The 72,089-nt window shown below is 35.8% G+C and overlaps 2 protein-coding genes across 3 annotated transcripts; one reads left to right on the forward strand and one right to left on the reverse strand.

Moving 5' to 3' along the window:
- The first annotated feature begins 11,076 nt into the window (after positions 1–11,076).
- LOC131146609 (protein IQ-DOMAIN 31-like) lies at positions 11,077–47,096 on the forward strand. 2 transcript variants are annotated; one of them, XM_058096299.1, is made up of 8 exons: positions 11,077–11,284; positions 11,457–11,496; positions 12,460–12,591; positions 13,050–13,346; positions 20,568–20,768; positions 21,601–21,669; positions 22,940–23,966; positions 46,871–47,096. In XM_058096299.1, the coding sequence occupies exons 3-8, from the start codon at positions 12,508–12,510 to the stop codon at positions 46,900–46,902; spliced, it is 1,710 nt and encodes a 569-aa protein (XP_057952282.1). In that variant the 5' UTR covers positions 11,077–11,284; positions 11,457–11,496; positions 12,460–12,507; the 3' UTR covers positions 46,903–47,096. The 2 variants fall into 2 exon arrangements, with proteins under 2 accessions (XP_057952282.1, XP_057952283.1); XM_058096300.1 differs by lacking the exon at positions 13,050–13,346.
- A 12,654-nt stretch (positions 47,097–59,750) lies between these two features.
- On the reverse strand, positions 59,751–61,940 carry LOC131145828 (zinc finger BED domain-containing protein RICESLEEPER 2-like). The gene is made up of 4 exons (XM_058095013.1): positions 61,779–61,940; positions 60,324–61,643; positions 59,924–59,991; positions 59,751–59,763 (listed from the first exon to the last, which is right to left on the reverse strand). The coding sequence occupies exons 1-4, from the start codon at positions 61,938–61,940 to the stop codon at positions 59,751–59,753; spliced, it is 1,563 nt and encodes a 520-aa protein (XP_057950996.1).
- Positions 61,941–72,089: the final 10,149 nt, after the last annotated feature.

The raw sequence follows: 72,089 nt of genomic DNA on the forward strand, positions 1-72,089 counted from the left end.
ATTTCTTGGCTCAGTAAGCTTCAGTATCTCGACCTAGTCGCCCCAGAGGGTCACTTGGTCGATCACTTGCTTGAACCTTGCAACATTTTTTCTTCAGTCTGAACCTTGGAGTCTACAGCTTGTGACCTGGTTGCTCCTATGGTAGCTAGTCGCATCACATAGTCGAACAGGGTCTTCTTTCCTTTAATGTGTGTTGAGGCTCTAGGGGCTTGGATGAGCAGCTGATTTCTACTTTGTCACTCCAATTACTCCCTTGGCTTCTTGTAATACTTAACTCCCCGATTTTAACCTATTTTTCTTGAAACACAAATAAACCTTGCATAACTTCGAACTATGATAACAAAGGGCATTTACAACATAAAGGAAGACAAAATAAAGGTAAATGAGGGCTTGAAATAATGCATTTTAGGGACTCATCACGTGCAAACTACCCAATTTCTCAAAGAATCAAAGCCCCAAAGACACAAGGTATGCCCACCATCTTTGATCTCTATTAAAATCTAGATTAATGGCCTAATTTGATGTCCTAATACATGCAAAAAGGTAAGAGTGCTTCAAGACTAGTGTTTTATTCTTTTTATTTGAGAAAAAAAGATGGTTTTACGACATAAACTCATCGTTTCTATGTTATAAGGCCACGGTTAGATAGAAAATGAGAGATTTAGATGATTTAGAGAGAGAAAGAGGAAGAAGAGAGTGAAGGCCATGGTCTGCTAAAGAGAGAGATGAGAAGGGAGGGCTTTCAAAAATCAAGTTTTTACGTCCATGAACAACTAAAAAGTAGGAAATGGGAAAAATGAGGTCCAAAGGTTCAAAACTAACAAAAAAATAGGTTGGAGGGGTATTAGAAGGCCTAAAATCATGTTGTCACGACTATTATCACTAGAGACAGCCGACCATGTTAATGATAGTAGACTTTTTGCAAGTTTAAGGTCATATTTTTGGTTGAAAATTTATCATTGAAGTGAGAGCGGTCGAATGGTGGTGATGACGTTAAATTTTGCTGTTAGAGGAGGCCAAAACAAAGAAAAATGTGATTTAGGTTTCTGGGAGTCGCTGTAGAAGACCATAATAGCAGTAACTCTGACTTCCCCCTTATGTAAGGCACGCACGTGCAATTAGTAAAATTGGTTTGTTGGACCAATTGGCTTGGGTCGATTGGTCAACCGGTCAACCCCCTATCTTATTTTATTTATTATTTATTTAATTTAATAAATTTATTTTAAGTTTAAAAAATAAATAAATAATGTTTTTAAATTACAAAAAAAATTAAAAAAAAATGAGAGGTAGCTAGAAAAAATTCTTTTTACTTTAAAGCCACATTTTAATTTTATTTATTTATTTATTATTTTTTCTTTAACTTGGTTATCTTTAATTCAAAAAAAAAAAAATAATAGTTCTCTTTATGTTTCTACTAAGTTTGTTGCATTAAAATTTTATGACCCATATCTATGATTTAGGAATTTTTTAAAGGTTTTTTGTCCCTTTTTAGATAATTTTAATGAATTTTCTTGTGTTTCCTTTCCTTTAAAAAAAAAATAAAAAATTGGTAGAAAATAACAAAATTTCAAGAATGTTTTCTAATATGGTTCTCGATAGTCATTTTTTTACCTTCCAAAATAAAGGTCCATTTGAATATATGAAAAGTTGAAGCAAATAAAAAAGGAGAAAATTTACTTGTGGTCGATTGGTCCCTATGGGCGATTGACTGGTCTTCCCTCCAAAATTAACTGTTGGTACCACTCGTCGGCGGACAATTGATCTTACCAATTTTTAAATTTTTGAGTTGTCTAACTCTAGTTGGCTAAGGATTTTGGGCTTGCCACATGTCCCTTTGATGCCATTTGACAATTGTCGACAATGACAGTTGGTAGTTAATAGTTTTTGGTAGTTAGTTTTTGAATTTTATTTTTAAGTCAAATTCAAAGAGCTTCCCTTCAATCCATGAGAGGTCTATAAAAGGACCCTTTGTGGAAGACTTTAAGGCATGTCCAAATGAGGGTCATGTCCAAATGAGGGTGAGGTGAAGAATGCTAAGGAAAGAGGTTCTAAAATAGAATTTTCATTTGAAAAGATATAGAAGGAATTCTCATTCCTTCAACGTTTAAGAGATGTTTTCGATAGTATTCTAAAAAGATAGAGGTCCTTACTTGATCTACAAATTGTTATACGTCACAAGGTCAATGTATAACCCTTCCCTTTGTCAAATTTCATTCATTGATGTGAATTTAGTATGCATGCTCCTTAGAAGCATGTACTTACGTTTTGATGCGATCTACATAATTTCTTATGTGTTTTCATGGTGTAGGTTATGTCATTATATTGCTTGAATGTTTATCTTTATGATATATGAAAATAAGCAAGCAAAAAGTGTCAAAAATGACACAAATAAAAGAAAATTCAGTGCATGTAGTCAACCAACCCTTGTAGGCAGTTGATCGGCCCAGACATTTTTGAAAAGGTAGTTGTTGGCTACTAGATGGTTGATCGGCCCTCTGAATTCTTAGAAGATGGTCAATTGCCAAATCCCAATATGTGCTTTTTTGCACCTTTTCTACACTTTTCTCCAAGGTTTGACATCGTTCTACACTCATCTGAGTGTATTTGGTTGAATAGTACTTTACTGATTCAATGAGGGTTTCATGGGTTTTTTCCATAAAAATCGAAAAAAACCAAGTTTTCATGTGATTAAAGCATGTTCATCCAGGGTTTTTCAAAGATGTTCAAGTTTTTTTCAAAATTTTGGAGTCATACACCCATGATATGGCTATTGGGTGTTCTCTAAGTTTTTAATTAAGTTTTTCAGGGTGGGTTTGTGGTTCTCCCACTAAAAAATCCACCACATATTTCAAGTTTTTACGAGTTAAAATCATTTTTCAAAGTAATCACTGATAAAGTAGCTTGAGGGCAGAAAAATGATTTTCAAAATGTAAAAACTTGTTTTCAATCTCTGTTTAATAGAAAATCCATTGGAAAGTCTGTTTCTATTCAAAGAAATTTTTGATTTCTCAATGAAGGTTTCAAGTAATCTCAAGAGTTTTCAAGCATTTTCAAGGATGTTTTCGCAAAAGATCCATAAAAAATGTTTTTAAGAACTACCAATGGCTGGATTTCTCTTTTGAAGATATGTAGGCAATCTACTTAGTAGAATCACCCACAACAAACAAAAAACATGAATCTCTTCTTCATTTCTTCTACATTGTTTAATATTTATATGTGTTTGTATGTTTGATTTGATTTAGACACTCAATTAGTAGGATTCTCATGAGGTTCAAACCTCTGCATGAGTCTTATGAAAGTCTTTTCAAAGGGGCTAAGGGTTAAACAATTTTCTAGAATGACAAATCAAAGAAAATGGAAAATTAATAGGGTAGTCAGCCAACCTCTGCAAGCGACCAACTGCCTAGTTTTAAAAAAAATTTCCATATTTTCCAAAAATTCGAATGTTTATTTTAAAAAAATGAGAGATACACACATACACACACAAGATAAACACAATAACCATTCAAAGGAATGAGTGCTTTAGGGTGCTAATGTTTTGAATTCCAATTAAAGGAACTTTAAGTATTACCTTTTGTATTCACAAATGTACTCCCGAACCTAACCTATTTACAATAGGTTTTCCTTTATTTTGTCGTTTCAAAAATTAAAATAAAGTAGCAAATCATTTTTCTAAAAAAAAAAAAAAAAATACAAGTTAGAAAACCAATGGTTTAGTAATTTATAATTCTTGATTTTTTTTCAAATGGTCACCAATATTGGTAACCCAAATGAGTCCTCAAAAATAGATGTTGGCGATGATTTTTAGGTTTTCAAAGTGTTTATACTTGTTTGTGTCTTAATCTGAGTATGAGGATCAAAAAACGCGAGAAACACGAACCTTACGGGCACTTGATGTTAAAATGGGATTTAACTAAAGTTTAATCACATGGAAAAATACCCTTATTTGATTTTTTTTTTAAAGATATTCATACAAATTGTGCACATTGGCTTAATGATATATGATGTTGTTTTGCCTATGATGTGATTGAAATTTGTGCTTAAATAATGTTTGGACTCATATCTAAATTTTGAATGGTTTGGATGAATGGAATTTGAAAATCATAAACCTTAATTAATGAATCCAATAATGGATCCTTAAAGTAGCATGTTTTTGTCATTTATGTGATTCTTAAGGTGAAGGAAGCCTTACAACTCTAATGAGACCCCATATAGTTGTAAGTTGGAACAATAATTAAAGACATTAAGTCCACAAAAATAATCTCTTTAACCATGAGGTCATGTTCTTCTACATAATGCATGAATGTATATGTATGTATGTTCAAGAGAAGATGTAATTGTACACAAGTATACTTTAAAATCAACCAAAGTAGAACATGTTTCATGATTCATTTAGGGACTAGGAATGGAATCATCTTGATTAAAACGGTAAACATTAATGAATAAATTCGACGATGGATCCCCGAAGTAATATGTTATTATTCTTCGCGTGGTTCTTGAGGTGAGGGAAGTCTTACAACTTTGATGGGGTACCCAATGGTTGTAAGGTGGAACAATACTTAAAGAAAGGCAACCTAATTCACTCAAGATTCGAAGGCAATTCTTCATTAATATTTGATCATCCCAAATTTATCATGGTACATTCAAAAGTGTGTAAGGGGTACTAGTACCTTCCTCTCACATAACTAAACTCCCAAACATGGCTCTGGAATGTAAATCATTTTATATTGGTTCCTTAGACCCTAAGATTAGCTAGAGACCAATTAATTAATAGTAATTAGGTGAACTTAACCACATCTAGGAAAAAAAAAAAAGGTTAGTGGTGATTTCATGAACCTATAAAGTATAAGATGAAAGATATAAGAACATTTTTGGACAATCATCCTTGTGGAGGCGTATCATCCCAATTCGCATGTGTTGATAGTTCTAGACTACATTGTATACAAATCTTAAAAGTAAAAACTATTACGCTCACCCTTGTTTAAGGAATGTACAACCCCTCCTTTGCCGGAGGATTGTTATTGTAATTGAACACATAAAGAGTTGTGTCTTTATGGCTCATATACTTGATGGATTGCATAAACGTGGAAGAAGACATAGTGGAAAATCACATATGCTGAGGAGCAGTAGGAAAAAAGTCGATTATTTGGCTAAAACAGTCGATGGGTTGGCTCCAGAATTTAGAAAATTTACATTCTATCTGAAACAGTCAACTATTTGGCCCAATCAGTCGACAATTTGGCTTGAAAAAGCCTGCTCAAATTTTGAATTTTGAATAATTGGACATTAATACGATTGGGTCTCAAGGGGAAACTTCCGAAGAGGCTTATATATACATAGAATATGTTGTATATAGTGTGAAAATAGTTCCAAGGGGTGCCAAGAGTGCCAAGAGAGTCAAGTGATGGTTGATAGAGAGAGAATTGAGAGACTTCATGTATTGTTCATGTAATTTGGACAAGGAGATAGTGAATTTTTATCGTTTGCTCCCGTGGGTGTAGACATTGTCGAACCACGTAATTCTTGGTGTCCTTGTTCTTGTTATTGCTTTATTGACTTGCTGCGGTTGTGGATTATTTCTATATTCACCATTTAAAGTGTTGCATTGTGAGTTGATTCTTTACACAACTATATATATATTCCGCTGTGCATGTTTTGGGATTTTTACACAAAAATTGGTATCAAAGCTTTGTTGTAATGGCCTCTGCATCTTCGTTTGTGAAATTTGACGTTGTCAAGTTTGATGGAATTGAGAATTTCGATTTATGGCAGAGAAGGGTGAAAGATATTTTGGTGCAGTAAGGCATGGTGAAGGTCTTATACAAAATTCAACAGGATAGCATGGATGATGTGTCTTAGAATGAATTGGGGGCAACAACAGTATCAACCATCTGACTTTGTCTGGCTGATGACGGGTTGTATCATGTCATGGATGAGGATTCTTCGGCATCACTTTTGCAAAAAAATTGGAAAGCTCATATATGTTTAAGGGTTTGTCAAAATTTGAAAATATAGTGGAGGAAGATACATGATGCAGTGATGGGGATATACTATTTGTTTCATCGGGTTCGAAATGCCTCACTGATGATTCTTGGATCCTAGATACCAGATGCTCTTATCACATGACAGCAAATAGAAAATGGTTCGACACCTATAAGTCAGTTAATACTGGTTGTGTTTTGATAGGAAATAAATTTCATGGAAAATACTTGGTATTAGAAATGTCAAAATCAAAATGTATGATGGTGTTGTGAGAACCAAATGTGATGTAAGGCATGTACTGAGTCTAAGGAAGAATGTTATTTCATTAGGCACTTTAGACTATAACGGATATTGTTACAAGTCTAAAGGTGGGGAAATAAAAGTGTGTGAAGGTGACTCGATAGTGATGAAAGAAGAAAAGGTAGCAGGACATATCTATGCACTGTAGGGTGTTACGACTACATGTATTCAAATGTTTGGGGACTGGTGAGGATAACATCACTGGGCAGACATATATTTTTCGTGGGTGTATCATGAAAGGTCTTGGTTTATCTCATGTGGCACAAGCCTGATGTTGATGTGTTTACCAGGTTAAGCTTGTGGTTAAGGTAAAGTACCTGACTAAGAGAGAGATCCTCAAGTCAGACATTGAGACTGAGTATGCTGGTTTTGTTCAAGAAGTTTTGTGAGTAGGACAAGTTATATGTTGGGCTTGAAGGGTACTTCTTGGTGAAGTCAGTGAATATGACGCATTTTTTGTGTGATCAATTGCTAAAGGTATCACTAGATGGGAGAGTTGCAGGTGAATTGTGGATAGGTTTTGTGGTAGACTACTCGGTTGTGAGTGGATGTCCACTAGTGCACTATTCTAGTGATGGAGGATTTAGGCTTGGTGTTATTTCTGGACATTACATCTTTCTGGGGTATAAGAAAGGTGGGTACAAGTTGGGTGATCCTGTGGCAAACAAAAGGGTAATTGAGGATATGACTTTTAGTGATGAAGTTATAAGATAGTGTACTCAGGTAAAGGAAGAGAAATAAATACCAAAAAACTACGGTAGCAGCAAACATGTAATTTAGGTGGAGTAAGATGCTCATGGTAGAAATACAGAGAGTTCTATCTCGCGTCAGCAATATCATAGTATGAATGGGCATGTGATGCAAGTGGAGCTACAAACTCAGGGCAGAGATGACGTTGTTCATATTGTAGGGAGTTTGAGATCGGGAGACCAACAAGATCACTGTGAGCCCATGTGCACTATACTTGCCACCACTCCGGTATAAATTTAGCATTCTGGAGTTCTACGCATTCATTACTACCAGCAGAAATGTTCCTACTATTTTTCAAGTTACTGTGCACAACAAAGGGAAAAATCAAAGGATAAGTGTTATGGTGGAGGAAATGGAGGTATAGCATATGTACCAGGTGTGTGAGTTAGTGAGGCTTCTAGTGTGGAAGAGGGTGATAGGATGCAATAGAGTGATATATCTATTTTGTGTGAATGACATGTTATCAGATGGGAGCTTTATTGAAATTTTTTGACATGAATGTATTGGGTACGAACCAAGAAGGGTCTTGGTTTGATGATTCGCATGGATAAGGCTATAGGGAGATTGATGTTATCTTAGGGTGGCTTTATGGATGGAACCATAGGGAGACTTCATTTTCCGTCTTAAGGGGGTTTTATGGAGAATCAATATGGAATGTCTACCACTTGGTACCCAAGGACGGGTTTTAAGGATATATCAAAGGTCCCTTATGATGATGTAATGAGGTGTTTCGGCAGGCAACAAAGTGGTCCGTCAGTTTTGATATTTGTTGAAGACTATGCAGGAAGCTTTAGTGATAGAAGGCTTACAACAGCTTTTGTGTTTACTATTGTGGGAAGGTCTTGTTAGAAGCCTAGGGTGAAGTTTTCGGGTGTTGCATCTACAATTGTTTTAGGATTGATGGTCGAAGCTGAAGCTGCCATCGACAATTTCGAGCGGTGTTGCTTGGACTTGGGGTTTGTCTCCAGTTGCTAAATGGTAGACGGTCCCAACCTAACGTCCCAAGTTCAAGATGGAGCAACAGGTTCATGATTTCGGTTTCTCCTAAAGGGCGTATACTCATCAAGGTGGAGATTGTTGTGTTTTTGTGGCTCATATACTTGATAGATTCCATAAACAAGGAAGAAGACATAGTGGAAAATCACTTGTGCTGAGGAGTAGCAGAGAAACAATTGACTATTTGGCTGATACAGTCAACGGTTTGGCTCCAGAATTCAGATAATTTACATTCTATCTGAAACAGTCGACTATTTGGCCCAATCAGTCAACGGTTTGACTTGGAACAACTTGTGCAGATTTCGAATTTTGAATAATTGGACGTTAATACGGTTAAGTATCAGGGGGAAACTTCTGAGGAGACTTATATATACATAGAATACGTTGTATATAGTGTGCAAATAGGTACAAGGGGTGCCAAGGGTGCCAAGAGAGTTAAGTGATGGTTGATAGAGAGAGAATTAAGAGAATTCATGTATTGTTTATATAATTTGGATAAGAAGATAATGAATTCTTGTCGTTTGCTCTAATGGATGTAGGGATTGCTGAACCACGTAATTCGTGGTGTCATTGTTCTTGTTATTGCTTTATTTATTTGCATGGTAGTTGATTATTTTTGTATTCGCCATTTAGATTGTTGCATTGTGAGTTTGATCCTTTACACAAATATATATGTTCCGCTGTGCATGTTTGGGGGATTTTACACAACATATAGTGTGGAACACGAAGATTGGCCTTCTTAAAGGATCATAATATCCAACTCTATGATAGTTGTTTTCTTTCTTTACCCCTTATTTACAGCTGCAATATATCTAATAATAACACGTCCATTTAGTAAAGTTGTGTAACTAATTAAAGAATGAAAAAGAATGTGGAATAACAAATCTTTCGTACTTGTTGGCTCAATGCAGTCCATGTAAATGACCTTTGAGATTTTAAAAACAAAAAAAGGTCAAGTCTATTGACAGTTCATAACCCAATCGACTAGCACCTACCACCAACACTTATACATTTTTTCCAAAGTTGTCCCTCAATTGCAACACAAAGGAGAAACACCAATATTTTTATCAAAAGGAATAAAAGAAGAATCGGTAGAGGTGTAAAAGATGGCTAACAAAAAGTATAATCCCTTTCTTTTGCCAAAAACATGCCTAAGAACTTGAAAAATGATCATGATCAGGGCTATTTTTGGTTTGGGCACTTGCGATATATCCATTTTTTATCTATCTAAATGACAAGAATCTTGCACCCATGAAGCACAAGGTCACCGGAGCATGGTTCTAGGAAAACCCTCTAGTGCTTATTTGTATGATAATCAATGTGAGTGGACAAAGAGTTCATAATTAGTGTAGAATAACGTATTGCCTCTCCTCTTGTCCTTCTCCACTATTTTTAAGGAGGAACCAATGATCCCTTCAATGACAATTAGGGATTCTCTCAAAAAGTTAAGTAGTGTAAGGACATTTTGAGATAGTTGTAAATAGTTATAAAAATATTTTGATATAATTATGAGTAGTTATTGGAAAAAAAATTGACATAATTACTAGGACATTTTGGAATATTTATGGGTAGTTAAAAGAGTGTTTTGAAATAATTATCAGTAGTTATTGTGATAAATTTGACATTTTTGAAAGATGACATCAAAGAAAGAATCTCCTTTATAGTATCTATACTACTATAAATGGGATTCCCTCTTGGTGCCATCTTTCTAAATCCTCATATTAACCTCTTATAAATATTTATTTCATTTACTAAATAAATTACCTACTTACATAAAAGTCAAAAATCAAATAACTGACCTCCAATTAATCCCACTAAAAGTGAAGTTAGTTTATTTTTTCAGTTTACGTTCTTCTTTTTGTCCTCCAAATCCTCTTTTCCCCTTATCTGTTTTTTGTATTATATCACTCTAATATCTGAAAAAATAAATTAGTGCTTTGAAAATTTTTCAAATTGTATGCCTTTTTTTACAGTTTGTTTCATCAATCTGCGTTTTTCACCCCTATTGTTCGTGTAGATGAGATTTAAAAGGCAAAAGCATCATCACTAGGCTATGAAACTCTACGCAACATGCTTGAGTTTTCGAAAGCCCTTTAGACTTTTAATGTTTTGTATTGATGGGGAAGATACACTCAGCCACGACTCCCACATCGTCGCCGTCCTCCCTTGTCCAACCCTTTCAGTTCAATTTTAGCTTAAAATAGAAGGTAACAATTTATGTGTCATCTAACTAAATAAGTAAAATGACATATTTTTAAAAAAATTAAGTGGTAAAAAGTGATCTAAATTCAAATAAGAATAAAATTTAAATTTTAAAATGTTAATGTCAAAATTATATTATAAATAAAAAAAGAATAAAATTATCAAAATTTAAAATGATGAAAATTTGAATTTTAAGATTAAAAAGATTGGACATGTCAACATTTATTTTTTATTTTAAAATTTTTAAAAGATATAATAGCATTTTTCAACAGAGAATAAAAGTGATCCAAATTTAAATAAGAAATTTCAATTAAATCATCGCAATCTAAAAAAAAAAAATTTAAAATTTAAAAAAAAAATTTCAAAATTATATTATATTAAAGCAAAAGTAATTATAATTTAAATAAAGAAGTATTCTAAAATTATTCCATTCTAACTATTGGCATGCACTCTATGTGCGTGCTCGAAGGTTGTTTAATTTTTAAAATTTTAAAAAAAAAAAACAAAATATAAATGAAAATATTTTTTGTTGGAAAGTTAGGAAAAAGTTTGAAGTGGGATGTTTATTGTACCTAAAGATAGACGACATGGTCTACAACGAGTGTGGGCGCAGTTTTTAAAACGCGCACCACCGCGCGTCGGCCTACAGTTTCACGTGTCAGGTCACGGAAGTAATTTCATGATGCCGCAGAGCCGGACACTTGTCCCCGAAGTAACTGCGCTGGTGGTCCCCGCATCCTTTGTAAAGAAGCAGTCGCCAGTTGGCGTCGCCATAACCGTAAGCACATTCTCCAAACCCTACGATCATATCATCTGTTAAATTCCCCGAAAACGTTTTAATCCAACGGTAGAGATGAGGACCTCACGCCATCTATTGTGAGACGGCCAGCAGTATATTTGTTTCTCTGTTTTTTCCAATTTCAGCCATTTTTGTTCCCCGCTTACCAGCAGACTGTAGCAGAGTAGAGCATAGAGAAAAGAGAGGGTGAGGAGAGCGCAAGCGAAGTTGATGGAAAAGCACAGCGCAATTTCTTAATTTGCAAGCGCAGTCATGGTAGCGTTCTCTCTCTCTCTCTCTCTCTCTCTCTCTCTCTCTCTCTCTCTCTCTCTCTCTCTCTTCACATATATATAAATTTGCATTTTCATGTCTGACCTTGCGGCATTTTGATATTTGTTGTTTCTTATTTTTATTGTTTCTTGATATGATTGTGGTTTATTGAGTCCAGGAATGGTAGATTTGATGTTTGGAAGGAGCACATTTTCTAGGTAAGTTGCAGATCTGATGTCTACTGTAGCTTGTTTGATATAATTACCATAGCTTTTCACGTTTTTCGATTTTGTTTAGTAGGCGTATTTTTTGTTTTTTGTTTTATTTTGGCAGCTGATCTCAGCGAGTTCTGAGGTTTCTTGGATTTTCTACTGCTAATTGTTTGTGGTGTTGTACTGTTCGATTCGCCCTTTGGGTTTTTTTTGGGGTTGTATTTGGTTTGATTATGTGTCCTCTCAACTAAACCTTCTGACAATGTGAAGTGTGACTTCTTCTTTGTCGGACAGGCATCCGTCATATTAGTAATTTTTCGAGTGTTACTGTTTTTGTGCTCTGGTGTAATCATAGCGCGTCGCGATGCTGTTCATGGAGTTTTATATTTGGTTAATCTTTTACCAGGTTACCGCTTTGAGGATTTTATACTACCCACTTATAAGTGGATGCATTTTTGACCCCAAAATCTGTTGTCAAAAGTAATTGAATTGGTTTTGCCATGTCTGTGATTTATTACCAAAAACTTTAAAATGGAGACTCTGTCCGCTCAATGCCTTGAACTTTTACGACTGTTGTTTATAGGAAAAGGTGCTGACTTTTGCTTCTACTGTTTAAATGTGAGGTTGTCGGTTTACATCTGCAAAAAGCTGGCAAAAGTTAGGACAGATGATTTGTTTGAATTTGATGCCTATTTTCTGAGATAGGATTTTATATTTCCAGAAAATTAGAGAACGTGAAAATCTTAAATCTTTAAAAAATAATAGGAACAGCTAACAAGGCAATTGCAAGTAGTTGGTTCAAAGGTTTTATTGTTTTTATACATTGTTGATAATTGAATCCATTTGCTGAATGCTTGTTTATGTATACTATCTATGACAATTTTCTTGATTGAACAATATTGTATAGGTTTTGTGTATTTTACCTGTTGGGATTTACGTAATTTGGGCCTAACCTGTTGAGCAATGCAGGGGAGTGCAGTTCAAATATTTGTGGTTTCAAGTCCTGGCCTTCTCACCATGGGCAAATCACCAGGAAAATGGATTAAGACTGTCCTTTTTGGAAAGAAAGCATCCAAGTCTACTTTCTCAAAAGGAAGAGAGGTATTAATAAGCTGACTATTGCATTGGCTGTGTAAGATATCCTCTAATTCATTTGAAAACATTATCTTCATGTCTTGCAACTTGATGTCATGTAGATTATGCAACCTGTGAGGCGTCTTTATAGTTCAGCCTTTATTTAAAATCTTTTAACCTGGCTAGGAGCAGTATCTTCGGAGACCCAGCCAATCATTTTATGCTAGTGGAGTTTGGGTGTTTATTATTTTGTATTCTGATAATTTAATGTTGGCTTTTGAATCCACAATATTAGGCTTTGATGTGTGGATGCTGATAATTCGGTATGTGTTTAAAAATGAATTTGGAATTAAAATTATTCCCTTAGCATCATTGCTTGGTGCGGTTTGATCAATGAAAAAGTTAATTCAGTTTGTGCCATCTTATTTGCACTAAAATGATTGAAATAGGTAAGTTCTAATGGCTGGTTTTATACATATGTGAAGAGATCTGCAAATAAAGAAGAGGCATGGGTGTCTGCAAAAGCACCCGAAACGGATGCATCTTTGGATCCTCTTGTTACTGCATGCCCAGTACCTGATGCCATCAGTGGGAATGAAGGGAAGTTAAAATTAGAGAACGGGGTTGCTGCAAATTTATCACATGATGGGGGAATAGTATTACCTGGAAATCAAGATGTAGATATGCAACAAATCTTACAGCTAGATGAACCAATTGACCCTGAGAAAATTAGGCAAGAGCAAGCTGCTACAAAGGCTCAAGCTGCCTTTAGGGGTTATCTGGTAAATATCTTTTGTAATCTTTCTGTTTTGAAAATATGTCTATAATTCTTTGGGCATTAATATTGCTACAATCCACATCATTGATAACTATTTGAAATTAATTTTTTTTCTTTTTATATGAAAAGAAAAAAATTAATATCAATTTATTATATTTATTTGATTCATTCATTCTACAGATCTACTGGCTGCATGGATGTGCTTTCTTCGGTTCCAAGTGTGATAACGATACTTATTTTGACCTTTGGTTATAGTTGCTTGCTTTGTCTTCTATTATTATTCTATTACTAATGAAAGGGGAGTCCACATTCTGTAGTTACTTTTGGCCCCTTTTTTTTTGAATTCCTAAAATTCCCCTATTGCTGCTCATCTTTCTCTCATTTCTACTTACAAAAGATATGAACAAGGTACAAAATTAGAAATAAGAAAAAGTAAGAAAATATGTGCTTTTTTAAAAATATATAAAAAAAATTTAGATTTGTGGAGTGTGTGCCGACGGCTAGTTAGTTTTTAGATAATTAGTCACTTGGCTAGATCCAGTCAGTCATGAAACTTAGGGTTTTCTTGAGGCAGCGTTAACTTGGTCAACACATGGTGATGATGACTTAGCTCGAGGAAGCAGGCTGGCCAATGTGCAGGGGTGTATCTTATTCTCCTTGTTTTCTTTTTCTTCCTTTCTTTTGCACTGTTCTTCTTTTCTAATAAATTTCTTTGCTTATAAAAAATATTGCTGCAAGATTTTGAAGAATAGTGAAAGAAAAGTTGAAACTGGGTGAGAAATTGATATTTGCCATCATATTTTCAACATGCAACAAGGAAAATGATTCAGCTTGACATAATTCAAGAGGATCTGCTACAACCACAATTGTCCGCATAAGGATATCTCGTAACACTACATGGACCATAGTTATTAAATGCTGAAGGTGCACCAAGGTGCAATGGTCCCTTGAGATGCATTTGTTTTGGTGGCTTGGCTAGAGGCTAAGCATCCTAGCCTATGTTTGGTGCAAGTGCAACACAGATGTGGTGTAGGACTGGCCAAGAGGGAGGATCTTTGCCCATTCACATGGTACAAGACTCCCCCCGCCCCCCGCCCCCCGCCCCCCCCCGGGGGCGGGCGACCTAGATGTGGAATGGGACTGGCCAAGAGGGAGGATCTTTGCCCATTCACATGGTATAAGGCTCCCTCACCCCCACACCACCGCGGACCTAGATGTGGAATAGGACTGGCCAAGAGTGAGGGCCTTAGCCTTTAGTCCATTACACATGATATAAGGCTGCCAAGTGCCAACCCAAGGTGCAAGGCAAGGTGTGGTGTCATGAGCCAAACTTCTTTAGGGCTTATGCTTGCCTACGACCGCTTGTCCTATGTACATGGGATGGGTAATCATCATGTAAATAGTTGTGCAGGTTTTATTTTTTGAGTAGGATAATGCCCTAGTGTAAAATGAGTGTATAATTTCTTAGTTAGTTTGATGTGTCCTAGTGTCAGAGCTAGAATAGCGTAGAAAGCTCTTGAGGAGAGGGTGAATGTTCATCATTCATTGTAAAACTCACTAGTTTTTGTAAGTGTGTTTAGCATACTTGCCTCCCTCACTAAATACATGTTGCCTACAGAGGCGTTAATGAATTGTGTTGTTTTATTGTTTACTATGCGACTCTTGTCTACTTTTGTGCTCGTTTGCTCCTTCCGGTTAACTTTGTTTTTGATGGTTGAGAATTTGATCATGTGGTGAAACCATAGTTTACTTTCTACTCACAAGTTAAGCAAGAGTGCCATAATTGGTGTCACATGGTCCTTGATGAGGTGTTAATTGTTTGGTCGGTGACATATGGGGATGATAAAAGTATAGTGCATATTAAATGTACTTTGTGCTTTCTGTATAAGACATTCAAATAAATCAAATAGTTTTGCAAATCTGCAATATGCAAATGGTTTAACCCAAGGTCTTAAATTTTGATCTTGATTAAAATTTCAAAGCTTCAAAAGTATGGAAATTTCCATTTTTTATTTTTAAAAAATGACGAAAATTAGTAGTAAAGCATGATTATTAATCTTTAGACATGGTTAATAGACATAATAATACAAGTTTTGGAACTAACTTGTGATAAATGAAAATTTAAATTAGTTAAATATCATTTATTATATAAATAAAGATAAGTTAGACGTAAATGGTTAAATAAAATGTTGTTGCTAAATGCTAATATATAAGTTTAAAACTTTTTTTTACATAATTTCAAATGCTCTCGTAATAATACTTGGTTTTAATTAAAAAAAAGATAAATTAAGAGAAGGATTTCATTTTGCATTTAAATCTCACATTTGAATTCGAGGAGATTTCATTCTACACTTAAAAATTTTGACTAGTTTCGCTAAAATTTCAACATTTTGATAATTTTTGGATAATTTGTTGACATTTCGACTGAAATTTTGTAAGATAGAAATCGGTTGCTATTTCAATTTCGAGGGTGATAGAAGTGGAAATTTCAACTAAAGTTTCCATAATTTCATGGAAATTTAGGACCATGGTTTAACTAACATATTTCATAATATGTAACATAAACATAATTAAACTAGAATCCTACAGATTACACAACAAACTAATCACAATAAAATAAATTTATAGTCCAAATATTATAGAAATATAGGTAGTATGTAGTCAACTGCAGGAAATATATCCCAGGTTTAAATGGAAAGGAACCAAAAGCCAACTACTTACAAGCAGCCCCCCAAAATAACAAGCATTAGATAATCCAAGAATTGTAAATCGTGATTTTTGACTATTGGAACTTGGCAAATCTATATTTTGCTTTATCGTTCATTTTCTTTCCCCTTGGGGGTTTTTAACCATTGTGCTCAGCTTTACGAAAATAACAAAGGCTAAACATGCAAAGAATTAAGCCCAACAACAATAAACCATGCAATGCTCAAACAAAGCTCAAATTGATCAGCACTTGAAACTTCAAAGGTATGCCTTGTAAGGGCCTTGTATTTGGTGTGCTTTGGGCCTATGTGTGTGCTTGACTCAAGATGCCTCTCCTAATCCTAGGCGAACCTTGTGATTCCCTTGCTTTGCCTTTAAGCTTTCTTGGCGCATAGTTGCTCTTTCCAAAACTATGAAATGGGTCTTGAATGTGGATATACTATCTCAAAAATTGATTTTAAATTTTTATCTAATTATGTTGCTCTTTCCAAAACTATAAAATGGGTCTTGAATGTGGATATACCATCTCAAAAATTAATTTAATATTTTTATCTAATTACGCATATGTGAATTTGCACATACTTTTGTGTGTCCCTCATTCTTGCTCTTCAATATAAGATAAAATAAAATCGTTTTTTTTTTTTTTTGCTTCCTCCATTGAATTTTAATTTTGTTTCTTTTACTCTTATCTTTACTAACCCATCCTTTATTGTTTATTTTTCTAAGGAAAAATGAGTTATTTTGACACATTTTATTGTCATTTGGAAATTCTCAACAAGTGATTGAATGTTGGTGTCCTTTTGATTTTACTGGTTGTTGAGAATCTTGAAATCCTCACTATTTCTTAGATTGGTTACTGAGGGGCTTCAGAAAAAGGGCATTGAAATGAAATACACTTTGAAAAGGAACTGTTTTCCTCCTTATTTAGAAATTAGTAAGTTTATAACATTAAACAATTTTCTTTTAGTGTGTCAAAATATTTTGCTAATTTCAGATCTCATGTTTATGTGTGATATGGGCGAGAGTGTAAAATTGTACTGATGCTCAACTAAAGGCTTTAGATAAGAATTTAAGAGTCAAATTTCTTGGCAAAACCTAAAGACTGCTATAGTGCTATCCCTTTGTCTGAGATTTATAATGTGGCTTTGGAAGTTGAGAGATCTCTTAGTTATCTCATCATAAGAATGATACCTTAAATTCAAAGTAGTGGAATTAGATTCTGTTAAAATGTGTAGAGAGATGACTCAAATTGATAAACATTGTATTTTTAGTTGTGTTGGCATGCACTTGCCTAATTTGGTATCGTGGTTACCTTAATGATTTGCATTTTGCTAGTGTACTCTTCAATGGATGCAAGTCATGACTCTTCTAATCATGATGAGTCTCTAGACTTTTTCTTAGTAACTCTGGAGACAGTAGATGTTTCTTTTGGGCTAGAAACCTACCTTGACCTGTCACAATGCTTGTTTGTTGGTACTTGCGAGTTGCAATGAGCTTCAAAATGAGTTCCCAACCATAGGGAATGGAATGCTTGTCTATGGCTCAATTCTTAGGCCTCATTTCTTGCTCCTGACTTAAAGAATGACTTGCCAACCGTAGGGACTAAATCACTGAAATGCTTCTTAATGGCTCAATTCTTTAGCCAATGTTTCTTGCTCTTAACCTAAGGAAGCAAAAATGTTGTTAAAGATTCTTCAATTATTAAACCTGCTTCTCCTTGAGATGATTTCTCTTCCCCACCCCCACCCCCCTGCCTCACCTCTCATCTATTTTTCTTTGTTGTCTTTATTCTTTTTTCTCTCCCCAATTTTCTATTTCTATTCTTTTCTGTACTATATCTCTTCATTCTTTCTTAATTGCCAAACATAAAATTAGCTATGTGCTTCCATTACGTACCTGTTTTACCACCTCATATTCCTTGGACTTTTTAAGTGTAGAGAGGTTCTTGAAAAAGAGGGGGGGGGGGGGAGTTTGTATTATATTTAAGTAACGGATGTTTTAGAGAGGTTGCTCCTTTGTGAACACTGGTTATGGGTTTGGGTCCAAGAAAACAGCCTCTTTGCATAAAAGCAAGGGTAAGGCTGCGTACATTGTGACTTCCCTCCCCTTAGCCTCACAAAGCAGGAAGCCTTGTGGCCCAAAGAGCGGGGGGATGTTTTAGATGGGGCTTAGAGATGACAGCCAGCCCCCCAAGAAACTAAAGTCTGAATTGTATAGGTGCAGGGGTTTTGATGGATGGAGGGATTCCTTGAGCTGGTCAGAATCCAAAAGTTTAGAGTATTTTGAGCAAGTTTGATTGCTTAAGAGTCAAATGATGGATGGAGTTTTTTTTTTTGGGGGGGGGGGGGGGAAGGAGGTATTTATTAGGTGCCAAGTCACATCTCGACCAATGAGAAAGTGATATTGGCCAGTAGAATGGTGAAACATGGTTGGGGAGAGAAGAAAAGAGAACATGTGTTACAAACGACACATGATGGACTTGAGTAGCTTAGTGAAAGGCTAAGGGATTCAGACTCCCCTTAACGAGCAGTGATTCGAGCCCACCTAGCCTAGACTCTTTAGAACATCCTAAGACTGAGATTTGTAGAGACCTGCCACGTGTCATTGTAATCAAACCCATGCGCTTGCACTGCCATTTTGATCTCCTGTAAGGGTGCAGAGATAAGATAGTTAACAATTAGTTCGTAGTTGTGCACCTGCAACTTCAACATGAGTTAATTTTATAATCTAGTTCCAGACAGTAATTTCTCACGCATTTACATTACCTTATCAGAGGATATTGGAGCCTTTCTATCTTGCTTGCAGTTGTAGGATATTTATGCTACTTTCCCGCAGCGATTGGGGGAGCAATGTACTTCATGCTACCGTTTGGTTTTGTTGCATGTTTGACTTTGTTCTGTCTTAGAGAGTTGCTGTTGATGCACCATTCCATAATTTTATTTTATTATCAAAAAAATTTAAAAACGTATTTATTCTACTTTACTTAAATATTCAACATAATTGTACATAAAATATAAATATTCCATTTTAATGATAAGTTTGTGGTTGGACAAGTCAAACTGGAAGGACTACTCTTGAACTGGTGGCACTTAAGAAACATTGGTGACGAGGAATTTGTTTTAGCTGGGAAATATGGATATCTTAGAAATTTTAGTTAATTTAGGGTTGTGCATATTTCAATTATTTTTGGGTTATTCTGTAATTTTTAATTTTTCTTGTTTGGTTATTGTTAGTTTACTACAAATACTATGTGTAATGGGGTTGTCAATTATGCAGTTGAATTGAATACAGTTTCTCTCCTCTCTGGTTCTTCCTGTCTCTTTCATATGCTTTGATTTTTTTTTTTCTATTTATTCTCTCTTTTCTCCCATATTTCTCTTTTTTCATCTCTCTCTCTCTCTGCTGCCCTACACCAAGTCACTGTTTGAACCAACAGTCTCCTATCCAAGTCAAAGATTTGTCCGGATTTTAAAATGATGGGTCTTATTTTAAATAATTTCTTAAAAGCACACGGTTAGTTATTCACTAAATCCTGCACCATGTGTCCCACCTCCAACACCCTACACCCCCCCCCCCCCCCCCCCAAAAAAAAAAAATAATGGAAGGGCGGGACCTGGCTACCTCCAATTGCTAGTCCCCGCTTAATCCCCTCCTTGCACCAGGCAGTTGGGATGAGGTTCAAACTCCATATAGTTACATGTGTTGTCCATGCGCTTTCCAGCAGAGATGGCCCATGTGGGTTCATTTTATGTCCTTTTTGAAAAGGTCTTCTTCATTTTCTTTGTATAGGTTTCATCATTTGATCCAGCTGCGGAGATAATTGTGTCTATTATTAACTAACTTGGCGACAGTACTATGCATGTCTTGGAAGTCGCTTACACTGTTAGCTTCACTCGCCATTCAATAATAATGTGAATGTTTACTTGCCATTCAATAATAACTGCAGCTGTGGGCCTGCTGCAGTAAGAAAGCAACCAACAATTTTGTCACTTGGACAGCATGAGCAACTCTACAAGTGTGTATGGTTTTTAAAAAATATGTCAAAGTTTTGGGTCAGCGGGATTAATTTTATGGACCCTTGTTATAATCACATGAAGGAATTCTAAAATGGGGTGAGTGTAAATGGTTGTCATCTTCGCTTAGTGCTCCATATGTGCACCTTGCCATGCGGATGCTACATGCAGAAGCACTGCTCCTCCCAATTTTTTTTTCTTTTTGTTCCATGTGGATTCTGGATATGAGGTGGCTGCTTCCTGCAGATGTAGTTTAATTTTATCTCTGATTTCGATATTACGTAGGAGTCCTGAAATGCTAATGATACTGCCACTTGTCACTTCTTGCTAGTTTCTAGTTGTAATAATTTAATTGCATTGAATGGGAAACAACCATTACTATTGTCCTATTCTATTTTTATTAATTATATATTAAGAAACTTTTTGTTTTTCACGCCATTTTTTTGGATAATTTAGCCAAACTTACTATTGTCCTATGTGGATTGATGTAAGCATATTTTTTGAAGGCTCGCAGGGCATTTTGGGCTCTCAAAGGCATCATAAGGCTGCAGGCCCTTGTTCGTGGGCGCTTGGTGAGGAGACAAGCTGTTTCTACTTTATACTGTGTCTTTGGAATTGTCAAGTTGCAGGCAGTTGTCCGTGGGAGAAAGGTCAGGCATTCTGAGACTGGTGCTGAAGTTCGAAAATATGTTTTAATGAACACCCCGGTAAATCCTCCAAGACATCAGCAGTACTCATTTTATATTGTAGCCTCTGTATTTATGACCAGAACATTTATTTCTCGATGAAGTATGAATTTAATTGGTACCTGGGCAGTTCGTTGGTTTGCCATTTGGACTCTCAGCCTCAGGCACTCTGGATGAACATAATACACTTAATTGACAACTAAATGGATGCCTAGAATTATATGACGAGTTTAACTTTTCACATTTGGAGTTTCTTATGCTAAATCTAGCAATTTATGGATCTGAAATCCTATTGCTCCAGTACAGTGGATAGAATCATGTAGGACGATTAATGAACATACTATGCTATGCTATGGTATGTGATCTCACATTTGTATATCATTTTTCAAGTATGAAAATTGGAAGTTTGAACCAAGTTGTGCCTTTTTTAATTTTTGTTTGCCTTTCATAATAGATGACCTTTTTTTTTTTTTCCGTTTTGTTTTAACTAATGCCCTATGTTAAAGAGTGGATCAATTTTTTTACGGTAAAAAACCAAATGCCAAGGTCTTATACCCATTGGAAGTTTGAAATTGCCTCGTCCTTTCCTGGAAATATTGACTAATATTGACTGCGGTAATCTGTTGCCCGGGTGAACATATTTGATAATAGTAAAGAAAATAAAGGTGCACACCCTGGTGAATGTCTATGTACGTGCAGATGTGTATTCATCAATACGCACTCAGGAAGATGCATTTTTTTTTTTTTTAAATTTTTATGTTGCATCAAGTTTCGGAAGTTTCTGTGTGCTCTCTCTTTGCTGTATATCTTACTCTATTCCTTTTTCTATTGATAATTTGATATGTTGTATCAGGATGATGTGCTTGGGGATCACTCTGGAGTTAGTAAGTCAACCTGCACAGCAAATGCTTTCGTCAAGAAGGTATCCTCTCTTCCAAGAAATTGTTTTTCTAGCTGTGGCTTAAATAATTTCAAGAAAGTTTCTTTTTAGCAGAGATAATCTATCACAGACTATGCGATAATGCTAAACGACCTAGAATAATTGGAAATCATGCTTTTTATCACATTTATTAAAAAGAGGGGCTTGAAGCCAGGCTTGGAACAGTTCTTTCCATTTTAGTTTGAAATTGTAGCTGTGCAGTCAAGTTGTTGGTTAGTGTATAGCTGTGTTTGCAGAGATAGTATCACCATGGATGTTATCAGGTTTAGAATTTCCAGTCTTGTATGGCAGTATAAAATAGTTAGCAAATGACTAGACTTATGAAGAGATTAAACTGAACTATCTTTTTGTCATGTTTCTAACAACCAAAGAGGTGTTGGGATCTACCCAATATTGACAATTTATCTAACTTCAAGCCCTCTAGATCAATTGAGGTTATCTCTGAATGTTTTTGGTCAATTTTACTCTCTCTCTCTCTCTCTCTCTCTCTATATATATATATATAAATATATATAAAACTTGATTCAGGCTAAATGTCGGGTTCTGTGCAAATAAAACTTATTTACTGAAAGTTTAGTGAAGTACAATCAAAACATTGACTGCAGGCATATAGGGTTCCAAAATAAAACCTCATGTTGAATGTTGAATACCATGGTACATAAATTGCATCTGTGTTTGATACACCTCATATGGGATTGTTTAATGAAATAAAAATATAATGATAAATATATCCTTGAATTGTTTAGAAAAACAATTGAGGTCTAATTTAATAGGGAGTTCCTTTACTCCTGCCATGCAGAGGCAAGTTGGACTGTAGAAAAAGTCTTCTATTAATCCCATGATGATGCACTAGTGCCAAGATTTGCCACATAGTGTTGACATGACAATGTTTTAGACTACTGCATCAACTTAATACTTTAATATAAATTTATGATCAACTCATTTTTGGCACTCATAAGAGAAGCATAGTTACAAAGATTTTAGTTTTTAAAACCACATCCTGCATGGTACACAGTGTGAGGAATGCTTTTGATTATTTCTTTTGAGTTATGAGATTAGATCAATGCCTCGTTGGTATCTACTTGCGTTGCAGTGCCTTCAGATTTCGAGGTCAAGGAAATTTGAATCTGACGTGCTTTTATTATTTTTCAAATAAATTTGATCAGAGTTGTCATTTGAGCTTGTTCTCATTTCATATTTTTTTTCAATTGTTTAAAATTGGTTGTCTAACTAATTTGTTTACCACATCTAGCTTCTTTCTTCCTCCCCCATTGTGATGCCTCTGCACCTCAATTATGAATCTGGGGATCCAAATTCAGTCTTGAGCTGGATAGAGCGTTGGTCATTGTCCCACGTTTGGAAACCAATTCCACGGCCGAAGAAAACTATGAACTCAAAATCCCAGAGAAAGCAGGGTGGTTCTCAATTGGTAGATGCTGAAACAGGTAGGCCAAAGCGCAGTGTCCGGAGGATTGTTGCTATGAATGTTGACAATATATCAGAACAATCGGTTTCTGAAATTGAGAAGCCCAGACACAACCTTCAGAGAGCTTCAAGCCACCATGCCGCAGATTCAATGCAAGAAAATCCACTAAATGAACTTGAGAAGGTTAAACGCAATCTGAGAAAGGTTCATAATCCTGTAACTGAGGGTCCTGTTCATCCATATGTTGAAATTGAGAAACCTAGACTCAGTTTGGGGAAGGGATCAACCCCTTTTAGCAAGGATGCATTGGAGCATAGCATGAGTGATTCTGCTCAAAATATGAACGAGATAACTGAGACCCAGTCCATACTCCCAGATGTAGAAACAAGTCCAGGAGCATTGGTAGTGAATGTTGCAATTGATTTGTTGCATGATGATCAAGCAGTAACCCCGTTACAACCTCTAGACAGTGGTCGGAAAGATGAGAAAGATGAGAACATTTCTGTGGCAAATGGGGGGTTGGATACCAAGGAATCAACTAGCAAAGAGAACCAGAAATCCAGCAAAAAAGTATCAAGGCAGGAACTTGGAGAAAATGGGTTGCAGAGCAGTCCGACATTGCCAAGTTATATGGCAGCAACTGAATCTGCAAAAGCAAAGCTCAGGGGACAAGGGTCTCCAAGGTTGGGTGCAGATGGGACTGAGAAGAATACCACTAGGCGTCATTCTCTACCATCTACTACCAATGGCAAAGTGAGCTCACTGTCACCAAGGACACGCAAATTGGTTCAAGCAAGTGGGAAAGGAGGAAACAGAAGTGAAAGATTTCCATTGTCATCGAGAGACAGTAATGGTAAGAATTATTGGATCTTATTAGAATTTATCATTCTGTTTTATCTTCGTATAGCCTAAAAATACATTGCTTTTCTGTTTTGTTTTTTTCATTGCCTATGGGGAAATCCTTCTTGTCTCATTTAACTTAATTGTTATTGGTCGAAATTCTTGTTGGCATTAGTCCCCCCTGCTTTAGCTCGTTTGTTTCTCCACTGACACTAGGGTTGCTAGAAATGAGGAACTTGCAGATCACGCACACCCTCACACAGAAATAGGTAATATAGATAGCTCACCTTTAAAAGATAAATTTCACCACTCACAAAGGAGATACAAAACTGAATAGAAACAAGGCAAATGCCAAAGTCTCAAATTTCATTCAAAGACACTCTATGTGTTAATACATGGCTAAGAATGTCTTTTATAGACTTGGAACGGCCATTCAAGCATAGGAAAATGCTACTTCATGTTTTCCGGGCAAAAATAACCTACCTTCAACAAAAAAAGACTCAAAATATTCTCTTTAACACATTTTCTTACATAGGGAATACAAGCAGACCCATAGTGAGCTAAAATGGCAGAGAACACACTTGGATTCAAATGGCCACAACTTCTTGTAGGAAATTCCAATTAATGTGTAATATAAAAACACCTTGAAATTCATAGATGATGTGCATATTTTTTAGCTCTAGAATCTTAACAAAATTGAGCTCAGAAAAACTTGCTGGGTCCACAAGTTCAAGAACTGAATTTGTTTGCATCATTAAATCTCTTTCTAGCAACCCTAATTCACTAGAACTCTTTGAGAACACTCCGGTGTCATGTTCCCCTGGTTGAAGAAGATTCATCCTTGAGTCACATGTGCTACCATCACCATAAGGAATTTGTTCGCATTATTAAATCATATTCTAGCAACCCAAATTCACTAAAACACTTTGAGAACACCCCAGTGTCATGTTCCTTCAGTTGAAGAAAATTTGCCCTTGAGTCATATGTGCTATCATCACCACCATAATAAGGAGATAAATCAGCAACACGCAAGTGTTTGAAACATCATAATTAGGAAATTCAATTTTTCTAGTCATTCTCACCAATCTTTGAGAACTTTGAATAGACCAACTCTTGGTTTGTGCTTCTCAAACTGACCTTGAGGGAATCTCCCTTTCCCAAGATGAATCCAAACCAGATCAACTTCTCTGAATTCAGAAAACTTACTATTCTTGGTAGCTTGAGTACAATACTTATCATTTTGCTTTGCATTCTTAGGAATCTACTCATACAACTTCTGAATTTTTTTAGCTCTTTCTTCAACTTCACCGCTAAAGTTTTGAGTGGTTGGAAGGGGAACCAAATCCAATGGACCAATGATTCTGGCCATAGGCAGTTTAAAAAGGACTACAACTTGTTCTTTGGCTGTTTGGCTAGTTAAGTGATTGTATGCAAACTTAGGGTTTGCTTGGTATTGTTGCTGTTTTCTGTTTTTGTCTTTGCATGGTGAAGAAACAGATTACAAAAGCGTGTTTGTTTATGCTGTCAGTTTTCTGTTGTTGTTGCCAGTTTTTAGTTGTTTGCGAAACATAACTGAAAATCAAATTTTATGGTTTTCTATTTTGGTAACCTGTTAGATGTCTTAATATCTAGAAATAAATTTTTTTAATTAAATCATTCATTTTATACACTTTAAAATTAAAATTTAAATTAAATGATCATATGAATTTAAATATAATTAAAATAAAAATATACATAAATTTTAAAAAAGAATAATAAATCCAATTACAAAATATTTTTACTATTTTTAATTGTCATGTCCAATAAAATTTTTATTGTAAAGTAAACTTTAGAAGTATAACAATTAAGAAAAATAATTGTAATAATTTTATTTTTTTTATTATATTATTTTTTTAATGTGTATTATTTGTAATTTTATTATTTTTGTAGTATTATTTGATTTAAAGATGAAAATGGGCATATTTTAATTAAGTTTTTAATTTTAATTAGTTTTATAAATGTTAACCAAAAAGGTTGCTAGTTTCTGGTTTTTAATTATTGTTTCAAGTTTTTTGTTTTCGTTTCGACAGTTTTTGACAGTGATACCAAATGGCCCCTTAGTTTGTAGTAAAAACAAGATCCCAATCCTTGATATTCTTTTTAACAAAAGTCATATTTACAATCTTTGATATTCTTCTTAACAGAAACCTATTTACCACTTTTGTTTGAACATTATTTTGGGATGGCAAGTGGTGCTGAATTGAAGATAATAAGTTCCAAGCTTTCTCCAAATTGTGCACAAAAAATGACAACATGGAATCCTAATATGAAGTGATTGTTTTGGAATTCCATGAAGTTTGATAATCTCTCTAAAGTTGAGGTTGGCAACATTAGTAGCATCTAGAGCCTTTACAGATGGATTGAAATGCCATTTTAGAGAAATGATCCACCACCATGACTAAATCTTTTTTCCCTGAGCTTCTAGTTAATCCAAGGACAATATTCATATCGACATCTTCTCATGGAGCTTTAGCTACTTGGAGCGGAGTGTACAATCCCATGTTTTGAGTATGGGTTTTGGCTATATGGCAAGTTTTCCTATGCTAAACAAAGCTAGTGACATCTTTCTCCATATTTGACTAGTAGTTATTTTCTTGGACAAGAGCAAGCATTGTATCTCTGCCAAAATGTCCAGCCAGACCTCCACTATGAAATTAAAAAGATAATAGTGTCCCTTAAAGAACCTTGTAGAATGCACAAATGGTTCTCTTTGAAAATGAAACCATCCATTACTAGGAAATTCTTAGGAGGTCCGATTGCACATTTTTCCCATTTCTTGCTGAATTTGCCATCTGCAACTTAGAGCATCGGCAACAACATTTTGAAATCACCATTAACAACCTATAGTGCATGACACCCACAAAGTTTGAAGAAGCTACAATGTTTTTGTCAATTTTGGTCTGAATGAAACAATTGTATATTCAATTGTGTATTCTTTACATACTCGGGTCCCTATTTAACATGTACACAGAGAATAAAATATGGAAAAGCAGAAGAGGACACAACTTGCAGTTGAGATCTATCGTTTAGCTTCGGTGGGGGGTCTCAATTTATAGCTTCTGGCTTGTGGCAAGATCTCATGGTAGTTGGTGGTGACCCATCGTGGTAGGTGGCCGTCATTCATCAACCGTGGCCGTCATTCATACTGTAGGGATTTCTACAAAGCTATTTACATCCTAAATTATCTCTGTTAACATCCCCCCTCAAATGCTGGTAGATCAAGAAGCATCAATTTGTCAACCAACAACTGATGCCAGTGCCGAGATAGAGCTTTAGTGAATATGTTTGCAGTTTGATGTTCGGTGGAAATGTGAGGAAGAGTAATACTCGTTTGTCAAAGGATTCACGTATGGAGTGGCAATCGACTTCAATATGTTTCATACGCTCATGGAAAACAGGATTAGCGGCTATCTGAATAGCACTGGTAGTATTAGCATGAAGAGGAGTGGGATGAAGTTGAGAAAACCCAAGTTCACCCAATAACCCGTGAAGCCATGTGATCTTAGAGCATGTGGAAGACATAGCACGATACTCTGACTTAGTGGAGGACTTGGAAACTCTGTCCTGCTTCTTACTCTTCCAGGAAATGAGTGCACTGCCTAAGAACATGCACCAGTCAGTAACAGAGCGACGAGTATCCAACATCCAGCCCAATCAGCATCACTATACCCCACCAACTGTAAGGAAGATTCCTTAGGAAATAACAACCCGCGTGTAGAGGTGCCCTTTAGATATCGGATAATGCGGTGGACAGAGGCTAAATGAAGATGTCAGGGAACTTGCATAAATTGACTGACTTGTTGCACGACAAAAGAAATATCAGGACTAGTAATGGTTAAGTAGTTCAAACTCCCAACAAGCTGCCGATAAAGGATGGATCTGATAGAAGCTCGTCTGCCTCCTGACGAAGCTTAAGATTTACCTCCAAGGGACTAAGAACAGAGTTACCTGATTGGAGACCAGCCAATGAAATCACTTCCTGCGTGTATTTGTGCTGGTGTAACAACATACCAGTCGGAGTAAGCTGCACCTCAAGGCCAAGAAAGTATTGCAGGGGACCAAGATCTTTCATGTGAGGCCTTGAGATGCTATTGTAATTGCTGAATTAATGCAATATCAGAGTCACTAATTACAATGTCATCAACATATATCAAAAGCAATACAATTCCTCTAGAAGTCTTGCGAAGAAAAAGGGAGGAATCAAACTGACTTTGAGTAAACTGAAAATCAAGCAGAGTCGAACGAAATTTATCAAACCATGCACGCGGAGCTTGTTTCAGTCCGTACAATGATCGGCATAGCCAACAAGCCTTTGAGGAAAGTGTAGCAAACATGCCGGGAGGTGGAGGCATATAGATTTCTTCCTTCAAATCCCCATGTAGAAAAGCATTCTTCACATCCATCTGTTGGAGAGACCACCCCTGTGACACAGCAACTGCTAAGATAGTCAGCACAGTAGTCATTTTGGCAACAGGTGCAAGGGTCTCTTCATAATCAATACCATACTCCCGCCGGTTCCCAAGAGCCACGAGACGGGCCTTATATCTGTCCAGTGACCCATCATACCGAAACTTGACTAAGTACACCCATTTACAACCAATAGGTTTGACACCAAAGGGACAAGTCACAAGGTCCCAAGTGTGATTATCTTGAAGAGCTTGGATTTCTTCTTGCATGGCTTGTTGCCAACATGCTTGAGTTGCTGCCTGGGCATATAAGTGAGGGACAGAAATAGTGTCGAGAGTTGCAGTAAGCGAGGTATGAGGAAAACCATACCTATCCAATGGGCGTGTAATGCTCCGAGGAACCACAGAATCAGATGACGGAGTAGTGTCTGGAAGGGGCGTTGAAAAAGGAGGAGGACATCGATGATATACCACATCTGGTTTAAATCGCTCAATAGAAAAAGACACATCATCAAAAGCAGGAAGAAAAGTAAAAGGAGTATCAGAAATAACTTGAGACTGAGACCGAAAGAAAAATTGATTTTCGAAGAAAATCACATTTCGAAAGATTCGGAATTTATTTGCATGAGCATCATCACAAACAAATCCTTTCTGAGTAGGACTATAACCCATAAAGGCACACATGACAGACTGGGCAACAAGCTTGTGATGCTCCATAGGTGGAAGATGAACAAAACAAACACACCCAAAAGTATGAAGTGTTTGATACTCCGGAGATATGCCAAATAATCGAAAATAGGGCGAATCATAATTTAGAGTGACAGTAGGCAAACGATTGATCAAATAGAGAACAGTAGATAAAGCTTCTACCTAGAACTTGGGAGGTACAGAAGAACCAATCGACAATGTACGAACAACATCTAAAAGGTGATGATTCTTATGCTCGGCAACGCCATTTTGTTGAGGGGTGGAAGGACATGAATGCTGAGAGAGAATACCCTTCTTTTGGAGAAAAGATTGAAAAGGATGAGTCATGTATTCGCCCCTAGAATTTGAGCGTAAGATCTTAATACCGGTAGAAAATTGGGTTTCTACATAGGCAACTAAAGTTTGGAAGGTTGAGAACACATCAACTTTAGAACGAAGAAAATAGACCCATGTGAAACGACTGTAATCATCAATAAATGTCACAAAATATCTGTATTGAGCATGAGAAATAACAAGACTCATACCCCAAACATCAGAATGCACAATCTCAAAGCAATTAGAAGCACGACTACCATTTGTAAGGAAGGGTAAAGTTTTACTTTTACCAAGACGACAAGTAGCACAGTCAAAAGATACAGGAGAAGAAGAAAAGGAATCTTTGTTGTCCAAGAAACCATATTTCATAAGATGAGCCAAGACAACAGAATTAGGATGACCCAATTTCTTATGCCAAACTTCATTATTATTGGCAGTAGCTGTACAAGAAAGAGAAACAACATTAGGAATGGAAAATTGTAAAGGAAATAAACGTCCCACTTTAGGCCCCTTCGTGAGCACCGTCCCCGACACCTGAACCTGCACAAGACAACCATCATGAGAAAAATGAACATCATAGTTATTATCTACCATTTGACCAACCGAAAACAAATTGGTAAACAATCCAAGTGAGACAAAAACATCGCGAAATGAAGAGCCCAAATTACCAACAGCAATAATTGGAAGAGTACTACCATCAGCAATCTGAATATTTTGCATGCCCTAATACTTACGAACTTCATGGAGACCCGTCATATTACCAGTCATATGATTAGAAATGCCCGAATCAACAATCCAAGAAGTTGACTTAGTAGTCGTACCATGTAGGCCTAAGGCCGTAAAAGCAGACACAATCATCTGTTGGACCATTGCTGGTGTGAGAACAAACGAATTAGAGCTTATAGTGGGTGGCGCAGAAAAAGAAGAAGAGGACCGAATAGCAGCCTGAAAAGCTTGGGATTGGCGATGTTGAGGCTGCACTCGACATTCTTTGATGAAATGGCCTACTTTCTTGTAGTAGTTACTAACTTTCTTCGGACAATTACAAGCAATATGACCAAACTCCTTGCAACTGTAACACTGCAACTTGTTCCTCCCTCTCCCTTATGCTGCATATGCTACATTCAGAGCCTCATAAAATACCTTCTTAGAAGCCATACCCATCTGAGTGGATAACCGCAGTTCTTCACGCAACAAATCTCCCAAACAAATATCCAAAGAAGGAATTGGATTAAGGTTCAATAAATTGGCGTGAACGGACTCAAATTCAGGTCGAAGTTTCATTAAAAACTAATCGCGTCGACTCTCAGCATGAACCACTTGAAGAGGAATGAGTGCCATAGGGGGAACCTTAGCATGAACAATAGCAGAATATTCGCTCCAAAGATTAATAAAACCATAATAAAATTGTTCAATAGGTAAATTACCTTGACTGTAATTACTAATTTCCAACTCCAATTGGAACTTCTGAGCACTGTGATCTTGTTGGAAAATACGGTGGATATAATCCCAAATAGCCCGAGCCATAGTAAAACAGCGAAGATTGGTCACAAGATGAGACTCAATTGTCCCCAACAGCCAAGAGATTACCTTAGCATCCTTGACCTCCCATTGTGCAAAGTCCTTTTCATCAACGGGAACTTGAGCAGAACTATCAATATGATTTGATAATTCGTTCGCTTTCAAGAACATTTTAAATTGAAATTCCCATGTAGGGAAATTCTTTCCATTAAATCTAACAATAGTCTTTTGAATAGACATGATGAAAGGCACAAAGAAAAAAATAAGCCCAAGCAGTCTACCAAATAAACAGCAAGCCTGTCCTGCATATGAAAAATGACATAGCAGAGGAAGAAACACAGCACCTTTGTCGATTACGCTGAGAGGAGTTGAAGCTATTGACCACCACAAAAACTATTGACAGCCACAAAGATGCCCAGCCACCACGAAAAAAGAAAAACACCGAGATGAATAGCTTGCAATCAAGAACAGCGCATACAACTTAGCCCCCAACAAAACTCAATAAAACCACCAACGTGGACACCATAGAGAAGACCGACTCCCACGAAAGGCAAGACAGAACTTGCTGAAACCAAGAACAACGAACTCAAAAGAGGGGCTTTGATGCCATGTCAATTTTGGTTTGAGTGAATCAATTGTATATTCAATTGTGTATTCTTTACATACTCAGGTCCCTATTTAACATGTACACAGCATGGTTCGAAATTGTGGTCGCGGGTGTCGCGGGTCGCTGGTGTTACGTAACGGGAAGCGGGTGTAACGGTTGTGAATTTTTTTCGTGCATGCACAACCATGTCAAAATTGAAAAATAAGCATGAAATCCATTAATACATGATTTTTAATGAATTTTGAAGGCTTTCATTCAACCTACAAATGCTTTTTAATAGGCATTATGATTTTTTATATTAATTTTAGTGCGCTGTTTACAAAAAAAATCATATTTTTTTATAGTTTACATTACTTTAATGAGTAAAAAGATGTAGAAATGTAAGATTCAATTAATTAAAGTCATAAAGTTACTAAAAATGAATCAATACTCAATAGACTCAATACTCAAAATACACATTACATATACATGAATTTAAAAAGTGATTAATATCAAATATCAATAAATAGTTGAAAATACATGAATACAATACTACAAATTTATAACATAACACATGTCACCACCAAAAAGAATGACGTGGAGGGTCTTCATAATTTGCATCTGTATCTTGAGATTGGGATGAGAAATTATCTCCCCATCCTTGTGGAAATACATAGTTGAATAAACCCAAGTTTGCGTCATTTCGTTGTTGCTCTTGAAAATGTAGTGGTGATGAAAATTCTCCTGAATAATGTCTATAAGTTAGGGCAGGGGCTGGCTCTGGGTAGTGTGTAGAAGAAGACTCACTAGATCCTGAGATTCCTGATCCACTAGGATAAAAATGTGAGTCACGAGATGCATAATGTGGATATGCTGCATGAGATCCATATGATTGTGATGATGAACCATCTAAACCAAAGTCGCCAAAATTACGAACCACACCATATGAATCTTCAGTAGAATCACTAGGGTCACCACGAGCACTCCTTCTCCTGGGTTGTGAAGATTGGTTCCCTGGAGGAATACCTTGTTCATAATTTTCAGGTATGTCATGTAGTCCATAAGGATCAGAAGGATATATATCCCTTGCAAATGATGTCCCTGTGTCATATTCATAATTATATTCTACACCACCGCCTCCACCGCCACTGCCACCCCCCCCAACCCTAGCTCCAGCACCACTATTACCATCATCATCACTTGGTGGGCTCAAACCAAGATTGTCATCACTTTGTGTACGTTCAGGGCTTGAACTTGAATCATTATGCGCGTTTATTGGTGGTTGATCACCTCCTTTTGTAGTACCACCAACTTCTTCATTTAACCAATTTGAATTGTCCTGACCGTCGAGTAGTGGTGTCTCTCTCTCCTCTAACCATTGACTTAAAGGATCATCTTCTCGAAAATGTAGTCCAAATTGATAGGATTGAAACCCTCTTCAATTTCTCGTTGGCTTTTTCTCATTGTACGTCTTAACTTTAACCTCATATTGTAATGTACGAAAATAAGTTTTTGTAGTCTCATGTACTTTAATTTATTTCTTGTTTTCGTATGGATGAGGCTAAAGGTGCTCCAATTACGCTCACAGTTCGAAGCTAATGTGGTCTGGTTAAGAACTCTAATTGCTATTCTTTGGAGCTCAGGAGCACACAAGCCATAATGAATCTACCATTCAGCTGCATGAATAATTAAAAAGAGTTTTATGTTAGTATAGCGTATATTTCAAAAGTCAAATTTGAACATAAAGAGAGAAAATAGAGTCATTCTCCATTATTTAGCTATATAGCCATATTTACCAGGATTTGTTTGTTTCACTGCCCTTTGAGCCAACGGGGTTCCAAAAGTCTCCTGCCTATCTCGATATAGCAACAACTAAAAAAAGATGATTGTGAAATATAATTAATTAATTAGATGTATTAATAATTATTCTTGAAAGTATTACAGAATACTAGTACAATTCATTATTCAATTTAATGGAACCAATACTTACTTGATTAATAGCCTGAATTTGAGTATATATATCGGGTACCAACTTGGTTATTATTTTTTTAACTCCATCCATGATTTCTCTAACAACTTCAGGAGAGGGTGGGGCGCCATAAAGAAATTGTGGGTTCAAAAAATACCCTACAATTTAATTTAGAAACATATTAATCAATAGTTTTCTAATGCAACTATGCATAATTTAAAAGTTAAAATAATAAGAAATTGTATTTGATTTACACTTACCAGCAGTGTGCAAATTTTGGTGCAACTGAAAATTCCACCGGTTGTCAATAATTTTCCAATAGTCTTTGTAAATCTGGCAATCTTTTTGAATGACCAACTTTGCCCTATCAATTGCCTCGTATATGAAGCCCATGGTTGGTTTTTCATCACCATCAACCAATTTAAGAACTTTCACTAAGGGTTCTTGCACTTTAATTATATCAGAGGCCTTTTGCTAAAACTCTTTGCCTAAGATAATTTTCTTTGAATCATATGCTGGGCCTAATTTTGCCATCCCAAACCTTGAGTTTTTCCAAGCATCAGATGTAAACATTTCCCTTAGTGCTTGTTTATGCCTGACAATAGTCTCCAAAGCAATGAAATTTGTGGCAAATCGAGTGATGGCTGGGCGAAGTAACTCTATTATTTGTGAATTTCTTCATGAAATTCACTGTCCATGTGTGGTTGTAAATAAATGAGGTTATTGTTCTTGCATCTTCTAAGACCTTCTTCTCGTTACTTTTCTTACTAATATCTTCAAGAATAAGGTCTATGCAATGAACTGCACATGCTGTTTAATAGAGATTGGGCCTCTTCTCCATTAATAATTTTTCTCCTGTCTTCATTGCAGCTTCATTATCAGTCACTACTTGGACTACATTTTCCTCTCCAATTTCTTCAACCACATCATCCATTAATTTGAAAAGAAATTATAGATTCAATAATTACTACTATTTAATTAAAAACATGTAAGTTCATAATACTATTTGCATACAATTAAAATTAGATGAAACACGGTGCCTCTATCACAATAAACTGAAAAGTTTATAATGTGTTTTCTAGTTGGTCCTAACCAACCATCACACATAAGGGTTATACCTCTCTCCTTCCAAATTCCAGCAAAAGAAGCTATATAATTTTTCATTTCTTGATACTCTTGCTCCAAATAAATTTCAGATATCTCATAGGGTGATGGACCCTTCACCCCCTTTCCAACCTCTGCAGCAATATCAAGCATAGGCTGCATAAATGGAGAGTCAGCTACATTTGCTGGAATCCGATTATAAATTAGGAATTTTCCAACTGCTTTTCCTAATTTACTTCTTAAACCTTTCAGTAACTTTGTGTTGATTTTTGGTTGTTTCGCACTCTTGCTTCTTTCTAAAATAGGATCCATTGCCTTTAGTCTAGCTTCAGGGGCATCAGGATTAATCCATTGTCGTCCACTACCTCCAGCTTCTCGACCACTATGAGATTGAGCTCCTGCTCTATTGAAACCACTGGTAGCACCACTGCTAGAGCCACCTCCCTCTTCATAAATATTACCCCCTCTAGATGTTTTGCTCGAAATCTTTGTCTCTCTTCCCATTGTTGTTGTGATCGTATGCTTTCTTGTCGAGCAAATCTTATACTTTCTTCTTCCAAGTCTTCTTCATCGCTCAAATTCTCAAAATCTCCTCTAATTTGGGCTTCTGCTTCTTCTTGCCTTTTTTGTTTATCTCTTTTCTTCTTAACATACTGTTGTAGATGTTTCATCATTTGTTCTCTGACTTGTGTGGTCACATTTGAGCATCCAGCTACTTGACCTTTTTTATGTGCCAAGTGTTGTTTCAAGCGTGTAATGCCCCCTTTAATTATCTTCCCACATAACTTACACATAATAACGTGTCTATTACCGTCCACCGCAGTACCAAAATGCCATCCAATATCCTCACTAGGTAAGTTCTCATTTCCTCTATCACGTGACATATTGATAGACTTAATTTGATGATCTCTACACAAAATATAGAGAAAATATAAAGTTACAACCTTTCTAAAAAAAATGATAGGAATAATATTATAATTAGTAATTTAGTAAATATTAAATAATAAGTACTAAATAGTCTTTCTAATTTTAAATACTTATTACGTAAAAATAAAATATAATATTTGATTAAAAATAATAATTAATGTTTAATTTATTTTTATATTTAAATAAGCAAAATTATAAAATATTAGATATTTTATTACAAAAAAATATATTCCTTTAACTTTAAAAAGATATTTTCATTATTTTTTATAACTTGATTTTATTTTCATTTATAACTATAAGAAATTAACATTGTAATTTTAAAGGTGGAAAAGACTTGCTCTACTTTCATATACATCACAGCATCACTAATAGAGATCCATACAGTACAAATTGACTATTTAATTTTTTTAAGCATTTTTTCAGTTTATGGATTAAAATAAAATTTTTCTACAAATTCCAGTAGTAAACTAGTAATTAGTAAAAATCTGAATTATTAATATATTAACTATTAGGTTAAAATGTTTTTTATTAAGTTATCAATTTTTACTTTATTTGATAACTATTAACTAAAAACAAAAAATAGATCATGTAACGATTTATTTTACCTAATTTTAAATTTAAGGTCAAATGATGTTTTAAAACTTAAAAAATATTTATAAATAGGAAATATGTGGTGAAACTAAATTTTCCTAATTACCTTTCAAAAAATATAAGACAATTAAAATATTTATAAATTAAGAAAATTTTAGTTTACATAATTATTACTGTTTTCTAATTTTTTACTCTATTAAATTACTCTTTTTTTAATTCAATTTAACAAACATAATTTACAACAAATTATAATTAAAAAAAAAAAACATAATAAAAAATTTAAGATGTGGGAAATTTTTGATCTTTGAAAAAAAAAAAAAAAAAAAAAAGAGCTGCATCTATGGGCAAGGCCTAAGACTAGAAAAGAGTATTTTTTGTACTAATGTTGTATCTTGGAAGTTTGTAACCATAATACTATTACTAACGGTGTCAGCTTTCAAAAAATGTTAATGCAATACCATATAAATGAAATTGATATTGTATATGACTATAATAATTTACAAGAAAAAAAATGCTGTTAGGGGAAATAATTATGCAAAATGTTGTTTTACTCACAAATATAAAATAGCATAGAAATAGAACATGAGAAATTGTCCACTCCATATTTTTGGAATGCCATGTCATACTCATTTATTTTAAAATAATATATATTTTATATGCAATGAAACCAAAAGGAAAGAAAGAATACGTATGCCGATTTGGAAGAATGAATAAAAGTATGTTAATCAAAACTGAATATGACATGCTTAAATTGTTTAGGAACTAATTTGCATATTAAATGAATCTGAAATTTTAAAGCTTTTTACTCTATTAAATTACTCTTTTTTTTTAATTCAATTTAACAAACATAATTTACAATAAATTATAATTAAAAAAAAAAAACATAATAAAAAATTTTAGATGTGGCTCTGGGTGTTGAGTGTTACTAAAATTTTAGAGCTTGTCTCCTACGTGAGATGAGCAGAGGCCAGAGAGTCTAAGACTCTAAGTGAGACCGAGAGAGGGGAGGCGACTCGGAGGACTGGAGGAGCCTCGAAGCCTCGAAGCTTCGTGCGACGACTGGTGGAGTGCTGGCTGGTGGCGGCGAGTGTGACGACTGGTGGAGGCTGCCGAAGGGCTATCGATGACTCCAAGCTCCGTGCGACGACTGGCTGAGGGCTGGCTGGTGGCAGCGAGTGCGACGATTGGCGGTCGGCGGATGAAGCTGCCTTCGGCCACTCTCAAGCTTCGAAGGAAGGCTAGACGAACTGACGAAGGCTGCGAAGATGAGTAGATCAGCTCAGGCTTTGAAGGAGTGAAGGCGTGAAGCCTTCTTATAGCTTCGGCGGCTCGGTCAACAAAACTTCAAGTAAGTTTTTTTGCTCTTTGAATGTTAGATTTAGGTAGATTGAATGGCAGATGGGTGCTTGGGACTCGGGAAAGGGGGAAAGGAACGTTGCGCAGCAGAAAGGAGATGCTGCAAGTTGTCGGCATGTAACGGTCCGTAATGGACCGTTACGAAGTGTAACGTTGGGGTAACGGCCGTTATGGACTGTTACGGAGACGTAACGGCCGTTACGACTGTGAATTTTTTTTGAACCGCATTATCAGCCCATATCGGTTTCAGAGTCCTTGATTTACGTTACGTATCGGCCGTTACACTACGTAACAACCGTTATTTAAAACCATGGTACACAGAGAATAAAACATGGAAAAACAGAAGAGGACACAACTTGCAGTTGAGATCTATTGTTTAGCTTTGGTGGGGGGTCTCAATTTACAGCTTCTGTCTTGTGGCAAGATCTCATGGTAGTTGGCCGTCATTCACCAACCGTGGCCGTTGTTCATACTGTAGGGATTTCTACAAAGCAATTTACATCCTAAATTATCTCTGTTAACAATTTCACAGTCAGAAAAGAGCACAAATGGCTTAAGATGCAAATAATGAATCCAAGGGTCCAAAGCATGAACATCGGCTTAAAATTCTTTGTCATGAACATAATATTTTTATTCGATAATCACTAATTGATGCAAAGTATTGCATCAATTCTCATGCTAGAAGCATCAATTCTCATGTTAGAAGCATCACATTCAACTTTAAAGACTTGATTAAAATTAGTAGTGAAACAATAACTGCATTTGTCACCTTTTGTTTAATGAGTTTTAAAAATTTTCTTGGCTTCATTAGCTCTTTGCTTCTTGAGATTCCCCATGAAGAAGCATATATTTTTTTTTTTGAGTTTTACACTTCACTTTGCACTGATCCAAGTACCCTTTGAAATCGAAGACCCTCTCAATAGTTTTAAGAACCATCACTTGAGTCATGATCCTAAATATGATAGTAGAGACTGAGTTAGAATTATGGAGAGAAGTTTTGAAATCTAGAGGCTTTAGGATAAGTAGAAATAAGACAGAATATATGAAATGTAATTTTATTAATGATAGGCGGAATATTGGAGACAAAGTTAAACTTGATGATGAAGAAAGAAATAACACTTGTAGATTTCGATACCTTGGATCTATTATGCAAGTTGAAGGAGAAATCGAAATGATGTAATGCATAGTGTTAAAGCAGGTTGGGTAAAATGGAGAAGTGCTTCAGGTGTGCTCTGTGATCATAGAATACCCTTAAAATTGAAAGGGAAGTTTTATAGGACAGTTATAAGACCAGTTATGTTGTATGGATCGGAATGTTGGGCAACAAAGAAACATAATATCCAAACAGTAAAAGTTACCGAGATGAGAATGCTTGGATGGATGAGTGGTATAACATTGAAAGATAAATTAAGGAATCAACATATTCGTGCTAAGTTAGGTGTAACTCCTATAGAAGATAAGATAAGGGAGGGACGACTCATATGGTATGGACACTTGCAACGTAGGCTAGATAGTGCACCTGTGAGGAAGAGTGACTTAGTTACTATGAAGGGCAATAGAAGGGGTAGGGGTAGACCTAAAATAACTTGGGAGGAGATAGTAAGGATTTAATATCCTTAAATCTATCAAAAGTAATGGTCCATGATTGCATAAATTGGCGGAAAGGGATTCATATAGCCGACCCTACCTAGTGGGACTAAGGCATGGTTTTGTTGTTGTTGTTGTTGTTGTTATCATTGTTTGGAATCATTTTCAAAATCATTTTCATTGCCAACATGATTCTCATAACATTCAAAATGTTGTTGGAGTTCCTGGATTTTCCTTCTAATCTCTGCCTTCTAATCTTAACCATTTCAAAATCACAAATATCACTCTCGTGTTGTTCTCATGCACGAGGACCATGAGCTAATGAACAGCCTTGAGAACCTTTGCTTTGATACCGACCAATGCCGGGTTTCTAAAAATGAGGAACTAGAGTCTAGCATATTACACACCACATAGTCACACAAAATAGGTAGCTTTGCTCCCCACTCTAAAGATATAGAAGCAAAGAAATTCACCAATTGAAAGATACAAATAGCTCACCATTTAGAGACACGAAGTTTAAAAGATGAAGTTCACCGCAAAAAGAGATGCAAAATTAAAGTGTAACAAGGCAAAGTCCAAATTACCAAATTTCATTCAAAGACATTCTATATGGCTTTTAGGGTGCGCCTCAGTTCAGTGGCTAAGCTTTACAGGATTGTATTGTACATAATTGGACTAACTATGAAGGTTATCTTGTCATGTGTTTGATTTGTTATCTGTAAGGAACAAAAAACTTAGATAACTATAGGTTAAGCATTTAAAAAACCAAAATAACCTCAATAAAAAGCAATATTATTTAGCATTGTTATAATTTCATTACCATATTCCTCAATTTAATCTGTATCCATGTTCAAGAATTTGCCTTGTGTGGGTCACATAACCACCAAATACTAGAACCTCCCGAAGTTCCTTGTCTAATCAAAATGCTCCAATCTAGCGAACCCTAACATATCCATTATGCTACCATCAACGAAACATGAGACAAATGATTTTACCTTGGATTCTTACAATAGATGGACGGATCCCCCTACCCTTACTCCCTCTTGCAGATTACAGGTCATCTTATCTTTCCTCTAGATGGATATTTCTCCTTGATTATTTTGCTATTAAAACCGTTGAATTGTCAAAAAAAAAAAAAAGTGGGGGGGGGGGGGGGTACTTGGTATGATGCCAAATTGGAAGTAGCGTGGTTCACTAGTGGTGGTGGCAAGGCTAGTCGACATTGCCAGGCTTGATTGGCTGTGGCAAGATTCACTGATGATGGTGGCATGGTGATGCAGGATCAGCATCAAGGATCCGTAGCATTGGGGGAGATAAGATGAATTTGAAGAGTTGGGGGGAGGGTTGAGAGGAGATACAAAGGGGGAACTCATGTTAAATTCAAATTCATCAACTTCCTATAACATGGCTTTCATAATAAGAAAGCCTCTTCAACGAAATTACCCAAATACCCCTAAAACAACATTACATTACAAACATACCCCTAGAACACACAAATATTACAAATAAGTGCCCAAATACACATAATCCTAAACTAAACACGCAGTTAGCTACTAACTAAACCCCACAATTCCTTGACCCGATTCTTCTTAATTATTCTCTAACAAGGATCTTCCCAAGGTCTTGCTTCTTGTCCCACATCAACACTCCCCCAGATAGAAAATATTCGTCCTTGAATTTTGAAATGTTGGAGGATCAGAAGTAAAAATCAAAACTTCGATTCTTTGAAATATAGTGTTTTGAGTGAGATAAGAAATCATGCTCCATTGGCAGCACCATATCGACTTGGATTGAGAATTAGCATAAATGAACAAATTAGGGATGACAAACTCAATAATATGAATATTTGAGAGACTTTGGATGTCTTTAAACACATGTATTTCCTTGCTCGTAGTGTCTTCAAATCGAGTAATTGTGATTGATTCTTTGTCTTGGCTGATTGGTAGAGCTAACTTCAAAATCATTTTCTTCTCATTATAGTGGAAGCCATGTGTATTCTCATGTCCTTGACTCACACCCAAATAAGGGGAACCCAATATTCATGGGTATGATATCACACCAAACATTATCAAAGTAGTCATCCATTTGGATAGAAACCAAACATCTTTCATAAACATTTAAGGTAGTGTTATTAATGCAAGATATCTCATAAGGCTCTGGGTGAGGTTCTAGATGAAGTTGCATTCAAGGACTCCATTTGTAGAAACCATATTCATAGGGCATCATCAATCAATGATGATAACTCCGCCCGTGATGTACTTAATGTCCTAATTTTTTCACACACAACCAGTCCCAAGCTCGGGTAAAACAGGAGGGTTGCGTTAGGTAGTTGACAGCCAGCATAAAATTTATTAGATCACTATGATATGAATCCTTACCGAATATTTGCTGGGGCGTCCCCTATGAGTGATGCATTGCACTTATACCACCTGAGTGTAGCGAAAAGTGGGCAAGGGTGGGCTAGGTCATTGCCCCGAAGCGACGTGCCGTGTCTGCGCTGGGGTACGGTGTCAATTATGCGAGGGTTCCTGCATCATTTTGGATGTGGCCAGGTAAGGAAGTTAGTTCAGGAGACTAGGATTAGATTAGTAACTTGAAATATAGGGAAACTTACAGGTAAAAGCATGGAAATTGTGGACACAATGATTAGAAGAAGAAATAATATAATTTGGAAAGAAAAACATAAGAATGGACTAAGAATTATTGTAGACAAAAACTTAAAAGGTAGTGTTATTGATGTAAACAAAGTAGGGGATAGAATTAAAAAAATCAAAATGATATTAGGCCAAGAGATAATGAATATCATTAGCGCTTATGCTCTTCAAGTAGGCTTAGCAGAAAATCTTGAGAGACAATTTTGGGAAGATATATATAGTATTATATAACGCATACCAAGGACTGAGAAAATATTTATAGGAGGAGATCTGAATGGACACGTTGGAAGGGATAATAAAAGTAATGAGAGGGTACATAAAGGATATGGATATGGAGACAAAAATGAGCCCGAGGAGTTGATCTTAGATTTCACTATGTCATATGATTTTAGTATAATGAATACTTGCTTTAAGAAGAGAGAACACTTAATAACCTTTAAAAGTGGACAAAATAGAAGTCAAATAATTTTTTTTCTTTAACTAGGCGGGTAGATTGTTTATCATGCAATGATTGTAAAGTTATTTTAGGCAAAAGCCTAACCACACAACATAGAATCTTAGTGTTAGATATATGTATTAAAAAATGGAAGAACAAGGATAAAATAAACTAATGTAAGAGAACTAGGAGTTGGAACCTAAAGGGAGAAAATATAATAAAATTTAAATATAAAAAGATCAAAGATGGGGATTGGACTATAGAGGATGAGATAGATACAAATACTCTTTGGCGTAGATTAGATAGCTCTATTAAAAAGATAGTAAAAGAGATTTTAGGTGAATCAAGGGGAAGATTCTTGAATAGCAAAGAAAGTTGGTGGTGGGATAAAGATGTCCAAAATGCCACAAAGACAAAAATAATTTGGTATAAAACGTGGAAAAAATGTAGAAACATGCATAACTTTGAAAAATGTAAGGAGGGGAGAAAAGATGTAAAAAAGGCCATTAGTGAAGTTAAATACAGATCATTTAATAGTTTTTATGATAAATTAGATACAAAAGAAGGGGAAAGAGATATATTTAAACTTAATAAAGCTAGAGAAAGGTAGAATAAAGACTTAGGAAATGTAAAATGTATAAAAAGTGAGGATGATATTGTCTTGGTTAAAGATGAAGACATTAAAGAAAGATGGTGAAGTTACTTTAGTAAGTTGTTTAATGAAAATCGAATAGAAGACTTAAGCTTAGATTTTACAAATGAGGAAAAAACAAAAAAAATATGAGATTATTCGCAAAATTAGAGTTAATGAAGTTAAGTTTGCGCTAAAAATGATGAAAATTGGGAAAACTGTAGGATCGAATAACATCCAATTGAAGTTTGGAAATGATTAGGTGATAACAGAATTATATGGTTAACTCATTTATTTAATACAATTATAAAAATTAAGAAAATGGCAGATGAATGGAGGAAAGCACTTTAATACCTATATACAAAAATAAAGGAAATATTCAAAATTGTAATAAATATCGTGGAATTAAACTTGAGTCATACAATGAAACTATAGGAAAATGGTAGTTGAACAAAGATTAAGGTTAGAAACGAAGGTCTCAAAAAATCATATGGTTTTATGGCTGAGAGATCTACCACAGGAGCTATATATCTTTTAAGAAGATTAATGGAAAAGTTTAGGGAAAAGAAGAGGGACTTGCATATGGTAATTATTGACGTAGAGAAAGCATATGATAGGATACCTAGGGAAGTTCTATGGTGGGTTTTAGACAAAAAAGGGTCTATGTAGTAGGAATATTGATGTCATTAACGATATGTACGATGGAATAATGACTAGCGTATGGACTATAAATGGAGAAATTGGCGAATTTCCAATCACCATAGGTGTACAACAAGGATTTGCTTTGAGCCCTTATTTTTTTCGCTTAAATGATGGACCAACCGACTTAAGAGTATTCAAAATGAGGTTCCATGGTGTGTGTTGCTTGCAGATGATATTGTATTAATTAATGCAACTAGGGGTGCAGTAGAGGCTGAGTTAGAATTATGGAGAGAAACTTTGGAATCTAGAGGCTTTAGAATAAGTAGAAATAAGACAAAATATATGAAATGTAATTTCAGTAATGGTAGGAGGAATATTTGAGACAAAGTTAAACTTGATGATGAAGAAATAAATAGCACTTGTAAATTTCGATACTTTGGATCTATTATGCAAGCTGAAGGAGAAATTGAAGATGATATAATGCATAGAGTTAAAGCGAGTTGGGTAAAATGGAGAAGTGCTTCAAGTGTGCTTTGTGATTGTAGATTACCCTTAAAATTAAAATGGGGACTTTTATAGGATGACTATAAGACTAGCGATGCTATATGGATCAGCGAAGAAATAGAATATCCAAAAAGTAAAAGTTGCCGAGATGAGAATGCTTAGATGGATGAGTGGTATAACACTGAAAGATAAATTAAGGAATGAACATATTCGTGGTAAGTTAGGTGTAACTCCTACAAAAGATAAGATAAGAGAGGGATGACTCAGATGGTATAGATACTTGCACCGTAGGCCACATAGTGCGCTTGAGGAAGAGTGAGTTAGTTACTGTGGGGGGCAGTATAAGGGGTAGGGGTAGACCTAAAATAACATGGAAGGCGATAGTGAGTGAGGATTTAATAGCCTTGAATCTGTCAAAAGAAATGGGTCATGATGGCATAAATTAGCAGAAAATGATTCATATAGCCGATCCCACCTAGTGGGACTTGAAGTTTGGTTTTGTTGTTGTATCATCCATCAATGATGATTTTGCAAACATTTCCTCCACACCTGAGAAAGGTATGGAAAAGCTTGAGGTGCCCGGGTATGATAAATGGCATTCCTTTGTCTAATAATTTGTCGCCATATTGTTCGATTTATACTTATATACACTGCAACTATATATCACCAAAAGTAATTGACACACTTGCCCACAATAATCAATCTAGTCATGCAAAACCATAAATTTGACTCCCAATTTTCAAGAACTATCTTCAATTCACCTTGAAAATTCGCAAAATGCAGCTATAGAACCTGGTTTCTTGTGCTGGCAGCGACAATTTCTCACTTTTTGTATCCAATTATCACACTTGCAAAATATCCAAGACTCGAACCAAAATATCATGCTGCAGATCAAAATCTCAGGAGAAAACACCAATTTCTCGTGGCTGGAACCAATTTCTTGTGATCTGGAAGTTGCAGAAGATTCCAGCAAGTATTCTCACGTGCCTCACTGGTGTGTGGGGCGCGTGAGTTGCTGGCAGCAAGTCTCTGGCAATGAAAATTGAGGCGAAGGTAGGTCAGGGGTTGGTGAATGCAATGGTGGTGGTGGTATGAAGAAACAAGCATAGGAAACTAGGGTATTTGAAAAGCTGATGCTACGCAATCTTTCGCTGGTGCGTGAGACCACACGCCTGGTCCAACGGCAATGAAAATTTTCTGTTATGCCTTTGGTGGGTGTCTCTCTCTGTAGGTGTGGGAGGGTGTTGTGAAAATTTTCAAGGGAATGGATGTTTGAAGAAGGGGGACATGACAGGAATTTTTGGAAGTTACAGTTGAACAAGAGAAGAAGAGGAGAAGAATTAAAGAGAGAGAGAGCAGGGGGGGGGGGGGTTGGAGAATAGGCAAGGACAGAGTAGAAGATTCAAAAACAGAACAGGGCTTAAACAGAGTAGAAGAGAAGGAGAAGAAAAAAGACGATGATGGGGAAGAAGAAGAGAAGTAGAGATGAGTGAGGGGAGAATGGGTGGATTGAAATGGAAGATGGAGATTGTGGTTGGGTTCTGATACCAAATGATGCAGGGGCAGCAGCAAGGATCTGCAGCCATGGGAAAGATTGGAAGAAATTGAAGAGAGGAAAGAGGAGGTACAAGGGGGAAACTCACGTTCACTTCAATTCAAATTCAACAATAACTGATTTCAACATGGCTTTTGCACACTATTTATAAGCAAGCCTCTACAAGTGAAATTACTCATATATCATTAAAACTATATTACATTACAGATATACTCCCTAGAATACACAAATATTACAAACAAGCCTCCAAATACACATAATCCTGAAGTTAACACACAATTAGCTACTAACTAAACCTGACAATCCCTTGACTCAATTCTTCTTAATTATTCTCCAACAAGGATCTTCCTATGGTCTTGCTTCTTGTCCTACATCACATGGCTAGTTGGTGTTGCCAGGCTTGCCACAGTAACTTGCAATGGTACCCAACTGAAAAGATGTCAACTTCACCCTCTATCTTTGCCCCTGTGACCTAAAGTAGAAGGAGAAAAACACAAGCACACTTGGGAGGCATCGTCATCTGTTTGACACTTGTGCGGCTGGCCGGTGGGGGCTAACCTGCCAGACCTATCCCACATAAAAGGGCTAAGCCCCCTCTTCTTGGCTAATACAATTTTATGGGTGAGTTGCACCAAACATGAGCCAAGAGTTCTTAGCTTAGCCTACCATAGCTTAGCCATCCAAGCATAGAAAATGTTACTTCATGTTTCTAGGTAAAATAATTGACTTTGACTGAAAAAGACTCTAAACACACTCTGTTGACACAATTTCTACATGGGGAATACAGATCGACTCATATAAAGCTTAAAACTGCACACTTAGTTCAACTGACCATAACATCTTGTAGAGAACTCCAATTATTGTGTACTCCATTGAAAAATCACTTTTTCACCTTGAAATCCAAATATGTGCAAAATTTAGGTCAAAATTGGGCCAAAAAACTGCTGGCCCACAATGGAATTTGTTTGCATCATTAAATTACATTCTAGCTGCCCAAATTCACTAGAACTCTTTGAGAACACTCCTGTGTCATCTACTCCAGCTGAATTATGATTTTAATTTCTAATCTTGCCAACAGAAGTGCATATGCTCAGGAGTTTGTCCAGTTATTCACTGTGTATTCTTCAAGAAGAAGTCCGTCATTATTTTGTTGTCATCTATTAAAAAAAAAAAGGGAATAGTGCTAACAATGTGCTTATTCATCTATTTTATACAATAAAATTCTCATTCTGATGCACAAATGGCAGGCTATTGAAAATTTTTTGGAATATTTATGTTTTGGCAGAACAAGGTTATTGAAAATTAACTTGTATGAAATTTATGAAATTTTCAATTGCTTCTGTTATTTTCCCTGCTTAAATTATTTGAGTCTTGTTGATTTTACAGGGAAGGCAATTCAGGCTGAGTGGAGAAGGTGATTTTTTTTTATAAATATTTGGTTTCGGTAATTTACAGAAGGAGGATGCAGTTTATCTGTAGTTTTCTTTTCTTTTTCTCCTGGCTATTGGTGTATAACTAGGAGGCCAATTGTAAAACCTGAAAGTTGGTCTAATAATTGGAAAGGTATGAATGTGTGTCATCTGCTAGGACTCTACCTGGTTTTCTTAGAGCATTTTGGGCGTTTATGAATGAATGTACATCAGAGTTGTCGTGGTTTTCTTTAACTGCAGACGTACCTTAATTTGCACGTGGTTGTGTTTTTTTTCCTGATTCCTACTCTTTATCAGAGTTGTCCTCTTGATTGTCACCATTTTCACTTGGATAATACCTTTTCTAACTTACTCAGTGGGTATGAAATAATTGCTCAAGTTATCTTGTAGTTGGTTTTGCATTTTGTTGGGGAGAGGGGGAGCGTGCTTGGGCATACAAACAAGAGGCACAGGTTTTACGACCTTCACTTTTCACAGAAGCTTCACCCATGGTCAATATTAAACAGCGTTATACCCACCATTCATCAGGAAAGGTATGCTTGGTGGTGTTCTGTTCTGCATGCTAGACAGCTTTTGTAGGTTCGTAGTCCTACCATCTTAAGATATTGTGTGCCCCAAATTTTTTACTTGTGTTTGTTCAAAAGAACATTTTTATTGTTTGATAAACAATTTGTGCTTTGAAATTTTAAACAATTACGTTGGTACAGAACATATAGTTTCATTCCCTTCAACTGGTTGGTTAAAAACAGAATCATTGAAAATGGATTCAAGATTGAAGAACTTGGCCAACCCCCTTGGTACGATACAAAAAAGGATCTAATTTACAAGAGCAATATTGGTACAACATCAACTGATCATATAAAAAAAGGATTTTCTCCCTTGGTACAATACAAAAAAAGGGTCTAATTTACAAGAGCAATATTGGTGCAACATCAACTGATAATATAAAAATTGGATATTCCCCTTGGAACAGAAAATATACCTGATGTGCCAACCTTCCATTGAAATTCTAAACTCCATTCCTAAAGTACCACACTATCAGTATGACTTTTGCACAGAATATCCCCAACAACATAAACATAAAAATCCATCTCTAAGTCCTCTCCAACCTAAAGCTTTTCTAAGCAAATTGTTAATGACATGTTGAGAATGATGAAGTATAGGGGGATTGAACAATAGAGGAACACATAGGCATTCAAATTAGTACATATAATCAAGAATACTGGTGGAAAATGTAACGACCCAAAATTACTACCATATATATATATATATATATATATATATATATATATATATTTATAATAACTCTACAACTGAAACCATGGTAGTAATGATCATAAAGTCATCTCGGACCTAGAGTGGGGTACTAGGGATACTTCTGTCTATATTCACATTCTATCTATGCAGTGGAATCATAAACAACAAAGTGGGAAAAACAATACCAGAACTCTTGTGCTATCATATATACATAATTTCGTTTTCCAAGGTACTTTTATAACCCAGATGTACAAAACATTTCTACATACAAAAACAACTCTCACCAGCACTTACTTTCAACACACTCTCTATGCTCTGCCCTGGAGCTCTAAGCTCGATCCTCCTGGGGTCCTGAAATATTGGAATAAGTATCGAGGTGAGACACCACTCAGTAAGACAGGATAAGTTAATACCCGTGTGTGGCATATGAGTTTTTACACCCATAACATAACTGTTAATTTAATCTGTAACTGAATTAGCAATTTAATATAAATACGTAGTACAACTCACACCTATGCCATTTAAAATACACATTTTCTATTTGAACATACTTCTAGCTGTATTTGATAGTTTATGTTTCTGTAACTCTATGTATATATATAACTGTAAAAACTTCCCTGGATGGATAACTGTAATCATGAATTAACCCTGCATGATCGAGTTGTGCGCCCTATGCACCAGACTTAACCATGGCTGGTCGCCCCGTGGGCCGGATTTAACCATGGCTGACCTACCAAGTTAAGTCAAACTATAATCCGTCTATAGTACGATTGGCCTACTCAACCTGGTCCGGACTGTCAGGGAGCTCCTCTACTCTCCTTTGAGGCACAATCAATTGTCATTCCACACTCTATTTGAGATGTTTGGTTGCACTATCTATACTATATTAGTTACGGTACCGTGTTCTGTGTTTTATTTTGGTCCAGCAGGGTTCTAATACTGTATAATACTATTTCTGTATATTATTGTTTTACCGTGATTCTATGATAATTGTAATACCATGATTTTGTAATAACTGTAATATCATGGTTTTGTAAAAGCTGTAATATCATGGTTCTGTAAAAGCTATAATATCATGGTTTTGTAAAAGGTGTTTAAAATTTTGAATTAAAACTCTATACTAAAACTAGTATTTTTCATGCTGCACAATTTGGGGTAATACTCAGAATACTATAATCTATATGAGAAAACTGTATTTTACTACTATATGGGAAAATCATATTCGATGTATGGAAATAATAATATATATCATCTATAGGGTTTTTCTGAAACCCAAATTTCTAAATTTTTCCCAAATGTACATAACATGTGAAAAGCCATAAATTTCCATACTCATAAATTCATATCTTGTAATATTCAGAAAATCATATATGGATTTTCCATAATTAAATACTATACTTTAACCTGTAGAATTTCTAAAACTAACTGGCATAACTTACTCCCCTTACTGAGAGGGTGTTTACTATGATCTTTAAACCCACGCCCGTGGCGTTCGGAGTTCAAAACCCTGAAATCATATATCCCAGTTCAATCAACTCAACCCCAGAATTATAATCATTTAAACATCCCCAGGCCTAAACACTCCATTTAATCAATTAAATTCCAAACATTTAACATATTTATCACCCTTACCTCAACTTTGGAGTGTTTCCCAGGAACCCCAAAACTTAAAACTGCTCTGATCAACCTATTAAGGGTTGCTTGTAGGACCCCGTAGCGAAGTCTGATCGTCGAATCGGGTTGTAATTGGAGAGAAATCAAAGAGAGAAGGGAGAGGGTTTCGTGGTTTAGAGAGAGGGAGGGAGAGATTAATTTTTTATTTAAATGAAAATAAGCTTGCAGGATTCCTTTTAATTCAGAATTGCCAGACAAAAATGTCGACGGTTTGGTTAAAAAACCAAACCTATTTTCACCATTTTTACCATTACTAGGTTGCGGTTAAACAAAATCGTCGATGGTTTTCTGGCCTACCACCAAACCAAATTTCCTTCTTTTCTTTGTTTTCCTTATTACTTCAATTTTCTAGGTCTCTACATTCTCTCCTCCTTACAAAAATTTCGTCCTCGAAATTTGCTATCTATCACATTTTCCAACCTTAAGGAAAAATATCACAATTTTATTAATTACCCTCGCTTATGGCAGATGAATACTGTGGTTACAAGGGAGGGTCCTAGGAGATTACAATCATTCACATTAAAGAAAAACTCTCCCAAAACCATTCATAACCAAAACCAAAAAACACTAACTACCCTACACTTACAAGTTAATTACATATATTGTCATTTACTTTTACTCTTACTAGATCAATTCTGAGCTCCACTGAACAGCTGTGGATATTGCTGTTGCATCCTCCATTTCCCACAAAGCCTCCTCAACTGTATGATTGTGCCATAGCATTTTTACCAGTGGAATCCTTTTTGTGCGTAGCTCTTGTTCCTTTTGATCTAGAATTTGCACTGACACTTCTTTATATGTTAGAGTATCCTTAAACTCCAGTGCCTTATAACTAATCACATGGGAGGGATTTGGGACATATTTTCTCAACATGGATACATGTAATACGTCATGGATTCTGGATAGAATCGGTGGTAATGCTAACCTAAGCAACTGGACCCACTCTTTTCAATATCTCAAATGGTCCAATAAACCTAGGGCTTAGTTTACCCTTCTTCCTAAATCTCATAATCCCTTTCTTCGGTACAACTTTCAAAAACACATAGTCCCCTACATCAAATTCAAACTCTCGTTGGTGAGTATCTACATAACTTTTTTGCCGACTCTAAGCTACCCTGATTTTGTCTCTGATAAGTCTGACTTTATCATAAGTCTGCTAGACTAACTCTGGTCCCAAAATCTGTCTTTCACCAATTTCATCCCAGTATAATGGAGATCGGCACCTCCTATCATATAATGCCTCATATGGTGCCATCCCAATGCTTGCCTAGTAGCTGTTATTATATGCAAATTCAAGTAACGACAAAAATTTTATCCAACTACCTCCGAAGTTCAGCACACAAGCTCGCAGCATATCCTCTAAGATATGTATAGTCTTCTTTATTTGTCCATCGATTTAAGGATGAAATGTTGTACTGAATGTCAATTGAGAACTCATGACTCCTTGCAAACTCCTCTAGAAATGAGATGTGAACCGTGGGTCTCGGTCTGAAACTATGAACACTGGCATGCCATGCAGTCTAATTATCTCCCGTATGTATAATTCTACTAGTTTACTCATGGAGTAGTTAACTCTGATAGGAAGGAAATGGACAGTTTTCGTCAATCGGTCAACGACTACCCAGATTGTCATGCCCTGAACTTGATAATGAGCCTTAAGGTGTGATTCGATTACCTAACCTGTCTCTGTATCATACAAATATCCATGATACTACACAAAAAAAAGGTCCGAACTCGTAGGGTTCATGGATATCCTATACACAATCATATACACATGACATACGCAGTAGAATAATTCAACATAATACATTCATTATACCATACCATACTAGAATCTACATAACCAAAATAACGCCCCGGCTACAGTTTAGTACTTACACAAGTACTTATATAACGCTAACCAAAACCACGCTCTCAAATCGCTAGAATGCTAGGTTTGGCTACCTGAAGGACCTGAAACACATTTGTAGCATTGGGGTGAGACACTTCTCAGTAAGGGTGACAAGTTATATCAATGTGAGAGCATATGAGTGTTATTTCAATATTAAAACATAACATTTCAAAATTCCAGTATGTTCACAAACACTTGTCCACATCAGTAATTAAACCAGATTACAACACTTGTCCACATCGGAATTCAATCGGTTGTCTCGACTCATCGGTATTAAACCAGATGTCTCGACTCATAGGAATTAAAATCGGATTACAACACTTTTCCACATCAGAAGTAAATTGGATGTCTCGACTCATCGGTATTAAACCAGATGTCTCGACTTGTCAGAATTAAAATTGGATTTGAGACCAATCGGAATTTAATTGGATGTCCGGCTCATCAGTAGTGAACCGGATGCCACAGCTCATCGGTAATTAAATCGGATGCTAACCACATAGTAATAATCATCACATAGAACCTCGGTATTTAACTGACATTAGTTTTCCACAGTTTCCTGAAAACAATTTGGAACCACAATTCCTATATCTTATTTCAACATTTCACAACTCAAATCATTTCCAATATACTAGCTCATGCCACACTTATTTGGGTACATAAATAATCACGTAACATTTGATCCAAGGATACAATTAAACATAAATGAAGGTATGGTCATCTCTATATTATAAATTATTCAAATATATGATTTTCCAACAGAAATTGAGATGATACCCGAAACCCCAATTTTTCCAAAAACTGTAAACCCGAAAATCCTGAAATTTCATCTAATAGAATTTCCCAAATAAGTATTCAAAATGTACATATCATCGTAAACTACAGTTTTACTGATTCAGATTTCAAAAATAACTGATATAAACAAAATCCCTTTACCTTTTCTCGAAAACTGAAACACGAATCTAAATGGTCCAAAATAGCGACACAGGATCCCCAAAACCTAAAAACCAAAGAACATAACTTCAATACAATCCTATTTACCACAGATCTACCGAATCAAAAATGGATTTAGACCCTTACCTTGATTTTAGGGTAAAACCCGGAAATCCTTAAAACAAAGATCCGATCCTCTATAATCATAGAGATTCTTCTCCTAATCCATGTAGTAACATCGGATTGTTGATTCAGGTGATAGGCGGCCCGAGATCATAGATAGAGAGAGAGAGAGAAAGTCCAATTTGAGTCTAGAGAGAGAGAGAGAGAGAGAGAGAGAGAGAGAGAGAGAGAGAGAGGATTTGAGTTTTCTTAACCATTAAGCAACAAAACTTCAACTTATAGTCTTTTGACTCGACTAGCCTCATTGACGAATTGGAACTCTGGTCGATGAGCAGAAGAAGGGCGTTTGTCGATGACGGAGTTGGCCTTGTCGACGAACATGATTTTCCAAAATTCTAAAAATCTCTTGGTATCATCTCGTTGATGAGCCTTTGAATTTCAACGACGAGCCACATAAGGGACTTCGTCGACGAGAGAAGGAGCCTCGTCGATAAGCCCTACTGTTTTCACCTTTTCAAATTCCTTCCTGAAATTAGGAATAGCTTCCCAAGAGGGGGGGGGTGAATTGGATTCTAAAAAATTTCTTTTGATTCCTTTTAAAATACCTTAAACTTCTTTTATTTCTTTTAACCAATTCTTGACTTGTTTTTTTTTAATTCTTTAATCAATCCATAACTTAGTTCTTTTATCCAATTAATAACACAATTAAACAACCAATCAATTAAACACAATCTTCAAACCAAACAATCAATTTATTTTCCAAGTACAAGTTAAACAACAAACAACCAAACCAAGATATAAAGTATTCAACACTTTGGTAATATAACAACTCAAGATGGTTGTTTGTTTATATTTGTCAAATTTGAACCAAGCCCTATAGGGAATGAGAATTTATGCTTGCTGATGTAAAGCCCTATATAGATGAATCAAATCACTCTTTTCAAATATTTAGAACTCAAATAAACTCTTGGTAAATTTATGGTTGGGATGTTAACCAAGTAACGTACTTCCGTATTGTTTTCGCAAGATATGGTGTAACCAACGTACTTCCTTTCGGTTTCCGCAACCCAAATCAAAATTAAACCTTAAGTTTGTTTGATTTCCAAATATATGTAGTTTATATGATTTTCAAATTTAAACCATCCACGCAGTTATATATGAACTGAAAATAAAGAGTAGGGAAAGAGAGAGTGAGACGGGGATTTTTACGAGGTTCGGCTTATACCCGGCCTACGTCCTCGCCTTTGGAAAACCACCAAAGGATTCACTAAACCTATTCCATTGAAGGGTGGAACAAAACCTGATTACAAGCGATACTCCACGTTCAAACACTCCTTCACTAGGCTAGAGCCCGCCTCTCCAAACGATGTCCCCTCGTTCGGTCACTCCTTTAGGCTAGAGCCCACCTCTCTAAGCAATATCCCCTTGTTTAGCCAACGATCCAAACAATCCTTGGAACGTCAAAGAACTACAAGAAATACAAGATAAGATCTGCGTACAAGTATACTTTCTCAAAGAGCAAGTTAGTACAATTTCAGCACTATATACTTGAATGTAAAATATCAATAGGAAATAGAATGAAGCTCAAGTGTAGAATTCACCAATATCCTTCTTAGATGAGGATTAACAGTAGGAATTCAGAGGAGAAAGAATTAGCACTTCAGAATATCTCAGCAAAAGAATTTTTCAATGAGTGAGCAAGAGAACTTTGGAAGAACAAGAGTGCTTTCAGCTTCTCAAAACAAAAATTTCAATTCTTGGATTTATTTTGATTTGCAAAACCATGTATTTATAGGATTTAAAACTTGTTTCCATGTTACAAAAGTTTCCTTTAAGTGTTTCCTAAAATTTTAGAAAGTTAAGAGCTCAAAAGGCTATATTTTAAAATATTAGAATTTAAAAAATTTGCCCGTTGAACGGTGTTCATACATCTGAAGTCGCAGGTTCAGACGTCTGAACTGCTACTGCCTTCTTTATATTCTATCCAGAAAATCTTCAGACGTATGAACTTAATCTTCAAATGTCTGAGGTCATTTGTTTAGTCATCTGAAGTCCCTCTCGTGAACAGTGTTCAAATGTCTGATAGTAGTGACCCCACTTTAGTGTTTTGGCCATAACTTTTTTTGTATAACTCCAAATTAGGTGTTCTTGGTGTGAAAATAAAGATAAGAGAAAATCCTATAACTTTCATGTTGACCACCTTTTAAAATAATGAGGTTTTGATAGATAAAAATTCACCTCAATGCAGCTGTATAAAAACTGACAGCAATTGGAAAAAATCTTTTTGATGCTTTTCATTCCAAAAATGATTCTAACCTTTTTAAAATAATTTTGACTTTATAAAAATATTTTCCAAATATTTTAAAAGGCATTTAGGTCTAAGAAGTTAACCTAAGAGTTTCAAAATATTTCAACCGATATTTTAAACATTAAAGTACTTACATGAAAACTTCTAAAACTTTTCTCATTCTAGGTTCTTGAGTCTTCATGTCTTGTCCTTGGATTAAGTCCATATTTTCTTCAAGCTTCCATATTCTTTGAGCTTTCTCACTTTGCCTTTATTTGGCTCTTTTGACATTAATATGCCTTGGCTTTCAACAACTCATTCATGTCCTCATATTCTTCAAGGTTTCATATATCATCTTTAAATCCATGCTTTGACTCTTTTAAGCTTCATTTGATCCTTGTGAGCACTTTGACCTTTCTTTCTCATATATGAACCTTGAAATATCATTACTCACACAAATACATTAAATTACACTTGTTTGTTAGCATCAAAACAAGATAACAAGATTTTAAACCTTGTAAGGCCAACACTTCCCCTTTTCTTATTTATTTAATTCATATTTCTCGGGTCGGGTTCTTACACAGATGGCGTCCTGTTCTTACAATGCCGACGGTAATCCTATAACAAAATCCATCGAAATATGTTCCCACTTCCATTCGGGGATGTAAAGTGGCTGCAATGATCCCGCCGGTCTCTGATGCTCAACTTTCACCTGCTGGCATGTCAAGCACTATTCTACAAAATTCAGCGATTTCTTTCTTCATATTACTCCCCCAAAAAGACTCCCGAAGATCTCTGTACATCTTAGTGCTTCCAAGGTGCACTGTATAAAGGGATCTGTTGACTTTTTGAGTCTGATCCCTTGATGCTGACAAACCACCAGTGTCTTATGTGTGTACTTAGTATGTTAACATGTTTAAAATTCAGCACACGTAAGATTAAAGGGACTTGGAAGCCATGAAGCATAGAAAGCTCGTGTCACACACTTGGTGTATTCCATGGATTAGAAAATCAAGAAAGAAGATATATATATATATATATATATATATATATATATATTATCTTGTAAAAGCATTTAGTTTTATATTTTGGTCTGTAATAATTACATGGCATGCATGATGTGGATGTAAGCTCTCAATGACCATAATTTGACCATAGGGAACCGCAAGACTATTGGGATCACCTTCGGTCGACTGACGTCAGATTTTTTGGACTTAATGCTCAAAGACAATAGATTGACTTTAGGTCCCAAAATATCACTTGAAAAGTCTTCTATAACTTAGAAGTTATAATTATGTGAACATGGGTGACTTTAAATAAAAATTTGGACTTAAATGCACAATTTTAATATGCTCGGTCGACCAAACCTGAACCTACATAGACTTTCGGTCGACCGCACCTCCCAAGGTCAACTGTTGACCATTTGGTTGACCACTTTTAAAATGAACTTGCATCGCATGGTCAACCGAACTTCTAGTTGAAAAATGACCTGGTCGACTGAACCTCTGAATTTGGTCAACCAAACATATCCTGGTCGACCGAACCTCGGAGGGTTCAAAATCGCCTCAAATATGGTCGACTAAACCTCTCGAGTTGGCGAGATTTTAACCGAGGTTAAACAGGGTTATTTTCATTAAACATAATTAAACATTTTTAAAAATACCCTTTGTATTTCCAATGGTCATATTTTCACCTAATTTTATATATATGTAAAGACCCGAAAAAGTAATAGTGATTAAATGTAACGACTCGAATAAAAAATGGAATTTAAATAATAAAGAGGAAAGGAAATGAAAACAGTAACAGAAGGAGGAAGTCAACTTCGTTGACGACATTACACTTTAGAAGGAATAACTGAGGGGAATCATCAAGGCTTCGTCGACGAATACAGGGGATTCGTCGATGAGGGTTTAAGAGAATTTGTCGATGAAGACTGAATTTTGTCGACGAAAAAATACTGAGAGAGGTTTTGAGCCGACTGAATTTCATTGACGAGGACTGAATTTTGTCGACAAAATTATTAAAGGATTCATTGACAAATGACGTGGCTCGTCGACGAATCTAGTTCTATAAATATAGAAAAATTTGGATTTTACTTCACAATTAAGCTAACTCTCTCCTCTCTCTCTCTCTCTCTCTCTCTCTCTCTCTCTCTCCCTTTCGGTTATCTCTCTCTCTTTCGTCGATTTCGAGCTAAATTTACACTGGATCGACAATCTGAAGCCACCACGACGCTTCTGGGGAAGTTCTCTCCAAATCTGCCGGAGCGGATCGTTGGTGAAAGTAAGGTGGAAACCATCCCAAATCCAGGGTAAGGCTTTCTACTAAATATTTGGATTTTTGTCAGTTGAGGAAAGTGTTATATGCATAGAAATACTAAACTTTAGTACTAGGAGTTTTCATTTTCAGGATGTTGAGTTGGGAACCTTACGGGTGCGGGACAAATTTTCTTAGGGATTTTTCAGGAATCAGGTAAGGGGATAAACTAAACTAGTTCTTTTTGAGAAAATGTATGTGTATATATATATATATATAGCATTTGATTTCAGAAAAATAAATATATTTATATATGATTTATATTTGGGAAAATACTGTTGAAAATGATCGTATGTTGAATATGCGAAAAAAATCTGTTAGTGTGGCATGAGTATAAAATGTTATGAAATACTGTTTTCTGAAATGTGATTATGATACGGATTTTTATAATGGAAAACCAGCGTACGAACCGACATTTTATATATTTGCCGACGTATGGGCCATGCTATGTGTATGATTTGCCAGTGTACGAGCTGAGCTATGGATATATTTTACCGACGTACGAGCCGTGCTATGGATGTGATTTTCCAGCGTACGGGCTATGCTATGATATGATTTGCAGGCGTACGGGTCGAGCTATGGATGTGATTTTCCAGCGCATGGGCTGTGCTATGATTTGCCGGCGTACGGGTCGAGCTATGATAAAACGTGTAATATCGGCGTACGGGCCGATGATTTTTATGACATATGTATATATGTAAAATGACATGATTGATTTGATAATTCATGATATGAGATATCCATGTATCACAGTTTCAATATATGTTATATGATATCAGAACCTGGTTGGCTTGGTCTTGGCTAGCACTTGCACGGTACCGTTGCTATGTGTCCATGGTCTTCGTGATCATGATATTTGTGTTAACACCGTTGTACAGAGTGGTGTGAGATTGGATGGTCGATGTGGTTTTTAAGAAGTGTGTGAGCGCCCCTGGTGTACAGACTAGGTCAGGCAGACCCATTAGACTTACAGACTGTACTTTGACTTTGTAGTGGTCGGCCAACCATTGTCAGGTCCCGCCTTCGGGCCACACAACCTAGCCATGTGGGGGTAATACATGACAACAGCCAGCTAACCTACCAGGAATATTTTTGTGTTAATTATTATTATTATTATATGAGATGAAATATGTTTATGAAAATGCAGTATGTTCTGCCATGTTTTGATGATATATATGTTTTCCCATATTTGACATAATAGTTACTGAATATGTTCTGTATGGTATATGTATAACATGGAATACTTCTGTTGCCACACACTGGTATTAGTTTATTTCTCTTACTGAGAGGTATCTCACCCCAAAATTTTATAAACTTTTCAGGAGCCCCTAATAGGAGAGTGGGAAAAGACCTGCTGATCTAGAGCTGTTGTCTACCCTTTTTAAAGGGTAGGTTTTGTAGGGACAGTTAGATTTTGTGAAAAATGTCCCTAGATCTTATTTTTGGGATGTATATATGGAAATACAATGGATATAGTGACTCTGGTATTTATAGTAATGTGATGGATGTTTCTGTATTTATAATATTGTGATTGTATGTTTCCTGCTGCTTAGGCTTCCATTATGTATTCTGATGTATCCCTGGTACCTACGGGTCCAGGTAGGCCTGGCCAAACGGGCAGGCGGGCCGGGTTTGGGCGGGTCACTAACGGGCCGGGTCATAAACGGGTCAGGCCATAAACGGGCCGAGTCATAAACGGGTCAATGTTAAATGGATCACACACATGCCAACCCTAACCCGCCCATTTAATAAACGGGCAGGTAACGGGTCACCCGCTTAAAAATACATATATTTTTTATTTTAAAATTTTTAAAATTTTCATATAAAATGACATTTTTTTTTAAAAAAAACTGCATTTTATTTATTAATTTCTAAATGAAAAGAACATAAAATGTAAAAAACAATACATCCCTTTAATGAATACAATTTTTTAAAAAATGATAAATTAAAAAAAACACACACACCTCTAAAAATATTAAATATGCTTAATACATGCATAAAATATTTATATATAAATCTAAATTTAAATGAGTCCCATAATATTTACATATAGAGCTAAATGTAAAATATTTAATAAGTTCATTCATCATTCATATTTTTTTAATTCATGCATTATGCATAACACATGAATCAAATATTCAAGTCCCACAATCAAAACATAATCTTAAAAAATATAACAGTTAAATGCTTAGAAACAAAACCAAATTTAAATGAGTTCCATAAAAATTCACAAGATTACAATTTTCAAAAGATAATAAAAAAACTTAATTAGCCATGATTGTTGTAGAAGCTTCTCCCAAATCATTAATCAAAAGATTTTCAAATTTGACTTCTAATTGTTCAGTTTCTTCTCTTTCTTCACTTGGATCCACTACAATGACAAAATAAATAGATAGCAAATAAGAAACAATAACAATTGACAAAGGATATGAAAGTAAATAAAATGTAAGCATTGAAATTATTGAAATAATATTGGAAAAACTCAAAAAAAAAAAAAAAAAAAAAAATGCATACTTGCATAACCAAACAACCAATATCGAGTTATTATCAATGCTCTTGCATTTTCCGGCAAAAGTGATCTTCGATATTTGTTAAGAACCTGGGCTCCAATGCTGAATGCAGATTCTGATGCAACGCTTGTGATAGGAATAGTAAGTACATCACGCGCCATAAGAGATAAATCAGGATATCGAAATCGATTATCTTTCCAATACCGCAATATATCCATTTCAGCATGTTCCACACGATTTAGCCTAGGCTCTTCCAAATATAAATCTAATTGAGATTTTTCTGTAGTAGCACAATATTGGCTTTCATAAAATTCAAATTCCTGTCATATATTAGAATAGAAAAACAAACAATATAAATATAATAGCTAAAAATAATATATAAACTAAGAAATGAAAAATTAGAAAATATAAATGAAGTTACCGAAAGCTTATCTCTCATGAGATTGTCACTACCACCAGTACCCCTAGTAGAAGGAGCAGTAGATTCCAAAGAAGATTTTGATTTGTTTGCATAATCTTGGAATAGAGAGTACAACTTTTGACGAAGGAGATTTAGCTTTTGCCGAGAAGTGGATGAATCAATCTTTGAGTAACAAAACTCGACAAATTGAAGCTTGTAACGAGGATCAAGAACAATTGCAAATGCCAAAACAACACTATAACACTTCCAATATTTATCGAACTTCTCTTTCATTTTTGCAGCCATACCATTAACAATGCAGTCCGAATTTTCCATTGTTTCAAGTAAATGCAATTGAATTTTCCATATATTTGAAAAATACAAATTAGATGTAGGATAATCCGAACCCGAGAAGAGTTTTGTCATGTCGTAAAATGGCTCCAAGAAATTGCAAATGACCTCAGCTCTATTCCACTCTTCATTTGACGGACAATACTTATAATTTGCATCAAGTAAAGCATAATGAATTAAAGCCCGTCGATATATGAGGGCACTTTCTATCATCATGAAAGTTGAATTCCACCTAGTTGGTACATCCAAGCGCAAATTGATTGAAGCAAGTATACCAACTTGTTTAATGCACTCTTCAAACTTACGTTTTCTGCCTTCTGAACCCTTAATATACTTGACACTTTCTCTAATGTTATACACAACACGTTCAATAACTTTTAAGCCTTCTTGAACAATAAGATTCAAAATATGAGCACAACACCTTACATGAAAATATTCACCGCCACTTACTAAAGGTGCTTGCAAAGACAATTGACTTGAAAGAATATCTTGCATTCTATCATTAGTAGTTGCATTATCCAATGTGATGAAAAATATCTTCCTATCAATACCCCATTCCTTCAATACACTAAATGTTTTTTCTGACAAAGCAACTCCTGAATGTGGGGGTGGCATGTGAGAAAAGTTAATAATATTACTATGCAATACCCAATTTTCATCCACAAAATGAACTGTAATGCATAAATATCCTTCAGTTGTAGGAGAAGACCAACAATTAGAAGTCCAACACACTCTACCAAAAGCACTCTGTAGCGTAAGTTTAAGTTTCTCCTTCTCCCTTTTATGTATTTTCAATACATCAGCTTTAGCAGTGTTCCTAGCAATTGGTTTAACATCAGGATTAAGATATTTATGCACATCTTGATTTCCTTCATGCTCAACCCATGAAAAAGGATAACAATATTTTATTACGGCAATTGCCATCTTCTCACGATAAACATCTTGCTCAATTTTTTTCACATGAAGTTTGGTTCCATAATCCATATGCATCTGCTTCACATCATAGTTATCACGTAATGGACAATTATTAATGTGGCGTCTCAAATTTTCTGTCCCATGGGTTGAAGCATTAGCAACATATTCAGCCCCACATTTTTTACATTTTGCCTTCTATTTTCCATCAACATCTATAGGTAACAAATAGAATTCATCCCAAGCAGCTGATGTCTTTCTACGTTGTCTCTTTTTGCTAGTGCCATCATTGATAGAAGAACTGTTCTTTTCAGATTTATCTGAAGATGGAGTAATATTACACTCATAATCAAAATCCAAGTTTATGGTGTCCATTGTTTGCAATTTGTATTATCCCTAACAAAGAATAATTTTTTGGATACGCTGGGTGTCTTGGGCTTTCGCACCAGACTAATTCCCTAACAAAGAAAAATTGTTAAGACTCCGAAAAATAGTAAAATAAACAAAATAATGAAATATTTAAACAATAAACACAAATCTGTTATTGGGTGTGTGTGTGTGTGACAACAAATTATTTTTTTATTTTTTGTAGGGGAAACACAAAAAACATTATTATAAAGATTTCTTTTGTTATTACTTGATTTTCATTCTACTTAGCTTCTGAACATGGTAGGGATCCTTCTTGTTTTCTTAATTTATTTTATTTATCTACTATTTATTTATGTACTATTTATTCATCACAAATCTATTTATTCATCACAAATCCATCATGGCATCATCCATGAAACCCAACAAGCCAATAAATCAGTAAGGCAGTAAGTCAGTAACGGATACAGAGACCCTAAAAAATAAAAAAAATCTCAACTCACCTCTGCAACTCACCTCTGGAGTCAAGTGGTCTGTCCGTCTGTGGAGCTGGGGATGACTGACAATCGCTATGGTCCGTGGAGCCTGGAGGAGACCTGGAGGCGATGACTCGAGCTACTCACAGCATCGGAAGGTCCGGCAAGTAGCAGCGCACCAGAGGAGAGGAGAGGAGACTCAGGAGAGGACAGGTCGGGGCCGTCCGGCACGTTGCAGCGCACCAGATCCAGAGGAGAGGAGAGTTAGGAGTCAGGATTCAGGAAAGGAGAGGATTGAGAATGAGATTTGAGAGAGTGAGAGTTGAGAGGTCAGAGATGAGGAGACTCAGGAGAGGCTGAGAGCTTGAGAGTTGAGACTCGAGAGCCGTGGCGTGGGTTAGAGACTTAGAGCCCTTAGGGTTTTTTTGTGTTGATTGAGACTCTTGCCAGGCCTACTGTCTACTGAGAATTGCTAAAGCAAGTGTGAAGCCTGAAGGGCGGCTGAAGGCATGTGCCGTGTGCGTGAAGTCGTGACTGCAAGTCTGCAACGTGAGTCTCTGAAGTTGGCGCCTGGAAATCTGGAATTAAGCCATTAAGGATCCAAAATCGCCCAAACCCAGAGAACCCGTTTATAAACGGGTTAACTTGTGACCCGCCCAAATATTAAACTGGTTAACTTCTTTAAACCCGAACCTGTTTTAAACGGGCGGATTCGGGTGACCTGACGGGTCATGATCCGTTTTGCCAGGCCTAGGTCTAGGTGGATCATGATCTGATGAGATTTGTGATATTGATCTTATTATATTTTATAAAAATAAAATATGAAAATTAAGCAGGTCCTCATATTAAATAAAGAGGAAAAAGCAAATTTAAGGAGGTAAAGCAGGGTTCATCGACGAATTCCCTTGCTTCATCGACGAACTCCCTTATACAGTTTGTGGACGAGCTTCAATGCCTAGTCGACGAAGAGATACTAAGAGGGGGACATGCATTCCTTTGGTTCACCGACAAACTCATTATCCTCGCAAACAAACTTCCTTCTTCGACTCGTCGATGATTCCAAGTGTCTTGTTGACGAAATCACGTGGCAGCAGTCTATATATATACCCAAAATCAAATTTTGGGCGAAACTTTAGCTAATTCTCTCTCTCTCTCTCTCTCTCTCTCTCTCTCTCTCTCTCTCTCTCTCACACACTCACTAGATCTCAATTTCTCTCACTTCTCTTTAGATTTTCGGCTCCGTTTTTCTCTGGTTCAACGATCAGAAGCTAGCATGATGATCCTGGGGAGATTCTCTACAACTTAGCTAGAATAGAATTTCGATTTAAGAAGTTTGGGAACCATCCCAAAATCAGGGTAAGTAGGTTATTTAAGGGTTATTTGGCTGGTAGGTTTTTCTGAACCTAGATTTGGTTTTAGATGTTGTTATATTGATATTTGGGATGATTAAATTTAGGTGCTGTGAATTCAGGGTTTTGGGACTTATAATGCAGGCAGGTTAGAGAACCTAGTGGGTATTCTTAGGAATCCCGGTAAATGATAAATAGTTTATAAATTCAGGAAATGTGAGTATAGAAACTATTCTAGGAAATTCAGTTGATTGATAGGGGAATATATATATATATATATATATATATGTGTGTGTGTGTGTGTGTGTGTGTGTGTGTGTGTGTGTGTGTGTGTGTGTGTGTAATTTCAGGGTCTTTGTATTATGGACGTCGTGGGTGTGAGTTAGAAATTAACAGACGAGCTTAGTAGCCAGGTAGGGAAATATGCTATGCTAGGAATTTTAGAAATTTTATCAGTAATATATATATATGTGTGTGTGTGTGTGTGTGTGTGTGTGTGCGTGCGTGCGTGCATGTGTGTGTTTTAGGGTAAATTCTACAAAACATAAATTATCTTTATTATCAGAAAATACAGATTTTAGTGTAAGGGTTTTATTTATTTAGTTGTGTGGCATGAGTTAAAATCAAAATAGTTAATAATTTATACAATTTTTTAGAATATCATGATTGATAGTATTTTTGTACAGAAATATGTTTTACCAGATTTTACAGAATTATGAATTATAGTGTATATACACACAGATATTTTACAGTATTTACAGAATACCATGATTTCTAGAATTTCAAAACCGTAACACTTAGATATTACAATTATTTCAGTTCAAATATTACAGATCAGATATTACTGTTATTTCAGTAAGATATTACAGTATTTTTAGATCAGTTTTCAGTGTTATGGTTATTTTGGAATCATGATGAAATAGTAAGATAAATTGTATATATTAGTATTATATAGTATCAGACCCTGATGAATTATTTCAGTCAGATTCAGTTAGTAGAGCTGCACCGTTATCTAATCAGAGTGCAACCACATAACTCAGATAGTGTGTGGATTTCCGTCAATCGTGCCTTGGAGGGATTGTAGACCCCCTAAAATTTTGGGTTAAGGTGGCCAGTTTGATAAGGGAGAGGCCAATTACCAAGCCCCTGAAGGGATTGCAGTATGGTCGGTCTGAGGATTAATAAAGTATCAGTTGACTTATCCTGGTAGGCCAACCAGAGTTAAGTCCCGCTTACGGGCCGCACAACCCTGTTATGAGGGATTAAATCATGACATATAGTTTTTTAGGGTAGTTTTCACAGAAATATATATATATATAGATAGCATAACAACAGATATATTATAACACTAGAAGTATGATTAAATAAAAAGCTTAGATATTACAGATATTGTTGACCTTACTAGGTTTGATACTCCATTTTGATGCTAACAAACAAGTAGGATTTAACATACTTTAATTGAGTGTTGTGTTTTCTCAGGAATTCATATTGAAGATACTCGTGAAGCATGAATCAATAACTGATAGCATGGATTAAAGTTTGAAGACCATAAGAGCATGATGATTAAAGCAGAATAACATGAAAGCTTAGAATTTATAATATTTTGAGAAATCAAATTTTAGCCACAAAGGAAGTTCAGATCAGAGCAAAGGAGAATTTTTGAAAAATTAGGACAAGTCTTTGTAAGTACTTTAAGTTTATTCAAGTATGAAGTTTTCATTTTGAAGCTCTTTAGTCAAAGAAACTTAGAGATCATAAAAAATAACTTGGAACATATTTTCAAAGTTAAAACAAATTTATATTCCAAGTAAAATGAGAGAGAAATAAAAAAAAATGATTAAAGAAAGAAAATTTTCAGTTGACAGATGACTGTAGGATTATAGACAGATGACTGACTAAATTTAAAGGCTTAAAATTGAAACACAGAAGCTTGACAGACGGCTGTCAAGGCTTCAACAGATGATTGTCAGTGAAAGGTGAGAAGTCTGTGAAAATTTCACCAGATGACTGTCAACCATATATGTTACTAGAAGGCTCAAATATTTTACATGGACAGACGATTGTCATCTTATAGACAGACGACTGTCACCTTATATTTTGATGACAGATGACTGCCACTCAAGGGACAGACGACTGCCACCTTTCTGTCTATGAATATTACCATTATAATTATTGGACAGATGACTGTTAGGACCTCACAGTCGTCTGCCTCGCGAAAGTTTTCTATTTTCCAACGGATATAATTTTTTGAAATTCAAAAATTTGGAAACTAAAAAAAGTTTATTTTATGGAAACAAGTCTGAGTTTCCTTGGGGAACAAGCAAAGAGGTTTATACATCTATAAATACCCCCAAGAGTAATTGAATTATACACCAAGATCATTAAGAGCTCACAATCTGTTGTCATACTCTCTTATACTCTGAAATTATGAAAGCACCTCATATTTCTTACATCATTACTCGAAAATAAGAAGTTCATGCTGACTCTCACTATGTTTGATCCTTGAAGTTGCAAATTCTTTCATTAAGAAATATCCACGGTGATCAATTTCTAAGAGCTTCATTCTAAAAATTCATATTCTGAATTTACTGAAAGTATATTAGTGTTTTAAACTTGTACTAATCAGCTCTTTGAGGAGCAAGTTTTTGTACGTATTGTTTCTTTATCATTGTAACATGGCTTGTTGACAATTTGAGTGTTGAATTGTTGGACCAAACAAGGGGAGAATTGTTTGGAGAAGGTGGGCTCTAGCCTTCCCAAAGGAGTGCTTGTAATCGTTTTTATTCCTACTGTTAAAGGAACGGTGATAGTGAATCGTTTGGCGGTTTGGCCAAGGGCGAGGACGTAGGCTGTGTTGAAGCCAAACCTTGTAAAAATCCTTGTGTTCTTCTTTCTCTACTCTACTATTTATTTTTCAAGGATATAATCTGCGTGGTTGTTTTTAAATTTTAATCCTGAATGTTTGGTTGTTAAATAGACCGGAAGGCAATTCGTTTTGGATAAATCAGCATTGATTGCGGAAACCGAAAGGGGTTGATTATCCTTGACCTATTAATCTAAAAGTTTATTTAAAAACTGAACATTGGGAAGAAGAATATTTGTGACACATGACTTATATTGAGTGCAACAAATTTTCACATATATTGTTTACTTAAAATTAAAAGTTTGATCTTGTTGTGATTGATTGTGAGTGTTTCTAAGATTAATAACTTAAAAGAACTAAATTTAAAAGAAATTTAAAAAAAAAAAAAAAAAAACCAATTCACGCCCCCTCTTGGGAAGCTATTCCTAATTTCAGATATATTTTTAAGCCACATAGGTGTGAGTTATACTGTGTATTATTTTACAGGCTATTTTAGTTTCAGTTATTTATCAGTAAATTATTTATGTAAACTCAGTTGCCACACACTGGTAATAGCATATTTCGTCTTACTAAGTGCTGTCTTGTCCTAGTAAATTTAACATTTTTCAGGTGGTCTAGTTAGACAAGCAGATCAGGCTCGAAGATAGGGAGGTCAGTTGCACTTCCTTGTTTGTAGGGTAAGTGTTTTCAGAAGAAAAGTATTTCTGGGTAGATCTTAGGAGTCTTGATAGATGATATTGGAGAGTTATGTTTTTGTGTATGTATATTTTGGGGAGATACTGAATTCTGATATTGTATATATGGTTGTACAGTTTTATGTTTTCCGCTGCATAAGTGTATTTCAATGGTCATTAGAGGAGTATCAGAGTAAGATGAGTATCAGTCTATTTATTTCATTTTAGAAAAAAATGGTATGGATTTTGAGGTCGTTACATTTTGGTATCAGATACTAGGTTGCTAGGTTCTATAGACTCTAGTGTATAGCAGAAAACAATACCAGAATATAGGAATGTAAATTTTGAGAATGATGGAATAGAATATTAGTGGGATAATTTTGGGAAACTAGGGTAAGGATTTAAGGTTTTGTTCTGCAGTCTGGAAGCAGGAACTTCGGGGTGGTTCAGTGTTTTTCCTAGGGGTAATGATTTCAGGAAAACCATAATAAACTATCGTCGGTTTCTATTTCTATACGGTAGGACTAGACCTTAAATTAGTGATGGGAGGTGTGGGGGATATTTTAGTTAGAATAGTATTATGAGGCTCAGATTTTCAGAATAATTTGTTATTATATCTGGATGGACCTTGGAGATTGTAGTGCTCACGCTAGCGGCGATGATGGAGCTGGGCCCTCTAGGATGGGCGGCGGAGACTTAGATGCTATTTGACGAAGCGTAGCTCAGCAGGTCATGATTGAGATTGCACGGAGCTCCAGGGAGCAAGGTGGTTCATCTGCAGCACAGGGGTGCACGATAGAGAAGTTTACTAAGATGAACCCTCCAGCATTTTCAGAAGCAGCTGATCCTGCAGTTACTGAGAACTGGATGTAGGAGATAGAGAAAGTATTGATGGTGCTTCACTGCACTGATGAGCAGAGGGTCCTCTATGCCACGTATAAGTTGATAGGAGAAGCCGAGAGATGGTGGACTACCATGAAATTATTAGAGGAACAGAGACCCATACCAGAGCCTATGACTTGGAGCCAGTTTAAAGAGATATTCTTTGATAGATATTTTCCATCCACTATCAGAGATGCTAAAGTGCAAGAGTTTCTAGGTTTGACTCAGAGGCCATTGACACTCTAGCAGTACGTGGCAAAGTTTATAAAGCTGTCACGATTTGCTCCATATATAGTGCCAGATGAATCTAAAAAGGCCATGGAGTTAGAAAGAGGTCTGAGGCGAGATATATATAAGCAGGGGGCAATTTAAATTGGTTAAGTTCTTCTTGCATGGACATCACCCAAGACTCATCCTCTATTGCTTCTTTAATATTTTTAGGTTCTTCTTGGGATAAGAAAGCGGAATGATTCACTATATTTCTCAAGGAGGATCTTGTGGCAATGCCACGAGATGGTTCACCTATGATTTGGTCTAAAGGATGACTTTTTATATATTTCCAATCTCTAGGCAACTCCTGATTTCCATTTTCATTTTCTTCAAGTGATTTTTCATTTGCTTCTTGATTTTCACTTGCATTATTTTCAATAGACATTTTCTCTAAGCATTTTCTAATATCAACATCATCTTCATCATATTTGTTAGAAAATGGATTAGAATCATCAAACACAACATGAATAGATTCAATGACAGTTTTATTGAAAACCCTATATGCTTTACTATTAAGTACGTAGCCTAGAAAGATGCCTTCATCAGATTTAGAGTCAAACTTTCCTAGATGTTCATTATCTCTAAGCACAAAGTATTTACAACCAAACAAATGAAAATAGGAAATATTAGGCTTATGGTTGTTCCACAATTCATAAGGGGTTTTATTAATTGATGGTCTAATCAACACCCTATTCATAACAAAACATGCAGTATTAATGGCCTCAGCCCAAAAATATTTAGGTAAGTTATGCTCATTAAACATAGTTCTACCCATTTCTTGTAGTGACCTATTCTTTCTTTCTACTACACCATTTTGTTGAGGTGTCCTAGGTGCAGAGAAATTATGTGATATGCCCTCTAAGTCACAATATTTTTCTATGCTTTCATTTTTGAATTCCGTGCCTCTATCACTTCTTATGTGAGTGATTTTATATCCTTTTTCATTTTGAATTCTCCTACAAAGTTTGGTGAATTGTTGACATGATTCATTTTTATGTGCAAGAAACAACACCTATGTAAATCTAGAAAAGTCATCCACAATTACAAAAACATAGGATTTGCCACCAAGACTTTGCACAGAATTAGGTCCAAAGAGATCTAGGTGAAGCATCTCCAAAGGTCTAGTAGTAGATATGAATTTCTTTTTCTTAAAACTAGATTTTATTTGCTTACCCATTTGACATGCATCACATATTTTATCCTTCACAAAAGACATCTTAGGCAAGCCTTTAACTAATTCTTTTCTAACAAGTTTAGATAGTAAATCCATGCTAGCATGTCCTAAACGCCTATGCCATAACCAACTAGCTTCATTTATAGCAGAAAAACATGTTACTTGTTGATAAGCTAGATTATCAAGAGAGGTAGTATAAACATTTTTATGTCTATCAGCAGTAAAAAGCACTTTGCAATCTATTTTATTTTCTACTATGCATTTGTCATTTTCAAAAGATACTTTATATCCTATGTCACACAATTGACTTATGCTAAGTAGATTATGTTTCAGTCCATCAACCAAAAAAACATTATCAATAGTAGGAGAGGACTCCTTACCAACCTTACCTACCCCGATGATGTGTCCTTTGGCATTGTCGCCAAATGTCACATAGCCTCCATCCTTGGGAACAATTGAAGTGAATTTTCCCTTGTTGACGGTCATGTGTCATGAGCATCCACTATCTAAGTACCACCGGTCCTTGGAGGAGGATGATCTTAGGCATACTCGATAAATAAGCTAAGTGTCTGATGCTGGTCCCCAAATTTTGTTGGGTCCACGGGAGTTAGTTGCAGGATCTCCCTTAACTACCCATACCTTCCTAATTCTTGCATGCTTATTCCTAAGTGGACAATCAAATTGAATGTGACCAATCTGTTTACATTTAAAACATTTCAATCTACACTTAGGTTATGAGATTTTGACTCACGTGTAAAATGTTCTAAGTAAAGATTAGGTCGTCTAACATTTTCAATATCATTAAAACCAAGACCCTCTTTACTTAAGGAGTTTCTTTGGGCACCAAGTAATTTTTCAAAATTTTCTTTGCCCTTGGTAAATTTAAAATTAATTTTGGAGCTATCGTCCAATTTCCTCTCAAGCTGAACAATAGTAGTATCCTTTTCTTTTAAAATAGAAGCATGAAAGGTTTTTGCCATATTAAACAATTTTGACCAATTTTCACATTTCTTTTTCAAATCATTATTCTTTTTGGTCATTTTGCCTAACAATTTTGAAACACGAATATATTCAAACTGTAATTCTCTAAATGTAGGCATGCTATCATAATCACAATCATTAGATGAGTAATAAGAAGATGATGAACAAGAAGACAATACCTCATCCTCGTGTGCCATCAAGCACAAATTAGTGACCTCCATGTCACTATGATCTGAATCCGAGTCGCTGCTGCTGAATTGATCCCATGAAGTCCCAACCTTCATGGCTTTCTTCTTTTTTTTTAGCTTCCTTTTTCAGCAGTGGGCAGTCAGGTTTGATATGCCCCACTTTGTTGCAATTGTAGCACGTAGGAGCATTTGATTTTTCCTTTCTTTTGCTAGACTCTCCCTTCTCATTAGTAGAGTCTCTATATTTTTTAAATGGCTTTCTGTTCTTCTTGAAAAATCTGCTAAACTTTTTGGTTAGCATAGCCATTTCATCATCAGTATCAGACTCCCTGCACTCACTAGATGTGTTATTAGATGCTTTCAGTGCAGTCACTTTCTTAGCCCTATTATGCTCATTAAGTCTTTCATTTATGGACAATTCATAAGTGATCAAGGAGCCTATAAGTTCATCTAAGCTCATGGCCTTAAGGTCTCTACCCTCAGCAATGGCCGTAGCCTTGGCTTCCCAAACAGGAGGTAAGCCTCTAAGGATCTTCCTGATCATCTCATATGTGGGATAAGTCTTTCCTAATGCATGCAGTGAGTTTATGATGTGTGTGAATCTAGTGTACATGCTCTGAATGGACTCACCTACATTCATCCTAAAGGCCTCATACTCACTGGTCAACATATCTATCCTACTGTCTTTCACATCTCTAGTACCCTTATATGTGACCTCTAGCTTATCCCATATTTCTTTTGCAGTAGAACATGCCATAATCCTGTTAAATTCATTTACATCAAGACTACAGTATAAAATATTCATGGCAGTGACATTAAGACTAACAGCTTTCATATCATCATCATCATATTCATCATCAGTCTTAGGAACCCTAGCTGCACCCTCAGTTTTCATAGGAACATAGTTTCGCTTAGTGACAATCCTCCACACCTTCCAATTAGTATTTTGAAGGTAGATACGCATCCTCTGTTTCCAGAAGGTGTAATTAAGACCACTGAAAATAGGAGGTCATGTGGAAGATGGTCCCTCAGGGAAAGGGGTCACGGAGCTATGAGCCATATATGATCTTTTTGCAAAATAACAATTAGTCTATGCTACGTGTCTCTGATACCAATTGTTAGCTTTAACGTGATCCCAAGAAGGGGGGGGGGTGAATTGGTATTTTAAAATTTATCCCCTAGGTATTCCTCCTAACAGCAGTATGTTCACAATCCTATGGTCAATCTAGTGCAAGTAATATAAATATATCAGAAATAAAATAAAGCGGATTAATTAACAACACGTGCACCAGAAAGATGTA

This window comes from Malania oleifera, chromosome 13, assembly GCF_029873635.1.
Source record: "Malania oleifera isolate guangnan ecotype guangnan chromosome 13, ASM2987363v1, whole genome shotgun sequence".
Classification (NCBI taxonomy): domain Eukaryota; kingdom Viridiplantae; phylum Streptophyta; class Magnoliopsida; order Santalales; family Ximeniaceae; genus Malania; species Malania oleifera.

What these genes read in the sequence shown, in the direction of transcription:
- LOC131146609 (XM_058096299.1), top strand. Translation starts at nt 12,508, where the DNA reads ATGGGCAAATCACCAGGAAAATGGATTAAGACTGTCCTTTTTGGAAAG. An exon ending in ATGTTTTAATGAACACCCCG is followed by an intron (nt 20,769 to 21,600) that starts GTAAATCCTCCA and finishes ATGTTGTATCAG; the next exon opens with GATGATGTGCTTGGGGATCA. An exon ending in GTCATCGAGAGACAGTAATG is followed by an intron (nt 23,967 to 46,870) that starts GTAAGAATTATT and finishes TTGATTTTACAG; the next exon opens with GGAAGGCAATTCAGGCTGAG.
- LOC131145828 (XM_058095013.1), bottom strand. Translation starts at nt 61,940, where the DNA reads ATGGACACCATAAACTTGGATTTTGATTATGAGTGTAATATTACTCCA. An exon ending in TCTATTTGTTACCTATAGAT is followed by an intron (nt 61,644 to 61,778) that starts GTTGATGGAAAA and finishes GATGTGAAGCAG; the next exon opens with ATGCATATGGATTATGGAAC. An exon ending in TCATGAGAGATAAGCTTTCG is followed by an intron (nt 59,992 to 60,323) that starts GTAACTTCATTT and finishes ATTGGAGCCCAG; the next exon opens with GTTCTTAACAAATATCGAAG.